General features: G+C 33.5%; 7 protein-coding genes and 1 long non-coding RNA gene across 16 annotated transcripts; 1 reads left to right on the top strand and 7 right to left on the bottom strand.

Moving 5' to 3' along the window:
• Window positions 1-15,592: 15,592 nt before the first annotated feature.
• LOC130512701 (uncharacterized) lies at window positions 15,593-17,629 on the bottom strand. Of its 2 annotated transcripts, XR_008946283.1 has the most exons (5): window positions 17,266-17,629; window positions 16,874-17,199; window positions 16,463-16,520; window positions 16,078-16,198; window positions 15,593-15,988 (listed from the first exon to the last, which is right to left on the bottom strand). It is a non-coding gene; the product is annotated as an uncharacterized LOC130512701 (long non-coding RNA). The 2 variants fall into 2 exon arrangements; XR_008946282.1 differs by having other exon boundaries at window positions 16,874-17,629.
• Window positions 17,630-28,508: 10,879 nt separating this feature from the next.
• On the top strand, window positions 28,509-29,523 carry LOC108857409 (dirigent protein 16-like). The gene has a single exon (XM_018631392.2). The coding sequence runs from the start codon at window positions 28,692-28,694 to the stop codon at window positions 29,427-29,429; it is 738 nt and encodes a 245-aa protein (XP_018486894.1). The 5' UTR covers window positions 28,509-28,691; the 3' UTR covers window positions 29,430-29,523.
• On the bottom strand, window positions 29,475-30,601 carry LOC108857421 (hydroxyethylthiazole kinase). Of its 2 annotated transcripts, none has more exons than XM_018631407.2 (3): window positions 30,583-30,601; window positions 29,981-30,407; window positions 29,475-29,916 (listed from the first exon to the last, which is right to left on the bottom strand). In XM_018631407.2, the coding sequence occupies exons 2-3, from the start codon at window positions 30,404-30,406 to the stop codon at window positions 29,524-29,526; spliced, it is 819 nt and encodes a 272-aa protein (XP_018486909.1). In that variant the 5' UTR covers window position 30,407; window positions 30,583-30,601; the 3' UTR covers window positions 29,475-29,523. The 2 variants fall into 2 exon arrangements, with proteins under 2 accessions (XP_018486909.1, XP_056866995.1); XM_057011015.1 differs by lacking the exon at window positions 30,583-30,601 and adding an exon at window positions 30,494-30,511.
• Window positions 30,602-31,606: 1,005 nt separating this feature from the next.
• LOC108863288 (uncharacterized) lies at window positions 31,607-33,829 on the bottom strand. The gene has a single exon (XM_018637665.2). The coding sequence runs from the start codon at window positions 33,722-33,724 to the stop codon at window positions 31,838-31,840; it is 1,887 nt and encodes a 628-aa protein (XP_018493167.1). The 5' UTR covers window positions 33,725-33,829; the 3' UTR covers window positions 31,607-31,837.
• Window positions 33,830-34,249: 420 nt separating this feature from the next.
• On the bottom strand, window positions 34,250-37,562 carry LOC108856384 (glutamine--fructose-6-phosphate aminotransferase [isomerizing] 1). Its single transcript, XM_018630166.2, has 10 exons — window positions 37,273-37,562; window positions 37,009-37,181; window positions 36,827-36,935; window positions 36,533-36,678; window positions 36,153-36,317; window positions 35,580-35,925; window positions 35,263-35,513; window positions 35,086-35,200; window positions 34,578-35,002; window positions 34,250-34,489 (listed from the first exon to the last, which is right to left on the bottom strand). The coding sequence occupies exons 1-10, from the start codon at window positions 37,490-37,492 to the stop codon at window positions 34,406-34,408; spliced, it is 2,034 nt and encodes a 677-aa protein (XP_018485668.1). The 5' UTR covers window positions 37,493-37,562; the 3' UTR covers window positions 34,250-34,405.
• A 6,423-nt stretch (window positions 37,563-43,985) lies between these two features.
• LOC108863585 (rop guanine nucleotide exchange factor 1) lies at window positions 43,986-46,215 on the bottom strand. The gene is made up of 5 exons (XM_018638053.2): window positions 45,884-46,215; window positions 45,684-45,800; window positions 45,042-45,601; window positions 44,609-44,965; window positions 43,986-44,520 (listed from the first exon to the last, which is right to left on the bottom strand). Exons 1-5 carry the CDS (start codon window positions 46,110-46,112, stop codon window positions 44,128-44,130), a joined length of 1,656 nt encoding a protein of 551 aa, XP_018493555.1. The 5' UTR covers window positions 46,113-46,215; the 3' UTR covers window positions 43,986-44,127.
• A 3,025-nt stretch (window positions 46,216-49,240) lies between these two features.
• LOC108861649 (probable calcium-binding protein CML22) lies at window positions 49,241-61,116 on the bottom strand. 7 transcript variants are annotated; one of them, XM_057011009.1, is made up of 7 exons: window positions 60,455-61,014; window positions 59,563-59,761; window positions 58,712-58,912; window positions 58,427-58,632; window positions 58,170-58,353; window positions 57,963-58,069; window positions 49,241-49,388 (listed from the first exon to the last, which is right to left on the bottom strand). In XM_057011009.1, exons 3-6 carry the CDS (start codon window positions 58,905-58,907, stop codon window positions 57,963-57,965), a joined length of 693 nt encoding a protein of 230 aa, XP_056866989.1. In that variant the 5' UTR covers window positions 58,908-58,912; window positions 59,563-59,761; window positions 60,455-61,014; the 3' UTR covers window positions 49,241-49,388. The 7 variants fall into 7 exon arrangements, with proteins under 7 accessions (XP_056866989.1, XP_056866988.1, XP_018491066.1 ...); XM_057011008.1 differs by lacking the exon at window positions 49,241-49,388 and having other exon boundaries at window positions 57,894-58,069; window positions 60,455-60,884; window positions 60,978-61,116; XM_018635564.2 differs by lacking the exon at window positions 49,241-49,388 and having other exon boundaries at window positions 57,894-58,069.
• LOC130494845 (uncharacterized protein At3g43530-like) lies at window positions 54,960-57,385 on the bottom strand. The gene is made up of 4 exons (XM_056985657.1): window positions 56,744-57,385; window positions 55,773-56,504; window positions 55,532-55,693; window positions 54,960-55,448 (listed from the first exon to the last, which is right to left on the bottom strand). Exons 1-4 carry the CDS (start codon window positions 57,383-57,385, stop codon window positions 54,987-54,989), a joined length of 1,998 nt encoding a protein of 665 aa, XP_056841637.1. The 3' UTR covers window positions 54,960-54,986.
• Window positions 61,117-71,600: the final 10,484 nt, after the last annotated feature.

The raw sequence follows: 71,600 nt of genomic DNA, 5'->3' as shown, positions 1-71,600 counted from the left end.
ATGCTTGAGATATATCTTTGAGCTCATCTCAATTCTTCTCAGCATAGAAACTTTTATTAAATGGAGTGTATTTCGTCGGTTCAATATCGGGTTTTATTAAATGGTCAACCACGAGGTCAAATTTTACCTCAGAGAGGATTACGACAAGGGGACCCATTATCGCCGTACTTGTTTATAATATGTACGGAAGCATTGATTGCAAACATTAAAAAGGCGGAGCGAAATAAGGAAATTACGGGAATGAAGGTGCCACGAACTTGCCCTTCCATATCCCATCTGATATTTGCAGATGACAGCCTCTTTTTCTGTCAAGCACAAAGAGATGAATGTCAAACAATTCTCAGGATTTTAAAGGATTATGAAGCAGTTTCGGGACAACTTATAAACTTTCAAAAATCATCGATTCAATTTGGTCATAAGATTGACGAGCCTCGAAGACAGGAAATGCGGGATATACTAGGTATTCAAAATTTGGGAGGTATGGGATCTTATCTGGGTTTGCCAGAGAACCTGGGCGGATCCAAAATCCAGGTCTTTGGGTTTCTACATGATCGTCTAAATAGTAGAATTAATGGATGGACCTTCAAGCTTTTTACGAAAGGAGGAAAGGAAGTAATTATTAAATCTGTGGCAACTGCTCTACCTAATCATGTGATGTCTTGTTATCGATTACCGAAAACGACAACAAAGAAACTAACGAGTGTGGTAGCTAAATTTTGGTGGAGCCCAGGCGGAAGTACCAAAGGAATGCATTGGCAATCGTGGGATAAGGTATGCCTTACCAAGGAGGAAGGCGGGTTGGGTTTTAAGGAGATAACTGATTTTAACACAGCAATGCTGGCTAAGCAGTTATGGAGGCTGATTGAGAAGCCAAACACACTTTTTTCTCCTGTTTTCAAAGGTCGATACTTCAGGAACGCATCACCCCTGGATCCGATTCACTCATACTCTCCGTCATATGGTTGGCGGAGTATTTCTTCAGCTAGATCTCTGGTAAGTAAAGGACTAATTAAAAGGGTGGGAACAAGATCGTCCATATCTGTATGGAATGATCCTTGGCTCCCAACCACTCGCCCGAGACCAGCAAATAAAAATCAAGTTACTAGTCACCCTGACCTCACGGTTGATCAGTTCATCGATCACGAGAGGAGAATATGGAACTCACAGGCAATTCGGGCTGTAGTGGATCCTGAGGATGCAAAGATAATAGAAAGCATACCACTGAGCAGGATTCATAGACTAGACTGGGAAGGATGACATTTCACACAGAATGGAAAGTATTCGGTAAAATCAGGTTATCAAGTGGAACGGGCATACCCTGTTATTGAAAGACCACAACAGATTTTGGCACCCACAGTGGATGCTCTTAAGGCACATTGTTGGAAAATATGATGCCCACCTAAACTCAAACATTTCTTATGGCAGTTAGTATCAGGATGTATATCGGTGAGAAAGAATTTACACGCTAGGGGTTTATCAGGGGACCTAGGTTGTGATCGATGTGGTGCTCTAGAGGAATCAATAAACCATGTGTTTTTTGAATGCCCTCCAGCACGTCAAGTCTGGGCCCTATCCCAGATTCCATCGAATCCAAACATTTTCCCTTTTGAATCTCTTTACACGAACATGGATCATTTGTTTTGGAGAGTTTTGCCAACAATGGAGGATCATCATTTTGTATGGCTATTATGGTACATTTGGAAAGGACGAAATAATAAGGTGTTCAGTAATCTGGATATTGATCCTAGGGACACACTTAAAATAGCGGTAACAGAGGCAAAACTCTGGGAAGATGCACAACAACAAACTATTACTGTGGTAGATAGACCAATCCCGACTTTACCGGTTATCCCAGGGCGCTGGTGCTTCATAGATGGGTTTTGGAAGGATAAAGATGTCTTCTCTGGGCAAGGATGGTATAGCACCCTTGAAGGCTATGCGGGTTTAATGGGGGCAAGAAATGTCCGAGCTTCTTTATCTCTTCTTCACTCGGAGATAGAAGCATTGATTTGGGAAATGGAGTGCATGCGGAACTTACGTCAGTTTCGGGTTACGTTTGCAACAGACTGTTCACAATTGGTGAAAATGGTATCGGAACCAGAGGAATGGCCTGCGTTTGCATCTTATTTGGCAGATATCAAGACCCTCCAGGGGAATTTTCACAGCTCAGAAATCATCTATGTATCACGCACACACAATACGAAGGCCGATGGACTAGCACGTGGAGCTAGGAATCAAGCGTCTTTTGTTGTGCACATGGATGGCGAGCCACCAGTTTGGTTTATAGAGTCTATATGAGTCTGTAAAAGTCGATGACAAAAAAAAAAAAAAAACTTTTTTCTTCCATAAACTTCACATCCCTAGAGACAAATAATCTATTTGTTTCATGATGATAGCACTTGTATCCTTTCTGTGTTGAGAATAGCCTATGAAGATACACTTCATGCTCTTTGCTTCTAGCTTATTCCTATGAAGCTCCGTTGCTTCAAATTTGAAATTTTATATTTAATTTTTATGTTTTTGAACTTTCAGATTTTTTTTAACTTTGTTTTGAATTTTTTTGCAACTTTTTCCAATTTTATTCAAATTTTTCTTTATTAGTTTTTTTGGTTAAATAATTACAATTTTAGTTTTTAAGTTTGAATTTTTAATTTAAGATCTTATTTTTGAGTTTTTTAAAATTTTTAAAGTTTTTAAAACTTTTATTTAATTTTAAATTTGATACTTTAATTTTAGATCTTATCTTTGAATTTTTTGAATTTTTAATACTTTATTTTATATTTAATATTTGAAATTTTAATTTTAATAATTTTGAACTTTTATTTTTTTGAACTTTGTTTTTATTTTCTTACATTTTTTCCATTTTTATTCGAGTATTTGTATTTTTATTATTTTTATTACTTTTTACCTTTAAAATTAATAGTACCGGTCACATATGAACAAAGAAAATGTCGTTGGAAGTTTTTATGTTAAAAATATCACTTTAAATGTTTAAAGTGATAGTCAAAAAACATCAGTGTTTAAGGTGCTAGAAAATAATACTTTCAGTGTTTAAAATAAATTTTCCCTAGTTACCTTTCACTCAATAGAAAAACAATTCAATTTATGTATTCGTGTATCAACTAATACTATGAAACCCAGATTATGAAAACAATCTCTGAAACCATTGCACTGCATCAGAGGCAAATACTACATAATAATTGGACTGTCACGTATACATAAAATCATGAGGAGTGTGTATTGTATTTGTACATATTAACCATGGGGGTTTCTCATAATCGAACAATAAATCAGAAGCATCATTTAAAAAAAAAAAAAAAAATTGGGGTTCTAGAGGTTGAAACTCAGTATTATGTGCAAATCTGTAGGATTTAAGCATAAAGTCAACGAAAAAGCATAATAATCAAGGGGAATTGGACTGTACAACCATCAAACAAATGTTAATTCACCTTATAGCTAAAACCCCTAGATCATCTATATACCAGCTCCACAATATAAAAAATAGCCATATTACCCCTTAGTTATGACCTGTGTAACCTGCTGAGAAATATATATTAAAATAAATATTAAATAAATAATATAATAAATTGTGGCTATTATTGATACACATCTCTTTTCTTCTTCTTCCTCTTTTCACCAAATCTTTGTTTCTTCTTGGTACGTACAAACACACACCACTTTATCTCAAAGCAAGAAAGAAACAAAGATTCATGACTTACGAAATTAAATTTGGAGGAGAAGATGGCACCGTAGAGAATGAGGTGACATTATACTTTTTACTCTGTTTTTGTTTTTGCATATACTCTGTTTCTATTTTTATTTTTATATTGTGTTTATGTTTCTGTTTTTATACTCTGTTATTGTTACTGTTTCTGTTTTTACTCTGTTTTTGTTTTGGTTTTAGTGTTCCAATGGTGAAAAATAACGACGACGGACCGGTAGAAGAATCGCTGTGTCGGAAAAGAAGAAAGGAGACAAAGATGATATTTACATGGTGGTGAAGAATAACGACGGTGAACAAAGTGGAGGTGTATCAGCACGTTTGAAAAAAGAAGAATTGAAGAAGATGAACTCGTCATCTATACTATATTTAGTCAACGAAATAGTATACTATATATTCTTTAGTGTAGTTATTTATGCAAGGGTACCATACTATTCGTGACATATTTCTATACTATTTCATAAACATGTAATAATCTGGTTATTATCAATATTTCTCAGCAGAGGGAAATTGTTTATATTTTGGATGTGGGTTGACATTTCTGGATTAGGGTATAGTTTTATCATCTAAGTTGAGTTTTACTAACTCATCCTGAATTATTGAACGAGCATGTACACTTTAAAAGTACTATACTATATGCACCATTTAGTATAATATTATGAACCGGGTGAATGTCATTATTTGAAAACGGGGAAAACTATTTATATCTCGGATTTGGGTTGACATTTCCAAGTTAGGGTTTAGTGTTATCATCTGGGTGGGGGTTTTACTAACCCACCCTCATTACTCTATTAATTGTATTAGTGATATGAACTCATCTATGTCGTAATGTCAGTTTATTCTATTCAATAATATAGTAGTACAACATCCATATAGCCTTGCTACTAAAGTCCTCTAAATTATTGAACGAGAACTAAAGTTTAGTTTTCCGTACCTCTAAAAGTACTATACTATATCTACTATGTTTATATCTCGGATGTGGGTTGACATTTCCAGGTTAGGGTTTAGTGTTATCATCTGGGTGTGGGTTTCACTAACTCACTCTTGTATACTATTTTGTTTATATGGAATAGAACACTCCGATTTGACTGTGTAAAGTATGAATAGTGTACAATAAATATTGCCCACATTTCATTGTGTTGACATCATATGTATGTGCTTAATTTACCATATATTATTTTGCTACATCATCTCCAATAACACAAAGGAGTTTAAGCAAAAAAAAAAGAAAAAAAAGAAAAAAATGGTTGACTTCATAAACCATCGTGTCATCTCTTTCTTCTTTTGGTACTGGCAACTTGCACATAGAGAGGGTATAACCGGATAATATGAGACACAAATGATAGTTTTTTAATTATGTCAACATCAATGTCATACACTTAATTTCCATTATGATTTTGATTATTAAGCAAATAAGCCCAATAATCAATGGATTCTATAAGAAAAATAATCATATAATTATAAAGAAAAATTAGAAAAATGAGAAAACCTTAAAGGCTAATCGAACTGGGGTTATTGCAACAGGAGCGTGCATTGTTTATAAAGTCATATATTTATCAAATGTGGGATTTTTCATAAATAAAATCAAACATGATTCAAAAACATTTATTTAGCCAAACAAATATATATGTTTTGTTTTCAACGTATAGTTTAAAAACTTATTTAAAAACAAACCTCTAATTTAGGAAACTCTTTATTTTTTTTAATTAGGTGTTTTGCCCGTATGCGGACTAGATCGTCTTACAAATATTTTATTAGTTTATATTTTTATTAATTCAAAAACCAGCATGGTAATTTATTATTTATGTTTTCAAAAAAAAATCAAACATCAAGCTATATATATGACAAAAACATTTCATTAAGATATATATGTTTATAATTGTGTTAATATTTTAAAAGAAAACATTCATATGTTAGAAATATGTTGAATGGGAACTGGGAGCTCCTGAGTGATTCTACGAAATATATTTATACAAAATGGTTTTAGTTGGTTAATATTTAATTATAAATAGTTTATATGTTATTTTATATCTTTTATAATTGAAAAAAAATAAAATTTAAGATAACAACACAATATATAAGAATTATCTTATTTAAAAAATCTAATATTATTAATAAAAAATCGTTTTTAGTTATATAATTAATTATATATAAAATTCATTAAAGGTAATATTAAATTTAACCATTAATTATTATAAATTGTTTTATATCTTATTTTGACTTTTATAATTAAAAAAATGTTTTAAGATAACAAAAAATACATAAGAATTATCTGATCAAATAAATTAATAATATTAAAAAAACAATATTGATTTTAACAACTTAATTATTATAAATTTTTTATATCTAATTTTTAACTTTTTAGTTGAAAAATATTTCAAGATAACAACATGATATATAATAAATATCTTATTTTTTAAAAATAAATAATATTATTAATAAAATCTTTTTGATTATATAATTAATATATATATAAAACTCTTTAAGAGTATCATCGACTTTGATCACTTTTACTTTTAACGTGAGAGCTCAATTGCGAAAAATCAGTTTTAATTTTATAATTAATTATATATAAAATTCATTAAAAGTAATATTGATTTTAACCACTTATTTATTATAAATTTTTTTATATCTTTATATAATTTTTATAACTGAAAAATATTTTTTGATAACAACAAAATACATAAGAATTATCTTATTTAAAAAATTAATAATATTAATAAAATATCAATAATTAATTTAACCACTTAATTATTATAAGTTGTTTTACATCTAATTTTAAGTTTTATAATTGAAAAATATTTTATGATAACAACAAAATATATAATAATTATCTTATTTAAAAAAAAAATATTATTAATAAATTTCGTTTTTGATTATATAATTAATTATATATATAATTCATTAAGGGTATCATCGACTTTGACCAGTCTAACTTTTAACGTGAGAGCTCGATTGCGAAAAATCACTTATCATCGACTTTGATCACTTTTACTTTTAACGTGAGAGCTCAATTGCGAAAAATCAGTTTTAATTTTATAATTAATTATATATAAAATTCATTAAAAGTAATATTGATTTTAACCACTTATTTATTATAAATTTTTTTATATCTTTATTTAATTTTTATAACTGAAAAATATTTTTTGATAACAACAAAATACATAAGAATTATCTTATTTAAAAAATTAATAATATTAATAAAATATCAATAATTAATTTAACCACTTAATTATTATAAGTTGTTTTACATCTAATTTTTAAGTTTTATAATTGAAAAATATTTTATGATAACAACAAAATATATAATAATTATCTAATTTAAAAAAAAACAATATTATTAATAAATTTCGTTTTTGATTATATAATTAATTATATATATAATTCATTAAGGGTATCATCCACTTTGACCAGTCTAACTTTTAACGTGAGAGCTCGATTGCGAAAAATCACTTCGCAAATAATAGTATAGATTTAGGAAACTTTTAAAACCCACCAAATTTGTAACTGCATCCATATATCTTATTTAATCAAACCAAAAACTATTCTATTAAGTTAGGAATATGATCTATTGATATAGGTTTACTCCAACTATTATTTTTCTTTATTTAAAGATCAAATTAAGGGCCTTAAAATTAATTAGAATATATTAAGATTTATAAATAAATATTATAACAAAGAAAAATAAATATATAATTACAAAAAAGCAAAAAAATAAAAATTACATTTCTAAGAAATGTAAAACAATCTGTGTCCAAAAAAATAAAACATTAAAATAAAAATAAAATATAGGATATAAAGTTTTGGACTTTGCTAATTATATTAGTGCTCGATGAAACTATACACGAAAACCAGATTTTCGTATTTTTGAAAATTTTCCAAAATCCATGGGTTAACTCCTTTTAAAATAATGAGTTTTCGGTAAATGCTCTATATACTGAAGTTTATACTCTTCACTTTTGTTTAAAAATTTCAAACCACATTGTACATTTGAATTAATGTATTCGAAACTATCTTTCATGGTATATATGAATCATTCTAATTTTTTAATATTTAGTTTACTAAAATTTCATAAACTGCATAAATTAGTGGAATTAACTAATAAAATCTTAATTATCTAGAGAAACGGAGACAACAGAGGTTCAAAACTCTTTAACCATCATCTTATGTTAGTGCTCTATGAAACTATACACTAAAACAAGATTTTCATATTTTGGAAAATTTTCCAAAATCCATGGGTTAATCCTTTCTAAAATAATGTGAGTTTTCGGTAAAAGCTCTATATATACTGAAGTTTATAATCTTCAATTTTGTTTAAAAATTTCAAACCATATTCTATATTTGAATTAATGCATTCTAAAATATCTTTCATGGTATATAGGAATCATTCTAATTTTTAATATTTATCTTGGTAAAATTTCATATACTACCTAGATTAGAGGAATTACCATTACAAAATCTTTATTTTCTAGAAAAACGGAGACAAGAAAAGGTTCTAAACTTCTTTGACCATCATCTTATGTCACTCCTCTAAGAAACTATACACTAAAATTAGATTTTCATATTTTTGAATTTTCTTCAAAATTCGTAGGTTAACACCTTAAAAAATACTGAGTTTTCGGTAAATGCTCTATATACTGAAGTTTATACTCTTCACTTTAGTTTAAAAAATTCAAACCACATTCTACATTTTAATTAATGTATTATAAACTATCTTTCATGGTATATAGGAATCATTCTAATTTTTTAATATTTAGTTTGGTAAAATTTCATATATTGCCTAGATTAGTGGAGTTACCATTATAAAATCTTTATTTTCTATAGAAACGGAGACAACAAAGGTTATAAATCTCTTTGACCATCATCTTATGTCAGTGCTCAAAGAAATTATACACTAAAACCAAATTTTCATATATATTTGTTTTTTAAATCCGTGGGTTTCCTTCAATAATATTGAATTTTCGGTAAATGCTCTATATACTGAAGTTTATACTCTTCACTTTTGTTTAAAAAATTCAAACCACATTCTACATTTGAATTAATGTATTCTAACCTATCAAAATATATATGAATCATTCTAATTTTTTAATATTTAGTTTACTAAAATTCATATACTCCCAAGATTAGTGGAATTAGCATTATAAAATCTTCATTATCTAGAGAAACGGAGACAAGAAAAGGTTGTAAACCTCTTTGACCATCATCTTATGTTAGTGCTCTAAGAAACTATACACTAAAAACATATTTTTCATATTTTTAATTTTCTTTCAAAATTCGTGGGTTAACCTTTGAAAAATATTGAGTTTTCGGTAAATGCTCTATATACTAAAGATACTCTTCACTTTAGTTTAAGAAATTCAAACCACATTATACATTTGAATGAATGTATTCTTAACTATCTTTCAGGGCATATAGGAATCATTTTATGTTTTTAATATTTAGTTTACTAAATTTTCATATACTGCCTATATTAGTGAAATTAGCATTATAAAATCTTCATTATCTAGAGAAACGGAGACAACATATGTTCTAAACTCTTTGACCATCATCTTATGTTTGTGCTCCATGAAACTATACAATAAAACAAGATTTTCATATTTTGGAAATTTTCCACAATTCGTGGGTTATTCCTTCTAAAATATTGAGTTTTCGGTAAAAGCTCTATATACTGAAGTTTATACTCTTCACTTTTTGTTTAAAAATTTCAAACCAAATTCTACATTTGAATTAATGCATTATAAAATATCTTTCATGGTATATAGGAATCATTCTAATTTTTTAATATTTATTTTACTAAAATTTCATATACTGCTTACATTACTGGAATTAACATTATAAAATCTTCATTATCTAGAGAAACTAAGACAACGTAGGTTCAAAAATCTTTAACCATCATCTTATGTTAGTGCTCTATGAAACTATACTCTAAAACCAGATTTTCATATTTTGGAAAATTTTCCAAAATTCGAGGGTTAATCCCTTCTAAAATAATGAGTTTTCTGTAAAAGTTCTATATAGTAAAGTTTAGACTCTTCACTTTTTTAAAAAAATTTAAAACCACATTCTACATTTGAATTAATGCATTCTAAAATATCTTTCATGGTATATAGGAATCATTCTAATTCTTTGATATTTATTTTGGTAGAATTTCATATACTACCTAGATTATTGGAATTACCATTATAAATTCTTTATTTTATAGAGAAACGGAGACAAAAAGTGTTCTAAACCTCTTTGGCCGTCATCTTATGTCAGTGCTCTAAGAAACTATACACTAAAACCAGATTTTCATATTTTGGAAAATTTTCCAAAATCCGTGGTTTAAAACCTTCTAAAATAGTGAGTTTTCGGTAAAAGCTCTAAATACTGAAGTTTATACTCTTTACTTTAGTTTAAAGATTTCAAACCATATTCTACATTTAAATTAATGTATTCTAAATTATCTTTCATGGTATATAGGAATCATTCTAATTTTTTAATATTTATTTTGGTTAAATTTCATATAATACCTAGATTATTGGAATTACCATTATAAAATCTTTATTTTCTTGAGAAACGGAGACAAGAAAAGGTTCTAAACCTCTTTGACCATCATCTTATGTCACTGGTCTAAGAAACTATACACTAAAACTAGATTTTCATATTTTTGAAATTTTTTCAGTAAATGCTCTATAAACTGAAGTTTATACTCTTCACTTTAGTTCAAAAAATTCAAACCACATTCACATTTGAATTAATGTATTATAAAATATCTTTCATGGTATATAGGAATCATTCTAATTTTTTAATATTTAGTTTGGTAAAATTTCTTATACTGTCTAGATTAGTGGAGTTACCATTATAAAATCTTTATTTTCTAGAGAAACAGAGAAACCAATGGTTCTAAATCTCTTTTCCCATCATCTTATGTCAGTGCTCTAAGAAATTATATACTAAAACGAGATTTCAATTTTTTTTTTTAAATCCGTTGGTCTCCTTCAAAATATTGAATTTTCGGTAAATTCTCTAAAAACTGAAGTTTACACTCTTCACTTTTGTTTAAAAAATTCAAACCACATTCTAAATTTGAATTAATGTATTCTAACCTCTCATAATATATATGAATCATTCTAATTTTTTAATATTTAGTTTACTAAAACTTCATATACTCCCAAGATTAGTGGAATTAGCATTATAAAATCTTCACTATCTAGAGAAACGGAGACAAGAAAAGGTTGTAAATCTCATTGACCATCATATTATGTTAGTGCTCTAAGAAACTCTACACTAAAAACAGATTTTTCATATTTTTATTATTTTTTTCAAATTCGTGGGTTAACCTTTCAAAAATATTTAGTTTTCGGTAAATGCTCTATATACTGAAGTTACTCTTCACTTTAGTTTAAAAAATTCAAACCACATTCTACATTTGAATTAATGTATTCTTAACTATCTTTCAGGGTATATAGGAATCATTTTATTTTTTTAATATTCAGTTTACTGAATTTTCATATACTGCCTAGATTAGTGGAATTAGCATTATAAAATCTTCATTATCTATAGAAACGGAGACAACAGAGGTTCTAAACTCTTAAACCATCATCTTATGTTAGTGCTCCATGAAACTATACACTAAAACAAGATTTTCATATTTTGGAAAATTTTCCAAAATTCGTGGATTATTCCTTCTAAGATATTGAGTTTTCGGTAAAAGCTCTATATACTGAAGTTTATACTCTTCACTTTTGTTTAAAAATTTCAAATCATATTCTACATTTGAATTAATGCATTATAAACTATCTTTCATGGTATATAGGAATCATTCTAGTTTTTTAATATTTATTTTACTAAAATTTCATATACTGCTTACATTACTGGAATTAACATTATAAAATCTTCATTATCTAGAGAAAAGAAGAAAACGGAGGTTCAAAACTCTTTAACCATCATCTTATGTTAGTGCTCTATGAAACTATACACTAAAACCAGATTTTCATATTTTGGAAAATTTTCAAAATCCGAGGGTTAATCCCTTCTAAAATAATGAGTTTTCGGTAAAAGCTCTATATACTAAAGTTTTGACTCTTCAATTTTTTTAAAAAAATTCAAACCACATTCTACAATTGAATTAATGCATTCTAAAATATTTGTCATGGTATATAGGAATCATTCTAATTCTTTGATATTTATTTTGGTAAAATTTCATATACTACCTAGATTAGTGGAATTACCATTATAAAATCTTTATTTTCTAGAGAAACGGAGACAAAAAAATGTTCTAAACCTCTTTGGCCGTCATCTTATGTCAGTGCTTTATAAAACTATACACTAAAACCAGATTTTCATATTTTGGAAAATTTTCCAAAATCTGTGGGTTAAAAAACTTCTAAAATAATGAGTTTTCGGTAAAAGCTCTAAATACTGAAGTTTATACTCTTCACTTTAGTTTAAAAATTTCAAACCATATTCTACATTTAAATTAATGCATTCTAAACTATCTTTCATGGTATATAGGAATTATTCTAATTTTTTAATATTTATTTTGGTAAAATTTCATATACTACCTAGATTATTGGAATTACCATTATAAAATCTTTATTTTCTTGAGAAACGGACACAAGAAAAGGTTCTAAACCTCTTTGAACATCATCTTATGTCACTGGTCTAAGAAACTATACACTAAAACTAGATTTTCATATTTTTGAATTTTTTTCAAAATTCGTGGGTTTACCCCATAAAAATATTGAGTTTTCGGTAAATGCTCTATATACTGAAGTTTATACTCTTCACTTTAGTTTAAAAAATACAAACCACATTCACATTTTAATTAATGTATTATAAATTATCTTTCATGGTATATAGGAATCATTCTAATTTTTTTAATATCTAGTTTGGTAAAATTTCTTATACTGTCTAGATTAGTGGAGTTACCATTATAAAATCTTTATTTTCTAGAGAAATGGAGAAAACAATTTGAATTAATGTATTTTAACCTCTCATAATATAACCTCTCATAACAATTTAGTTTACTAAATTTCATATACTCCCAAGATTAGTGGAATTAGCATTATAAAATCTTCATTATCTAGAGAAACGGAGACAAGAAAAGGTTGTAAACCTCTTTGACCATCATCTTATGTTAGTTCTCTAAGAAACTATACAATAAAAACAGTTTTTCATATTTTTAAAATTTTTTCAAAATTTGTGGGTTAAGCCTTTCAAAAATATTGAGTTTTCGGTTAATGCCTAGACTAGTAGAATTAGCATTATAAATCTTCATTATCTAGAGAAACGGAGACAACATAGGTTCTAAACTCTTTGACCATCATCTTATGTTAGTGCTCTATGAAACTATACACTAAAACCAGATTTTCATATTTTGGAAAAATTTCCAAAATCCGTGGGTTAAACTCTTCTAAAATAATGAGTTTTCGGTAAAAACTCTAAATACTAAAGTTTATACTCTTCACTTTAGTTTAAAAATTTCAAACCATATTCTACATTTGAATTAATGCATTCTAAACTATCTTTCATTGTATATAGGAATCATTCTAATTTTTTAATAAATATTTTGGTACAATTTCATATACTACCTAGATTAATGGAATTACCATTATAAAATCTTTATTTTCTTGAGAAATGGAGACAAGAAAAGGTTCTAAACCTCTTTGACCATCATCTTATGTCGTTTCTCTAAGAAATTATACACTAAAACCAGATTTTCATATTTTAAATTGTTTTTAAAAAATCCGTCGGTTAACCCCTTCTAAAAATAATGAGTTTTCAGTAAATGCTCTATATACTGAAGTTTATACTCTTCACTTTAGTTTAAAAAATTCAAACCACATTCTACATTTGAATCAATGTATTCTAAACTATCTTTCATGGTATATATGAATCATTCTAATTTTTTAATATCTAAAATTTCATATACTGCCTACATTAATGAAATTAACATTATAAAATCTTCATTATCTAGATAAACGAAGACAACAGAGGTTCAAAACTCTTTAACCATCATCTTATGTTAGTGCTCTATGAAACTATAAACTAAAACAAGATTTTCATATTTTGAAAAATTTTCCAAAATCTGTGGGTTAATCCCTTCTTAAATAATGAGTTTTCGGTAAAAAGCTCTATATACTGAAGTTTATACTCTCACTTTGTTTAAAATTTTCAAACCATATTCTACATTTGATTTAATGCATTCTAAACTATCTTTCATGGTATATATGAATAATTCTATTTTTTTAATATTTATTTTGTAAAACTTCATATACTATCTAGATTAGTGGAATTAACATTATAAAATCTTTTTTTTCTAGAGAAACAGAGACAAGAAAATGTTCTAAACCTCTTTGACCATCATATTTTGTCAGTGCTCTAAGAAATTATACACTAAAACCAGATTTTCATATTTTTGAATTTTTTTTCAAAATTCGTAGATGCTCTATATACTGAAGTCTATACTCTTTACATTAGTTTAAAAAATTCAAACCACATTATACATTCGAATTAATGTATTATAAACTTTATTTCATGGTATATAGGAATCATTCTAATTTTTTAATATTTAGTTTGGTTAAATTTCATATACTGCCTAGATTAGTGGGATTAATATTATAAAATCTTCATTATCTAGAGAAATGGAAACAACGGAGGTTCTAAACTCTTTGACCATCATCTAATGCTAGTGCTCGATGAAACTATACACTAAAACCATATATTCATATATTTGAAATTTTCCCAAAATCTGTGGGTAACCCTTATAAAATATTGAGTTTTCGGTAAATGCTCTATATACTGAAGTTTATACTCTTCACTTTTGTTTAAAAGTTTCAAACCAAATTCTAATTTGAATTAATGTATTCTAAACTATCTTTCATGGTATATAGGAATCATTCTATTTTTTAATATTTAATTTGGTAAAACTTCATACTGCCTAGATTAGTGGAATTACCCTTATAAACTTAATATACCATGAAATTTTTAAACTTCAGTATATAGAGCATTATAACTCTCTTTGCCATCATCTTATGTCAGTGCTCTAAGAAACTACATACTAAAACCAGATTTTCATATTTTTGAATTTTTTTATAAACTAGGGAAAGCCCGCGCTTCGCGCGGGATTTGATATTTTGTCAACAAAAAACAATTTAAAATTTATCTATAAGTGTATTGAGAAATTACAATAATGCTTAGATTATGATAATTTATATTTAATAAAATTTGGAGTATACAATGTTTTTAAAAAATATTTTTCATGTTTTTATTTAAAAGGATTAAAAATATTTTATTTACAATATTATATATTAGTTAAATTATATAAATTTGAATTTCAACTATTTTATTAGGAATATTTGATATAGTTTACGTGGGTTGAATCCATATGATAGAATACATTTTTTGATATGTAATTCAATAAAATAATACAAAATATTTGAATGCAAAGGAAGTTCATTTTACATTACAATAAAAAGTAAAATGCTTTGTTTTTTGTTTAGACCAATATCATCGAAGTGATGCTTAATAATAAAGCACAAAAAAATTACTTTTCTTATATTATTTGGCAGAATATTTTTTACAAAGACACATTTAAATATTATATAAAATATATACTAATTGTATTTCACATATGGACCAATAATAAAAACTCGCACACAAATTCATTATTTAGTACCTTATGTGATATCTGAAAGCCTGAAATACATAGGTTTTAGTAAAAAATAATAGTTGGATTTTTAATGTTTGCCTTAACTATTAAATAATTATAGAAATAATTCATGTTTATATATATTTCAAATTTGGTTTATGTATATTTTATTATGTTTAGAAATTTGTAAGTTTGATTCAAAATCTACTTTTGTAAGATTCAAGTCACATGACGTTCAATTAAATTATGTTTTTACTATGAGAATATTTTTTTATGTTCTCAACTCATTGCATGAGAAACTGTTGCACTATAATTTGTACACAAACCAACACACAACTAAATCAAACCAAACCACCTAAAATCGAAATATAACTTCCTTGTAGGACTTTTTTTATCAGGGTTGAATCAATAATCTGTAGCTACCCGTTTTTTCTATAGCGACACATTCTATTGCTTTTGGAATGCGCTTATCTTTCTCCATAAGGTCCAACCAAAGCATCTTTCAAGACTAACACACCTTGGCTAAATTCACTCTCTGATATTGTGTAGTTTCAGAAACCACTTAATAGACCATTCCGAAAGCTCCATCGTTTACAAAAATATCAAGCTCCTCAGTGCTAAAGAGCATCCCAAATCTGTCATTGGAACAATTTCATGAACTGGTTCCTTTTTAGCAAAGCTTCTGATGCACAAAAAAAAATCTAAGGAAGTACTTTTATTTTACCTCTACAATAAGCAAAACACAGCCGGAGAAGTTCTCATAAACAATCGCAAGAACTGGTGCATTCTTCAGGATCTCAACTGAAACAGAATAACTCTTGACCCGGTGCAAACCTTGCAGATATCTGCATTATTGATAATCAAAAAACAGCTGGAGATTACATTGCCATGGTGATTATCATTAATTAGCTTTGGTAATAAAAACTTTGATATTATCTTTTACAAAAATATGTAGAATATTAAGAAACATAAGTAAAGTAGCTTCATTCTCTAGGCACATTGCTATATTCGTTCTATTTCTTTACAACTGTAAAGATATAAAAGTAGAACACAAAGTACAGAACAAATTTTTTTGTGGACTCTGGATTGAAGAAACCAAGGGATCACACCTTTGAACATGTTTTCACAGCATCATAGACGTCTGTTACCTCCTCTGCTAGACACAATCTGAGAAAAATAGTCAGCAATCAGTAATGAAAATGTTAAGCAACAAAGCAAGCTATAACATCAATTGTGTTGTAGAGTGAAAAAGAGAAGGAAAAATTACAAACAAAAAGATTTTTAAAAAAACCAGTTGCAATAACTATAAATAAACACAGAGTCACACACATTCCAATATCACAATTAAACCAATCAAACAGATTATCACTCGTTGTTAAGTCAATTTTGGGTTTGAAACTAAAGTTGTGAGGTACATCTAGCTAGAACTCTATCTAAATGTGCTCTAGCCTCGTCAAATCTCCTCAACTTAACCAAACAAAGAACCATTGAATTCAAAACCGACGAATCAGGGACAATACCGTTTCCGGGTACACGTTGGTTGTAGAAAGTTTCAGCCAATCCAGGATGGCCCATCTCAGTGAGCTTCCTTGCCGCAGCAGCAAAATTCAAGTTCTATGTCATTGTTGATATTCTTGGAAGCTTTACCTCCAAGATGAAACGACAGCAAGGCTTTTCGATCCAGGGAATCACCATCAGACTGATCGCGATTCGTGTTGAATAGCTCTCCCGATAAGTTCCGTTGATTAGGAAAGAAGACAAAACGTTGGGATTGAAGATTCACAAAGCGATTCAACATCTCGAAACTCCATATCTAAATCAGAATTTCTCTGAAGAAACCTTCATACTGAAGAAAAGTATTATGAGGATTGAGGGTGAGAGGTGATGATTGATGAATTTCGGCGAAGCTTACCTTCTTATTTATAGGATAACTTTTGTAACCATCAAGGAAGGTGAAGATGCTATTGAATGCGAGTTAATAAAGGTGATGGTTTAATGGAGTGAATGAAAATGTAAACGACGGAGATTGAATGAAAGCGTACACCTATTCTGGTAAGACGCGGTGGCCTGTACTTGGATCGACACGACGGTGGTGTCGCCTTAACGCAGACGGATGAAGCCCAAATATAATAAAAGCCCAAACCAATTATACTTATGTTTTAACGAAACGATGCGGTTTATGTACGCGGACACGTGGCGCACCTACATGCTTCGAATTTGTGACGTGGCGTCCCATGTGGCGCACCCAGGAGAGAGTAAACTGTCTTTTATATATAAAGATTCGTGTGTTAATCCTATCAAAAATATTAAGTTTTCGGTAACTTCACTTTTGTTTAAAAATTTCAAACCACATTCTACATTTGAATTAATGTATATTAGGTAAAATTTCAAATACTGCCTAGATTGACCATTATAAAATCTTCAGGGTTTAGGGTTCGGGGTTTTAGGATTTGGGGTTTAGGGTTCGGGGTTAAGGGTTCGGGGTTAAGGGTTCGGGGTTTAGGGATCAGGGTTTAGGGTTTGGGGTTTAGGGTTAGGATTTAGGGTTCGAAGTTTAGGGTTCGGGGTTTAGGGTTTAGGGTTTAGGGTTCACCTTAAACCCTAAACCCGAACCCTAAACCTCGAACCCTAATCCTAACCCTAAACCCCGAACCCTAAACCCCGAACCCCAAACCCCGAATCCTAAAACCCTGACCCTAAAACCCCAAACCCTAAATGGAGTTGGATCTCTGACTATCGAGTATTATTTGCAATGAAAGTAAAATCCAAAATACACCAGAGAACACGTTACACCGACGGGGGTGCAAGGAGCATTTATCGATCTCATATACGCATTGTGGAGATAGATTGGAGATGGGAATTTTTTCTGTGGTCGGGCCGTTGTAATCGGAGATGGATCTCTGACTATTGGGTTTTGCTTGCAATGAAGGTTAAATCTAAAATACACCAGAGAACACTTTTGAATCGACTGGGGTTCAAGGCGCATTTCTGATTTCCCTAGAGACTTGGGTATATCTCATATACGCATTCTGAAAATAGATTGGTGATGAGAATTTTTGCTTAGGTCGGGTCGTTGTAATTGGAGATGGATCTCTGACTATCAGGTTTTGCTTGCAATGAAGGTAAAATCCAAAATACACCAGAGAACACGTTAAACCAACGGGGGTCAAAGCGCATTTCCGATTTCTGTAGAGACTTGGGTATATCTCATATACGCACTCTGGAGGATTAAAGCTTTCGGGTCGTTGTAATTGGAACATAGATTGGAGAAGAGAATTTTTGCTATGGTCAGGTCTTTTGGTTCTTGGGACGTTTTAGGCTTTGGTCTTCCCTATATAATAAGTTTAGAAGTTGAATAAAATTCAGTTCTAAAAAAAAAATACTTTATAGCTCTGAAGTGCTCATGGCGGAATTCAAAGTGCCCACTTCGAAAACGTATGATTTCAATGTTGTTTGAAGTGGTCAAGATGACTTCAAAAGTGCCCACTTTAAAATTGTATATAAACAAGTATATAAGGAGGGCTGGAGCAGAAGAAAGAGTAGAAGGGCCACCGACCTAAGACATGTATATAAGGAGGGCTGGAGCAGAAGAAAAGGGGGAGAGCGGATCCGAGATTTTAGATTTAGAGAACTCCTGCAAGCTTAGAGAACTTAGAACTTAGGTGGTTAGACTAGCAAGGCAGGACCTAGAACGTCTGGCCGCCTCTTGTATTATTTTTATCTTGTCCGTAGATCTCTGTTCCTCTTGGAAGGATCTAACAATTCTTTTACTTAGAGTTCCGCACATAGAAACCCTAGGCATTATTCTCGACATGCCTGTTTTTATGACCAACGCTCATACTAGACGAACCGGCACAGGGTGTTCGACCTCTTGTTCAATTCTTTCTAACTGAGCTACGTCCGACTTGATCCTCGAAAGGGGTACGTAGGCAGCCTTTCATAAGGTCCAAACCCAAATCTTAACAAAACCTTTTTCGTATGGTTTTCGTCTTTTGTTATCGAGCTGCGACTCAATTAGGTTTAAGGTCTTAGGCGGCTAGAACTAGGAATCTCGTTGCCTGTTCTCGCAGCCGACGCTCTTACAGTCTTTTGTAATAATCGCAATGCTCTTACGCGAAGTCGAAATATAGATCTACTTTCCGTAAAAATCATTTTGTTATGTTTCTATATTTTCCACATTTGTTCGGTCACTTGTCGTTGGCTATCGCAGAGAATCCGGACCTTCCAGGAAAGTCGAGTTAACTTGGCTTTCCTCGGTTTTTATTCATTAAAATCGACGGCGTGAATTTCGGTTCCCACATATTTCTTAATAGTTCCGAAGTGATCAAGACGACTTTTAAAGTGCCCACTTTTAAACTGTATATGAACATAAATAAACAAGTGGATGGAGTTGATACTTCTGTGAGATGGGGATGGGAATTTTTCTGTGGTCGGGTCATTGTACTTCTGTGACCCGATAGTCAGAGATCCATCTCCATTTACAATGACCCGACCACAGAAAAAAATTATCGTCTCCAATCTATCTCCAGAATGCGTATTTGAGATATTGCCTAGATTGGTGAAATTAGAATTATAAAATCTTCATTATCTAGAGAAACAGAGACAACAGAGGTTCTAAACTATTTGACAATTATCTTATGTTAGTGCTCGATGAAACTATACACTAAAACCATACTTTCATATTTTTGAAAAGTTTCCAAAATCCGTGGGTTAACTCCTTTTAAAATAATGAGTTTTTGGTAAATGCTCTATATACTGAAGTTTATACTTTTCACTTCAGTTTAAAAAATTCAAACCACATTCTACATTTGAATTAATGTATTCTAAACTATCTTTCATGGTATATAGGAATTATTCTAATTTTATAATATTTAGTTTAATAAAATTACATATACCGCCTGGATTAGTGGAATTAGCATTATTAAATCTTCATTATCTAAGGAAACGGAGACAACATAGGTTCAAAACTCTTTGACCAACATCTTATGTTAGTGCTCGATGAAAATATACACTAAAATCAGATTTTCATATTTTTGAAAATTTTCCAAAATCCGTGGGTTAACTCCTTCTAAAATAATAAGTTTTCGGTAAATGCTCTATATACTGAAGTTTATACTCTTCACTTTTGTTTAAAAATTTCAAACCACATTCTAGATTTGAATTAATGTATTCTAAACTATCTTACATGGTATATAGGAATCATTCTAATTTTTTAATATTTATTTTGGTAAAATTTCATATACTACCTAGATTATTGGAATTACCATTATAAAATCTTTATTTTCTTGAGAAACGGACACAAGAAAAGGTTCTAAACCTCTTTGAACATCATATTATGTTAGTGCTCGATGAAACTATACACTAAAACAAGATTTTCATATTTTTGAAAATTTTCAAAATCCGTGGGTTAACTCCTTCTAAAATATTGAGTTTTCGGTAAATGCTCTATATAATGAAGTTTATACTCTTCACTTTAGTTTAAAAAATTCAAACCACATTCTATATTTGAATTAATGTATTCTAAACTATGTTTCATGGTATATAGGAATCATTCTAATTTTCTAATATTTAGTTTACTAAAATTTCATATACCGCCTGGATTTGTGGAATTAGCATTATTAAATCTTCATTATCTAGGGAAACGAAGACAACAGAGATTCTAAACTCTTTGACCATCATCTTATGTTAGTCCTCGATGAAATTATACACTAGAACCAGATTTTCATATTTTGGAAAATTTTCCAAAATCCGTGGGTTAACCCCTTCTAAAATAATGAGTTTTCGGTAAATGCTCTATATACTGAAGTTTATAATCTTCACTTTTGTTAAAAATTTCAAACCATATTCTACATTTGAATTAATTCATTATAGACTATATTTCATGGTATATAGGAATCATTCTAATTTTTTAATATTTAGTTTACTAAAATTTCATATATTGCCTAGATTAGTGGAATTAGCACTATAAAATCTTCATTATCTAGAGAAACAGAGACAACAAAGGTTCTAAACTCTTTTACCATCATCTTATGTTAGTTCTCGATGAAACAATACACTAAAACCAGATTTTCATATTTTTGAAAATTTTCCAAAATACGTGGGTTAACTCCTTCTAAAATAATGAGTTTTTGGTAAATGTTCTATATACTAAAGTTTATATTCTTAACTTTAGTTTAAAAAATCAAACCACATTCTACAATTGAATTAATGTATACTAAACTATCTTTCATAGTATATAGGAATCATTTTAATTTTTTAATATTTAATTTACTAAAATTTCATATACCGCCTAGATTAGTGGAATTAGCACTGTAAAATCTTTATTATCATGGGAAACGGAGACTACAAAGGTTCTAAAATCTTTGACTATTATCTTATGTTAGTGCTCGATGAAACTATACACTAGAACCAGATTTTCATATTTTTGAAAAATTTCAAAAATATGTGGGTTAACCCCTTCTAAAATAATGAGTTTTCGGTAAATGCTCTATATACTTAAGGTTATACTCTTCACTTTAGTTTAAAAACATTCTACATTTGAATTAATGTATTCTAAACTTTCTTTAATGGTATATAGGAATCATTCTAATTTTTTAATATTTAGTTTGGTAAAATTTCATATTGTACCTAGATTAGTAGAATTAACATTATAAAATCTTCATTATCTAAAGAAACGGAGAAAACAGAGGTTCTAAACTATTTTACCATCATCTTATGTTAGTGCTCGATGAAACTATACACTACAACCATATTTTCATATTTTTGAAAATTTTCCAAAATCCGTGGGTTAACTCCTTCTAAAATAATGAGTTTTCGGTAAATGTTCTATATACTGAAGTTTATACTCTTCACTTTAGTTTAAAAATTCAAACCACATTCTACATTTGAATTAATGTATTCTAAACTATCTTTCATGGTATATAGGAATCATTCTAATTTTGTAATATTTAATTTAATAATATTTCATATACCGCCTAGATTAGTGGAATTAGCATTATAAAGTTTTCATTATCTAGGAAAATGGAGACAACAGAGGTTCTAAACTCTTTGACCATCATCTTATGTTAGTGCTCGATGAAACTATAAACTAGAACCAGAGTTTCATATTTTTAAAAAATTTCCAAGATCCGTGGGTTAACCCCTTCTAAAATAATGAGTTTTCGGTAAATGCTCTATATATTGAAGTTTATACTCTTCACTTTTGTTTAATAATTTCAAACCACATTCTACATTTGAATTAATGCATTCTAAACTATTTTTTATGCTATATAGGAATCATTCTAATTTTTTAATATTTAGTTTACTAAAATTTCATATACTGCCTCGATTAGTGGGATTAGCATTATAAAATCTTCATTATCTAGAGAAACGGAGACAATAGTGGTTCTAAAATCTTTGAACATCATCTTATATTAGTGCTCGATGAAAGTATAAACTAGAACCATATTTTTTATATTTTTAAAAAATTTCCAAAATCCGTGAATTAACACCTTCTAAAATAATGAGTTTTGGGTAAATGCTCTATATACTGAAGTTTATATTCTTCACTTTTGTTTAAAAATTTCAAACCACATTCTACATTTTAATTAATGCATTCTAAACTATTTTTCATGGTATATAGGAATCATTCTAATTTTTTAATATTTAGTTTACTAAAATTTCATATATTGCCTATATTAGTGGAATTAGCACTATAAAATCTTCATTATCTAGAGAAACGGAGACAACAAAGGTTCTAAACTCTTTTACCATCATCTTATGTTAGTTCTCGATGAAACTATACACTAAAACCAGATTTTCATATTTTTGAAAATTTTCCAAAATATGTGGGTTAACTCCTTCTAAAATAATGAGTTTTTGGTAAATGCTCTATATACTAAAGTTTATATTCTTAACTTTAGTTAAAAAAATCAAACCACATTCTACAATTGAATTAATGTCTACTAAACTATCTTCCATAGTATATAGGAATCATTCTAATTTTTTTAATATTTAGTTTACTAAAATTTCATATACCGCCTAGATTAGTGGAATTAGCATTGTAAAATCTTCATTATCTAGGGAAACGGAGACAATAGAGGTTCTAAAATCTTTGACCATTATCTTATGTTAGTGCTCGATGAAACTATAAACTAGAACCAGATTTTCATATTTTTGAAAAATTTCCAAAATATGTGGGTTTAACCCTTCTAAAATAATGAGTTTTCGGTAAATGCTCTATATACTCAAGGTTATACACTTCACTTTAGATTAAAAAATTCAAACCACATTCTACATTTGAATTAATGTATTCTAAACTTTCTTTCATGGTATGTAGAAATCTTTCTAATTTTTTAATATTTAGTTTGGTATAATTTAATATAGTACCTAGATTAGTGGAATTAACATTATAAAATCTTCATTATCTAAAGAAACGGAGACAACAGAGGTTCTAAACTATTTAACCAGCATCTTATGTTAGTTCTCAATGAAACTATACACTACAACCATATTTTCATATTTTTGAAAATTTTCCAAAATCCGTGGGTTAACTCTTTCCAAAGTAATGAGTTTTCTGTAAATGTTCTATATACTGAAGTTTATACTCTTCACTTTAGTTTAAAAATTCAAACCACATTCTACATTTGAATTAATGCATTCTAAACTATCTTTCATGGTATATAAGAATCATTCTAATTTTGTAATATTTAGTTTATTAACATTTCATATACCGCCTAGATTAGTGGAATTAGCATTATAAAGTTTTCTTTATCTAGGAAAACGAAGACAACAGAGGTTCTAAACTCTTTGACCATCATCTTATGTAAGTGCTTGATGAAACTATAAACTAGAACCAGATTTTCATATTTGGGAAAATTTTCCAAGATCCGTGGGTTAACCCCTTCTAAAATAATGAGTTTTCGATAAATGCTCTATCTATTGAAGTTTATACTCTTCACTTTTGTTTAATAATTTCAAACCACATTCTACATTTGAATTAATGCATTCTAAACTATTTTTCATGGTATATAGTAATAATACTAATTTTTTAATATTTAGTGTACTAAAATATCATATACTGCCTAGATTAGTGGGATTAACATTATAAAATCTTCATTATCTAGAGAAACGGAGACAATAGAGGTTCTAAAATCTTTGAACATCATCATATGTTAGTGCTCGATGAAACTATACACTAGAACCAAATTTTCATATTTTTAAAAAATTTCCAAAATCCGTGAATTAACCCCTTTTAAAATAATGAGTTTTGGGTAAATGCTCTATATACTGAAGTTTATATTCTTCACTTTTGTTTAAAAATTTTAAACCACATTCTACATTTGAATTAATGCATTCTAAACTATTTTTCATGGTATATATGAATCATTCTAATTTTTTAATATTAATTTACTAATATTTCATATACTGCATAGATTAATGGAATTAGCATTGTAAAATCTTCATTATCTAGAGAAACGGAGACAACAGAAGTTCTAAAATCTTTGACCATAATCTTATGTTAGTGTTCGATAAAACTATACACTAAAACTAAATTTTCATATTTTTGAAAATTTTCCAAAATCCGTATGTTCTATATACTAAAGTTTAAACCTCTTTGACCATCATCTTATAACAGTGCTCTAAGAAACTATACACTACAACAAGATTTTCATATTTTTGAAATTTATTCAAAACTCGTGGGCTAACCCTTTAAAAAATATTGAGTTTTCGGTAAATGTTTTATATACTGAAGTTTATACTCTCCACTTTAGTTTAAAAAATTCAAACCACATTTTACATTTGAATGTGTATTCTAAACTATCTTTCAAAGTATATAGGAATCATTCAATTTTTTAATATTTAGTTTGGTAAAATTTCATATACTGCTTAGATTAGTGGAATTAACATTATAAAATCTTCATTATCTAGAGAAATGGAGACAACAGAGGTTCTAAACTCTTTGACCATCATCTTATGTTAGTGCTCAATGAAACTATACACTAAAACCATTTTTTCATATTTTTGAAATTTTTTTCAAAATCCTAATGGGTAAACTCCTTTTAAAATAATGTGTTTTCGGTAAATGTTCTATATACTAAAGTTTATACTCTCCACTTTAGTTTAAAAAATTCAAACCACATTTTACATTTGAATGTGTATTCTAAACTATCTTTTATGGTATATAGGAATCATTCAATTTTTTAATATTTAATTTGGTAAAATTTCATATACTACCTAGATTAGTGGAATTAATAGAGAAACGGAGACAACAGAGGTTCTAAACTCTTTGACCATCATCTTATGTTACTGCTCAATGAAACTATACACTAAAACCATATTTTCATATTTTTGAAAACAATCGAAATCCGAATGGGTTAACTCCTTTAAAATAATGAGTTTTCGGTAAATGCTCTATATGCTAGAGTTTATACTCTTCACTTTAGTTTAAAAAATTCAAACCACATTCTACAATTGAATTAATGCATTCTAAACTATCTTTCGTGGTATATAGGAATCATTCTAATTTTTAAATATTTTGTTTACTAAAATTTCATATACCGCCTATTTTAATGGATTTAAAATTATAAAATCTTCATTATTTAGGGAAACAGAGACAACAGAGGTTCTAAACTCTTTGACCATTATCTTATGTTACTGCTCGATGAAACTATACACTAAAACCAGATTTTCATATTTTAAAAAATTTCCAAAATCTGTGGGTTAACCTCTTCTAAAATAATGAATTTTCAGTAAATGTTATATACACTGAAGTTTATACTCTTCTCTTTTGTATAAAAATTTAAAACCACATTCTGCATTTGAATTAATGTATTCTAAACTATATTTCATGGTATATAGGAATCATTCTAATTTTTTAATATTAGTTTACTAAAATTTCATTTATCGCCTAGATTAGTGGAATTAGCATTATAAAATCTTCATTATCTAGGAAAACGTTGACAATAGAGGTTCTAAACTCTTTGACCATCATCTTATGTAAGTGCTCTATGAAACTATACACTAGAACCTGATTTTTATATTTTTGAAAATTTTCCTAAATCCGTGGGTTAACTAACCCCTTATAAAATAATGAGTTTTTGGTAAATGCTATATATACTAAAGTTTATATTCTTCACTTTTATTTAAAATTTTTAAACCACATTCTACATTTGAATTAATGCATTCGAAACTAGAGAAACGGAGACAACAAAGGTTCTAAACTCTTTGACTATCATCTTATGGCAGTGCTCGATGAAACTATACACTAAAACCAGATTTTCATATTTTTGAATTTTTTTCAAAATCTGTGGGTTAACCCCTTCTAAAATAATGAGTTTTCAGTTAATGTTCTATACACTGAAGTTTATACTCTTCACTTTTGTTTAAAAATTTTAAACCACATTCTACATTTGAATTAATGTATTCTAAACTATATTTCATGATATATAGGAATCATTCTAATTTTTTAATATTTAGTTTGGTAAAATTTCATATATTGCCTAGATTGGTGGAATTAGCATTATAAAATCTTCATTATCTAGAAAACGGAGACATTAAAGGTTCTAAACTCTTTGAACATCATCTTATGTTAGTGCTCGATGAAACTATACACTAGAACAGAATTTCCATATTTTTAAAAAAATTTCAAAATCCGTGAATTAACATATTCTAAAATAATTAGTTTTGGGTAAATGCTCTATGTACTAAAGTTTATATTCTGCACTTTTGTTTAAAAATTTCAAACCACATTCTAAATTTGAATTAATGCATTCTAAACTATTTTCATGGTATATAGGAATCATTCTAATTTTTTAATATTTAGTTTATTCAAATTTCATATACTGCCTAGATTAGTGGAATTAGCATTATAAAATCTTCATTATCTAGAGAAACGGAGACAACAGAAGTTTTAAACTCTTTGACCATAATCTTATGTTAGTGCTCGATGAAACTATACACTAAAACCAGATTTTCATATTTTTGAAAATTTTCCAAAATCTTTGGGTTAACCCCTTCTAAAATAATGAGTTTTCGGTAAATGTTCTATATACTAAAGTTTATACTCTCCACTTTAGTTTAAAAAATTCAAACCACATTTTACATTTGAATGTGTATTCTAAACTATCTTTTATGGTATATAGGAATCATTCAATTTTTAATATTTAATTTGGTAAAATTTCATATACTACCTAGATTAGTGGAATTAATAGAGAAACGGAGACAACAGAGGTTCTAAACTCTTTGACCATCATCTTATGTTACTGCTCAATGAAACTATACACTAAAACCATATTTTCATATTTTTGAAAACAATCGAAATCCGAATGGGTTAACTCCTTTAAAATAAATGAGTTTTCGGTAAATGCTCTATATGCTAGAGTTTATACTCTTCACTTTAGTTTAAAAAATTCAAACCACATTCTACAATTGAATTAATGTATTCTAAACTATTTTTCATGGTATATAGGAATCATTCTAATTTTTAATATTTTGTTTACTAAAATTTCATATACAGCCTAGATTAGTGGAATTAACATTATAAAATCTTCATTATCTAGGAAAACGGAGATAACATAGGTTCTAAACTCTTTGACCATTATCTTATGTTTGTGATCGATGAAACTATACATTAAAACCATATTTTCATATTTTTGAAAATTTTTCGAAATCCGAATGTGTTAACTCCTTCTAAAATAATGAGTTTTCGGTAAATGCTTTTCACTTTAGTTTAAAAAATTCAAACCACATCCTACAATTGAATTAATGTATTTTAAACTATCTTTCATGGTATATAGGAATCATTCTAATTTTTTAATATTTTGTTTATTAAAATTTCATATACTGCCTAGATTAGTAGAATTAACATTATAAAATCTTCATTATCTAGGGAAACGGAGACAACAGAGATTCTAAACTCTTTGACCATTATTTTATGTTAGTGCTCGATGAAACTATACACCAAAACCAAATTTTCATATTTTTGAATATTTTCCAAAATCCATGGGTTAAATGAACCACGACTCGTTCAACCTAAACCATCAAAATTAAGCTACAATTAGTCTTAATCTAAACTGAAAAGGAATTTGGTACCCACTAAACTGAGAGGGGGCTCGCAATGTACAATATGATTACGTTTTGTTTAGGATTTTCAGAAAATTTTATGGCTCAAAGTTATTAAAACTATAAAGAACTCAATTCAACAACTACACTAACTCATAAAATACAACAACTACACAATCACCACCTCTCTATTTAAACACAGCATCGCACACACATCTCACATATTCATCAAACAAATTAATCAGTTAAAAATCTTCTTGCAGCAACACAAAGAAAAACAGAGAAATATCATTCTCCATGATGATGATTAAGCAATCACCGTTCTTGCTTTTGACAGCAATCTTCTTGTTCACACTTGCTGTTTTTGCAGCAGCAATTGAACTTCCACCTGAAGACCCCATTTTCGAGCTCTACATGCACGATATACTTGGAGGAAGCAGCCCCACGGCGAGGCCCATCACAGGTTTGCTCGGCAACATTTACAACGGCCAAGTTCCTTTTGCTAAGCAGATTGGTTTCACTCCTCCCCAAAACGGTATTGCCATACCCAATGCAAACGGCGCCCTCCCGACCGTTAACGGTATCAACGGTGTGCCTCTCGGGACAGGCTTGTCCGGGACAGCTTACTCTGGTCAGAACCTGAACGGGATTCAGACTCAGCTGGGTCCTGATGGTCTGAGTCTCGGGTTCGGCACTATCACCGTCATCGACGACATACTCACATCTGGTCCTGACTTGGGTTCGCAGCCGCTTGGTAAGGCTCAAGGAGTTTACGTTGCGAGTTCTGGAGATGGAAGCACGCAGATGATGGCTTTCACAGCTATGCTTGAAGGTGGAGAGTACAACGACAACCTCAACTTCTATGGTATTTACAGGATCGGAAGCGCCATGTCGCATCTGTCAGTGACTGGAGGAACAGGTAGGTTCAAGAACGCTTGTGGCTTTGCAGAGGTCAGGCCTTTGATTCCGTCTGGTCAGCATCAAGTGGATGGTGCAGAGTCTTTGCTGAGGATCATTGTCCATCTAAAGTACTAAGAGATGTGTTTATTATGTGTGAAAGTTATTTTTGTTTGTTTGTTATGTGTAACACTTATTGATTGAAAGCAAATCACAAAATCTTTGTTGTACATCAACCCAAACTGGTGATTCTCACACGGTTAAGCACAGTGGTTTCATCCAAACCGTAAAGAGAATCAATCAAATGCATTCTCAAAGAAGCTGGACCATTCGCCATCGCTTCACCCAACTCACCCGCGATGCCGAAGACAGACATAGCCGAAACAGTAGCCTCCAGCGGCTGTAACGGATCGACAGCAAGAAAAGCAGCGACCAGACCAGCTAGAGAACATCCAGTCGCAGTGATCTTTTGCATCATCTTTGTCCCGTTGTGGACACCAATAACCCGTTTCCCATCCGTAACGATATCAACAGCTCCTGAAACCGCAACAACAGCACCACTTGACAAAGCTAGTGACTTGGCAGCTTCTATAGCCTCTGTAGATTCATGAGAGCTATCCGCACCCTAAAAAAGTTCAATTACACTCGTCAAAAACATCATTCTTGATCTAAGTATGATTTAAAGATACCTTAGTGTGACTCCGTGAAGCCGAGGAGAGAGCAATAATCTCAGAACCGTTTCCTTTGATCACGCTAGGTTTAAGCTCAACGAGCTCCAAGCACGCCTTTAACCGGAAACCGGAGCAGCTCACGGCGGCGGGATCGAGAACCCAAGGCTTTTTTAGCTGAGAAGCGAGTTCGGCGGCGGCTTTCATGGAGGGGAGCCAATCAGGAGTAAGCGTGCCGACGTTGACGCAGAGCGCGTGAATATGAGGTGTGAAATCAGGAACCTCGGCGATGGAATGAACCATCGCCGGTGATGCGCCGGCGGATAAAAGCGTGTTGGCCACGAGATCCATTGAGACGAGGTTGGTGATGCACTGGACTAGCGGCGATCGCCGCCTGACGGCCGTGAGGTGGGTCCACACGCCGGAGCTCCATTCTTTTGATTCCATTCTGCTTAACCAATCGTTTAATCACGATTCAATTTAATATAAGAAACACGGTTTGGTTTTAATTTAATAAAGCCGATAATTTTGTACCGGTTTAGACCCAACCAAATATTGCAATTGAACCGGGTCCTTACATACAAAAAAAAAACAACTTTATATGTGAAGGATACAGAGCGTACTGAATTATTAGCCAAACGAACTCTTGCAGAAGACTTGTACAGACTCAAACACAGCTTCATGAATGACTCCTATTTAAAGTTCGAGCTCCACTGAATGCATCTATACTAAATAAAAAGCAGCTAAATTGAAGGATTTCTAGGCTTGCCACATCGGCAGAAATATTCAGAACCAATTAAAAGTCTCATGTCATCCAATCTCTGTTTCGTCTTCTTTTGCTTCCTTTCTCTTTCCAAGAACAAATCTTCACCAGTTACAAATCCGTGTGCTTTGGTTATTTGTTGCTTTGCACATGGTTGAAAATTTAGTAGTTATGATTGCTACGAATACGATATATATTGTGTGGCTGATCTATTCGATAGTTTTGCAGTAAACACTGTCTCAAATCTTTCTCTACATATGAGTGCGTATATGGCTAAATTTTTTTTTAATCAAAAATAAAAACCATCTCCTTATCTCTCTCCCTCTCCAGTTTATTTTCTCTATTAATAAGTGGTGTAATAATAAGATTTTTCTTCAAAGATGACCATTTTGCATAACCTTACAACAGTACAACCTATTTACCTCTTCCTCGACTACTCATATCTAAACCACACCAAACAGCAAACTAAGCAAATATCCCACAATGAGATGGTTTACTTGTGGAGAAGCTACGTGCGTTGGTAGCATTCTTCCCATGAAAGACCTTTGTTTTTGGGACAAACAACTCGAAGGTAATACATGGTTTATGAGCTCTCTCTAGGATATAGACATGCCAAAGGTAAGGTTCGATATCAAAAGTTTCCGTCAGAATCAAAAAGAAAGCCTTTCTGCTTCAAAGGGATCATCTAATCCACTGTGACCCGTTTGCTGCTTGGAGTTTAAATTTATAGTGTGGGACTAAAAGAATGAGAACTCGAAAGAAAACATTTACGCAAGCAACAAAACCACAATATATGCAACTCTACAATTTCTTCAAAGAATATAAGAAATCTTATGCAATAAGCCCAGACTACAACCTAGTTTACTACGAATACTGACTACAAAGGGTAAAGAGAAGTATCCTGCTGTTTATAGGTAAGCAATCAAATATTTGAATTGAGTTTCAGGCGATTTATAACATACCAAAGGGACAAAACCAAAAGAAACAAATCAAAGAGTTGTGTAATAAAAACCAGGAACAACATAACGATTACGAAATCAAAACTAGGAAACCAAATATCAAAATCGATTCAAGAGAGTAAAAAGGAGCATTATTCTCTTACTTAATTCTTTTGTTCAATTTGTCTTTCCATAAGCAACCATTCTGTTAGGAGGAAGCTTCTTCTCTGCTTCACGTCTTCTTCTCTTGGCCTTCCTCGATAGTTTGCTTGTTTCAGCCTCGCCTTCCTCATCTGCAATCGGTGCTGCTGGCTTCTTCTCCTTAACGACATCTCTTTTCTCTTCAGCATCCCTCTTCTTGCTCTTCTTCTTGCTTCTTTTCTCATCACGGTCATCAATATTCTCCAGCAACTCCTTGAACTTTTGTTTGTGCTCTTTGAGTTTGTACTTGTTAACCTCCCAGTCCTTTTCCATGTAAGGAGCCATCTTCTTCAATGGTACGTACTGGTTCAGCTCTGTGTCATCCAAGAAGAGTATCTCTTCCTTGTCGAGCCCATAGCTGTTTGGCTGTACTTTCGCAAACTTAAACCTTGTCTTCAAATCTCCAATTGTGTCCTCATAGTCTAGCTTGTAGTACTCCTCCATCAAAGCTTCCTTGGCTCTTTTCACAAGAGATGCTTTCCTCTTCCTCTTCCTCTTACCCTCTCTCTCTTCTTCCTCATCCACTTCTTCTTCTTGGTCTTCTTGTTCTTCATCATCACTGATGACATTCTCCTTGAGGACCTTTTCTCTGGTGGCTGTAAACCCATCACCGCCTTGAATCACATCCCAATTCTTTGGGAGTCCAAGAAGTTCATCTTCCTTGTCAAAGTCAGGCTTCTCATCATCATCCTCATCACTAAGCTGCAGCTCTGAGTCCTCAGCACCGTAGTAAGTGTCATCAAAAGCAGCTTTCATCATCTTATCATACTCCTCGGGGTCAAACTCATCATCCAGGTTTCGTTTATCTAAAGGAAACTCTTCTCCGTCCTTAAAACCAGCAATAGAAAGAATCTTATTCATCCTCTCCTTAATCTCCTTCTTCTTGACATTCTTGAGACGCTTAAGCTCTTCTTGCCTCTCAATTTCAGCAATCTTCTTTCTATCCAGCTTGTTCTCCCTCTGTGTTTTCCTAGGGTTATCCTTCTTCCTCACGGAACCATCAACAATCCTAGACTGACTCATAACAATCCCCCCAGCATTCTCCTCATGACGATACTTCTTAGTCTCGAACTCCTCTTGTTCAATAACCATTAACTCGTCATCCGAGATCTCGTCAAGCTCTGCTTCATCAATGACTAGCGTTTTGCTCTTTCCATCTTTATCCTTCCACATCTGTTTCAGCAAGTAATCTCTCAAGAACTTATCACCCTCACCAAGCTCAGACTCCTTGCCGAAATACTCATCAGCCATCTCCTTAAGCTCCTCATCTTCCTCTTCAGAATCATCATCTCCTTCCTTGACTTTCAAGAGATCCTCATCATCATCATCATCATCATCATCATCCCCTCCGGCCTCCACAGCATCAGACACAGCTCGCCTCAGCTCCTCCTGCTGCTCACCGTAACTCTGAACTCTCCTCCCTTCATCTTCTTCCTCACCACCAGCATCAGGACCATCGTCGAGCAATTGCTGCGCCGTAACGTCTTTTATATACAAGGCCTTCTTCGTCTTCTTCTTCTTCTTCTTCTCGTCCTTCTTCTTACGATCCTTCTTCTTAGCAGCATCGATCTGTCCCGTAGCTACAAACTCAGGATCATGTTCCCTTAACTTAACCAAAGATTCGATCCAGTCCGAGACTTCATCAACTCCGATCTCCTCCTCTGGATCGGTTTCGTCCTCCTCGTTGTCGCCGCCGTCTTCGCTCTCGACGATTTCACCGTCCGCCACCGCCTTGGCGTATCGCTTGTTATCCTCGGCCTCTCTTCTGCGTTCCAACTTACGACGGTATTCCTCGTCGACCTCGAGCTCAACGGGGCCTTTGTTCTGATCAACGTCACCGCCCAACAACAGTTTGGGAAGCATCTTCTTCGCTCGCTCGCAACTTTGGTGGAGTCGGCTGCTGAATGCTATCCTAGGGTTTTCTTTTCTTTTATCTAACTAGTCGATTGCTTCTTTGCTCTAGGGTTTTTGATGAAATGAGTTGCCTTCGTTAATTTATTTTATACACACTGCCAGACCGGTTTATTTCTACGGTTCAACCGGTTCGTTATTTGATAAGTAGATTTTTAAGATTTAAAGGCATGGGCACAATATCCGGACCCGAGGAACTGACCCGAAACCGACTCGAAATCGATCCAAAAATCAGGATTCCGAATTCGATCAGACCCGGGATAAATATCAGAATGGGTTCTGAATTGCTATATCTAACTGTAGTCGATTACTTCTTTGCTCTACTAGGGTTTTTGATGAAATGAATTGCCGTCGTTAATTTATACACACTGCCAGACCGGTTTATTTCTACGGTTCAACCGGTTCGTTATTTGATAAGTAGATTTTTGAAGACAAGTTTCCTTGTGTATACGGGGACGGCTAAGCGCAATTTCCCCCACAAAATTATAAAAAAAAGCTTACATAAATTTTGGTTCGGTTAAGTTTCCATTTGTCTGATACTCAAAAGGTTACGATGGGTTTTAACGACAAAAATCGAAATGCATTCGGAAAACTATACAAAACTAAGAGTCATTATTCTCTCTTTTAGCTTCTCTATTGAGTGGTCACACTCTTCGCTAGATTCCTCGGCTGGTCAACATTGTGTCCTCTCAGAACTGTCAGATGATAAGCCAATAACTGCCCAAACCAAACAAAAACAAACAAAAGAAGTATTAAAAGATGTATAAGATCAGATTGGTGTAGTAAGTAAGAGATTAGAATTTACCTGTAATGGCACTATATTAACAACAGGCTGTAAACAATCTTCCACTTGAGGAACCTCTATTGCTCTACAAGTTCCACTCGAGCTCACAGACGCAGCATCACCTTTTGAACACATCACTATCAATCTCCCTTTGCGTGCGTGCAGTTGCTGAATCACAGATTGTTGTTTGCTGAAACAAGCATCCCGGGTGGCTATCACAGCGATGGGTAGATTCTCATCAACCAAAGCTAAAGGCCCGTGTTTCATCTCTCCCGCAAGTATCCCTTCGCTGTGCATAAGTGATACTTCTTTTACTTTCAGTGCTCCTTCTAATGCTGTCGCGTAGTTGTATCCTCGTCCAAACACTAGCAGTGACTGCTCCTCTATCAACAGTTGCGCTAGATCCTTCATTTCCTCGTCTAGCTTTAGTACTTCCCTAACCTTATCTGCAATCAAACACGAAGATAACATGTTGCTTAAAAACAGTCTTAAAGAAGAACCAACTGTGATTAGTTTTACTCAAACTTACTCGGTAAGTCAAGCAGCCCATCAATTATAGCTTCCCGTCTAGTTTGGCTGGAGATTGTGTCACTTCCAATCGCTAGAGCTAGCATTACCATCACCACAATCTGACTTGTGTATGCCTGGGGAAAACATTTTAAGCTTCAAATCTTGAAAGATATATTCAGATATTAACGAAAGTTACCTTTGTACTTGCCACACCGATCTCAGCTCCTGCATTAATATGGACACCACAGTCTGTTTTTCTAGCTATGGAGCTCCCAACGGTGTTAGTTATACCAACACATAAAGCACCGTTCTCGCGAGCATAATCCAAAGCAAGTAATGTATCTGCTGTTTCACCAGACTGACTCACAAACACCGCCGTGTCCTCTCTGTATATGGGACCTTGCCGGTCCCAGAGATCACTAGCAATCTCCATGCTGACTGGTATACCTATGGAAGTAACTAAGGTTAGAAGATTCAATTCGAAAAGCAAGCATAATACAGTAGACTGATTACCAGAGAGTTCTTCAAGGATAGGTCTTGATGCAAGAGCGGCATTGTAACTTGTCCCACAGCCGATGAAGACTATACGGCGGCTGCGTCTTATGGTCTTGAGGTGATCTTTCAACCCACCTAGGAGGACTGTTTTCGGTTTGCGTGAACCACCGCGTATAAGCCGGCCTCTCATTGTAGTAGTAAGAGATTCCGGCTGCTCGTGGATTTCTTTTTGCATGTAATGATCATACTTGCCCTTGTTTATTTGCTCAACCTCCATCTCTAAAACAGATAATGCACGTTCCACTGAAGCAGGTCTAGATGAACCATTACCCCTTTCAAACTTGAGTATGTCAACGCCTCCATCCTGTTGATAAAAGTGGATGTCGTGAGCACTTATCTAAATAGCTTCGATAGTAAGGTAACTAACTACTTCCTAGACAAAAACTCCAACAATAGTAATAGCATATAGTTAAGTGTCATAATATTATTACATGTTTCAGTAGTCTTAATCAGTCAATTGGATTCGTTATTCATATGGTAGAACTGAACATTCATACACACTAACTGAGAATAATAATTATGAGTCAATACCTTGAGATGAACAACTTCTTCATCTTCAATCACCAAAACTTTCTTTGTATGCTCAACAAGAGCGTGCGGGTCACTTGATAAGAAAAATTCCTTTGGATGGTCATTCTTGGAAAGAAAGTGGGCATCCTTGAAAACATGAGTGTTGCTCTTATCTTCGTCTAGCTCCTACGGAATCATGCAATTAAAAAGAAGAGGTATACCGCAGTTTCTTATAAGCTGAAGAGATTGAGTGAAAAAAAATAAAGCTAGCATCGTGATCCATGTAGAATCTTAAATATGCATAACCAGGGAGCGATATGAAATCTCCTAATCCATGCTAAAAGAAGCACCCATAAGATTTATTCTTTTGCCCTAGGAACTGTTATGAGAGGTTACTTTACTTTAACGCCTAAAAGCAAGGGACTTCCACGCTTGCAAGCAATTAACTCGTTAGGGTAATGCCAGCTTTTGAAAATAAGAGCATAAGCACCCTCGAGATGTCTCATCACTTCAAAGACAACTTCACAGAAACTTACGGTCTGTTCACCTACAAATCACAAGAAACAGATATATATACCCGTGATGTGAAAGCTAGGATAAATCGAAACAAAAAAGTAGTGGAAATAATCTCAAGCACTGCTGGATCTACAAGTAAACAACTCATACAACAAGGTAGTCACAGCAAAAGGATATACCTTCTTCATTAGCCTTGTCAAAAACAAATTTAGCCAGCTTGGGAATGACTTCAGTGTCTGTATCGGACTCAAACGTAAATCCATGCCTGACTAACGTCTCTTTTAGTACCTGAGAAAGAACAATAAAGAAGATGAGAAGTAAGAAATAAAAATGAGTAGAAGAAGGAGAAGGAGAAGAGAACCTCATAGTTAGTGATAACGCCATTGTGAACAACCAAGAAATCATCACCAGGACCAGAGGACTGAGGATGACTGTTCCTGGGAGCTGGCTCACCATGAGTAGCCCACCTCGTGTGTGCAATCCCAGCGTGAAAATAGAATACCTCCTCCAAGTTCAACTCTGTATTCCTAATCTCTGCAAATCACAAGCCACAGATCACATCATCACAAGGACGATTGGAATTGAAAATCGAAGATCCATAGAGAGAGAGAGAGAAGAGTGAAACCTTCGTTGACGGAATTGACGAGTGATTCGATGTTACCAGCCTGACGAAACACAAGAGGAGGAGAGGTAGGGCAGTTTTGAGAGAGCGAGGAATCGATGGCGATGCCAGCGGAATCGTAGCCACGGTACTCGAGACGACGGAGGCCATTGAAGAGAACGTCGAGAATGTATCGTCTCTCTTTGTTCGCGTGGAAATTCAGATACGCGAATATTCCACACATTCTTCTTCTCTAATCTCTTTCGAAAATGTTTCAGAATGAGAGGGAAGACGAACAAGATTGGTTCACTTGTAGTTACGATGCGCTACGTTGGATATTTTTGTCTATTTGACTTGTGTCAGGGACCATGACGTGGATGTTTATGATTGGGTAGAGGGCGCCTTTGTCTAGACCTAGCGTGTGGGCGTGGTGGTGCGCCGCTGGTCACGTGGGATTTTTAGTTGACTTGTTCTTTTTAGTTGGTCCATGTGAAATCTGCTAATTTTGGTACTACTATAAGTTTTTGTATATTTAATTTTTGTAGGACTTCTTTGTTTTCGACATGATGATTACTAGCGTGAACTAGAGATGACATACTTAATGACCACGCTATAGTAAAACAATACATAGTTGACGAGTTGTGTTACCTTCTATTTCGGTCTAGTTATTCAAATTACTTCGGGTTTGAATAATAAAATAATTATTTATTATAATACATATATATGGTTGACAAATTATGTTACACATGTTGCTTTCTTCCGCAAATAATATGAGATCAGATCTATTAATTTTCAGTCTAAATGATTTACTTTAATTAATTTAGTTGACAAAAAAAAATTATTTATGAAAAATCTGAAACTCCAATAAGCTCACTAGTTACAATTCTTATAAAGATATTCCATATTGAATATTTAAATGAATCATTATAACAATTTATGTAAAGAATTGTTAGTGTTTAAATGAACAACTGTAATATTTTGTGGTAATAATCATTAGTAATAATAGTTGTAATTTTTGGTGATAAACCACTGAAACAGTCAATGATTAAAACATTTGGTAATGAACCATTGTGAACTCTTAGTTAATCATTACAATTGTTGGTGTTAATAATTGTAATTCTTAGCTAACTATTGCAACTATTGGTACTAACCATTGTAACTATTGGTGTTAATCATTGCAATATTTAATATTTTATATAAGAAATTATGAGTATTGGCAAATCATAACTTGAACACAAGAAAAATCAGAAACTAATTGTTATATATAAAGAGATCTATTGTTCAAAGATCATCAAAGATCTTCAAACACACATAAACATTATATTTGTTATTCTTATATCTTAGCATAGAACAAAAATAAGAATTTGATTGTCTTATCATACAAGAGGATTCGTGTAACCAAAGATTTGAAATAGGATCAAAATACTCATTAAAGAAAGTGATCTTGTGCGCGATTCAACAATTATCCAAGTTTATAGTTCACACTCATTCGGGTTACCAACCCAATAATCAACAATCTTAAAGAGTATTTTCATTGGGAACTATGACTTATGTATTTGTGCGAGAAATATCAAAGTTTAGAAAGTTAAAAATGCTCGAGCGAGTAAACTTTCGAAGATAGAAAAGAAGATGAAACAAAGAAAAAATTTACATGAGAGAATGATGATTATACATTATGGCTATATTCTCAAAGGTATGTTAGTTTCATTAAAATAATATTGCTAATCATGATCAAACATGATATCACCCAAATGGTGTGAACGGGTTATCACCCAAAGGATGCGAACGGCTTGTCACCCAAAAGGTTATGAATGGGTTGTCACCCAGGGGTGCAAACATGTCGTGAATGAAAGGGTGCGAATATGTTATGAACGGAAAAGTATGAATGGATCGTGACCAAAGAGGTATGAATGGGTTTTGGCCGAAGAGGTGCGAACAGATCGGAGCCGAAGAGGTGCAAAGAGATCGTGACAAAAAAGTTACGAACGTGTGGTGACCGAAGGGGTGCAAATGCCTCGTGACTGAAGATGTGTGAATGGATCATGACCGAAGATATGCGAACATATTGTCACCAAATAGTGTGAATGTACCGTCACCAAAAGGGTGTGAAAATAATCACCACTGAAAGAGTATGAATATAACATTACCGAAAGGGTGCGAACGTGACGTTACCAAAAGGGTACAAACGTAATGTTACTGAAGGGGTAAGTATGTAATGTTACCAAAAGGGTGCAAACCTAATGTCATCGGAATAATGTGACTTGCGTCATACATGGTATTGATTTTAAGTCGATGTAAGGTCCTTGCGGTTAAGGCTGAAGCATAATGAATGAAAAACATATTGTTCATGGGTATGGATCGTGGCTCAGAAAGAAGTTTATATGAAGCCACCTAAAAGTCTTGTTGTGTCATGTAATAAATATAAAGTGAATATGTCTTTTTGTATTGGAAGAAAAAAACACATTAAAAGTAACATCAAATGTTTGATGAGATCGTCCTATCAAGTGGTTTAGTTAATGTAGTAGGATAAGTGTATATATATAAAATTGATTAGTCCGGTAATGGAATAATCATTTGATTATATGCTGATGACCTATTAATTTTTGCCATCAAGTTTTGCAATGAAATATTATGGGAGGTGAAAGTGATTCTTAAAATTTAAATTACACATACAAGTAAAGAACTATATTTTATACAATCTTATTATACTGAGAAGGTTCTTAAGAAATTCAATTGTGAGATTATTCTCCAAGGAACAACTTGCCTTTTACATGACAAAAAATAACACAACTCGAGTATTTATAAGTGATGATTGCTAAATGCATGTCATCATGAGCACTATGTCTGATATTGCTTATGATATAGAAATGTTGAGTAGATACACTAATAATTATAGTACTAAACAATGACATCTCATTACCAGATACAAATACTTATTTTGGTTGCAACTTCAATTTTTATTAATTTTATCTCTGCCAGAAAGGCAATCATTTAATCATCACATCCATTGTGAAATTCAATACAGAAAATATCTAAATTGACAAATTACGTTAATACTTCTTTTCCAGATGCTAAAGACTGAGCCGTGTGATATTGTTCTAATCTATCTCAACAAATAAATAACGACATCATGTTGTTGTAAACAAAAATTCAATTATTTGTTTCCATAAACTCCCCATGTCAATAGCAATTCCGAGAAACCAAAGAATTTTGCTGAAATTCATAAACTGACATTACAGATCTGGAATTCAAATAACAAACATAGAAAATCATAGAATATCATCCAAATTCCAACACAATGTAATGAATATTATCAATCGTTTGATCTCTTTTCCTTTCTTGACTTTGCTTCATCCTAGGAGGCACAAAGTTGCTAAGGAGGTGTGTTGGTTCGCTGCTCTTACTCTCATAATGGAGAGATACCATGATAAAACCTTCATCATGGAGATGTTTACCGTTACTAGACTTGCACCATAAAACCAATTTTCCATTATCATAAATGTATCCACACAATGAGCTGCGTGAAGACTACATTACTTAGGATTGTTGCTCGTGGGTCCACGATAGATATTTCCTTATGACGAAACTGACATTTTAAAACAAAACAATAAAATCTCTGAAATACAAATTCAAACCTATATACCTTTTCGATACTCCAGTACTCTTGAAACTAATATGTAATGATGTTCCTATTTGTTTCATCTAAAATATGTATAAAGCAGCCTTAAAATCCCCACCAACAAAAGTTTAGTCTTCTATCCTAATTGTATTCCCTCTTTCAATTTGGCTGCCTTCTACGCAGTCAAATATCTCTTTGTTTTCTCATTGTCATCTTATTCCCGTAGTTTTTATATAGTGAAGAACATATTCTACTTGAAGCACATGACATTTGTCCCTTCTTTATCGTAACATATCATCTGAATTACACAAAAATTCCACATATTTTGGATTATTTATAAATCTAGATTAGAAAAACTTGAAATGACCAAACAAAATAGACACACCAATCATCAAACGATCCAAATAGTCATGACTCAAAAGTGAAACTCAAATTTGATATTAAAACAATAATACATTAAAACACCAAATCTAAGTCAATGTGAAACAAATTCGTTGACTAAAACTAAAATAAATTATTCAAAGCCAAAAACATGGACGTAGATTTCTCAATTTCTGTTCTTATTAATTTTTTTGAATATTTGTTTCATTCCATTTTGATTTAGATTGGGATTAGTGAAAAATGATCTATAACTATATTCTTTGAATATGATTTTTCCCTTGTTTATATCACTATTGATTTAGATTTCCCACTTTCTATCATCTGGAGGTAAAAACATCTTTGGATAAGGTTTGTTTCAGTTTTTCAGAAGCTTATACCTCTTCAATCTCTGCCTCTTTCTTCTGCTAGTGCTGGTACTAACAGCCTTTCCTTTTTTATTTACGAATCCTATGAGGAAGATAATAACTTTGACTATATGAAGAAGGAATTTTTTTGGAATTTTCAAATGTGCAATCAAAATCATAGGAAGAGTTGAAAACTATTGTACTTGAAAATAGCAAGAGTCTTCACGGAAAGTTAACAGATAAATGCATGTTTTTAAGGAGGAAATGAAGAAAGAAGTTGAGGTGGAAATATACAAGGAAGTTGATATTCTTAAGAAGGGGAAGTGAAGAAAAAGAAAAGAAAGTGAAGCTTGTGATCGTGAGAGAAATGAAATAAAATGGTTTTGTAATGTTGGAGAAACATATAAAACTCTTTATTAATTATGTTTTATAAACATTTGGCTTTTGTGTTCAATTTGGTTTGCAGTTGATACAAAAGAACCACTTGGGTTGAGACAAGTGCAACTCTTACTTTATAGCCACAACCATCAAATATAATTGTTTCACAAGTCGTATATTTATAAAACATATGTATGGTGGATAGTTTATAGACTTCTACATTGTAATATAGTGATTGTTGATGGAATTAAAAAAATGTTTGACAAATCTAACTTATGGATACAAAAAAACCAAAAAAAAAAGATGAGAATTCTCTTTGCATTCGAAACTAGAAGGATTTGGTTGGAATGAAAAGTATGTCATACCATTTTACCACCAGAATTCTGGATTAGGTTACAAGGACGATTTCCATGCTTGAAGAACTTTAGATATGTGTCAGTATGACCAAACTTTTCAATATAGCTAAAAGACATAGGAGCGCTACAAGAAAAAGATTCATATATACCTCGAGTTCATAGTGCAATTGACAATTCATTAATTAGAATTTCTAAATAATATAAGACATTTTATATAGATATGAATGATAAATAATAACACTAAATATTATGCAGGTGGTAAATATATAAAAAATGCTTGAAATCACTGGTTAAAATATAAATATGGTAGATAATGACAACGAACTAAGATTAGTTGGTTTACTTATTGAAAGAAAATAAGGGTTTATCTCAAGTCATGGATTTATTGAGCTCTGGACACCAAAAGCATCAACATCAGTTTATTCTAACATATGCTCTTATATAATAATACTACTTGATTATTATTAATTTTTAATTTTATAAACAAAATTATAAGGTCTAATTTTGTTTATAAAATTAATATATACCTCGAGCTCATAGTGTAATTGACAATTCATTAATTATAATTTCTAAATAATATAAGATATTTTATATAGATATGAATGATAAATAGTAACAATAAGAACTATGCAGGTGCTAAATATATAAAAAAATGCTTGAAATCACTGGTTAAAATATAAATATGGGGGATAATGACAATGAACTAAGAGCAGCTGCAATGGGGATGAAGAGAAATCTTTAACTCTTAATCCTAGGGAATTAACAAGATAATAATAATATAAACACTTAGTTACCTAAGGATTGATCCTTATATAAGGAGTTTTAGGATCAAATCTTTATGGACGTGGCAGCTTGGCATTGGGTGGGGAGAGACGACATGGGTTCGCCGGCAACCACCAAAGGTCAAAGCTTTTCTCGAAGATCGTTCACGACCACGAAAACCTTTTCGTCGCCGCCGAAGCTGTCCATGCTCTCGGAATCTCCGTCCTCATCTACAAATTCACCAAGGAGAGGACTTGCGCTGGTACTCAATCTCGATTCTTGATTCTTGAAGGGTTTCTAGGTGTAGGTGTTGGGAATTGATTGGATTTGAGATTGTTAGCCTTTGATGAACACTAGAGTTGGTGTTTATGACAGGATTGTCTTTGAAGTCTTTGACTCTCTGTTTTTTTTATCCTAAGGACTCAAAATCAAAAAATACCATTGGACTTTCTATTTTGATCATAATCCTTAACTATTCTAAAAAAAAAAATTAGTTTAATAATCTTAGGGACTCTAATGGTGTTACCACCATTAGAGATGCTCTAAGATTAGTCTGTTTATTTATTGACAAAAAATGAGGACTTATCTCAAGTCATGGATTTATTGAGCTGTGGACACTAAAAGCATTAACATCAGTTTATTCTAACATATGCTCTTATATAATAATACTTACTTGATTATTATTAATTTTTAATTTTATAAACAGAATTAAACTACTAGAGTAAGAGACCTTGTAATTGTGTCTCTCACAATTTAAAGCAGTTCCTGGCAAAGAGCATTTTTTATTCTCTCCTAGTTTATAATTGATTGTATTTAGTTTTATTAAAAGCGCAATTCTTAGAGTACACACAATGCTCATGCTCTAAGAGTAAGAGGGGTCATTCGAGAATGAGAGAGGAAAAGAAGTGTATGTGCGTGCATTTTTTTTGTCATAAACGTTGTTGCAATTACCATACTCATCGTAGTCACAGACAAAACAATATAAACTTCACAACATACAAACACTACGTTACGACTACAACCACTGATATACATTCTTTCAATCTCTCTCCGGTGTCACTCCCGTTACTCTTCTTGAGCTCAGATTTCCAGCATACGACCATGCTTTATCTGATTCACCCAATATTCCCTTCTCTCTCGCGCCACTCCTATACAGCAGTGGTGCTCTCCTCGGGCTCCTCGATGCTATGCTTAGGGCAGGTGTAGCAAATGGGGAACCGTATGGAGAGCTTTGTGCAGAGAAAGGTTTTTGAGCAACAGGCCCACGACCGTTGAGTCCACCGATGCTGAATAGAGCAGGCGACTCTGTGGCAGAGACGGATCTTCTCATGGAATCATCAACATACAGCACATCATCTATTCTGGCAGTGACATTAAACGCCATGCTCTCCAACACCCTAGAGTAACTCTCAAGAACTCCATGCCCTACATCCTGCAAACACAAACAAAACTCTAAAATCAGGTAACCATAACATTTCATTCTGCAAGCAAAAGTTACACTAGTTTAGTTTATTCTATACCCTGTTGTACTGAATCTTGTTCATGTCCAGCGTTGTCTGGGGAAGACCCGGGAAACGGATCCTCAGGCTCTGCAAGAGTGTCTCAGCTCTCTGCGCAAGGAACTCATTTCTCTCAGAGTCGTTTACAAGCCCTTTGACCTTGCCACTCCATGAGGACAGCTTTAGTTTCGCATGCTTCTTGTGTTTCCTCCCGTTCTTCTTTTGCTTCCAAACGTGAACGGCAGCCTCAATCCTGTTGGCGATTTCAAGAGTCTGATGTTCAGATGAGAGATCAATACAGTCTAGGAGACATTCAGGTGAGAACTTGTTTGCAGTTATGTACTGGTGGATTATCTCTCCAAGACATTCCTTCCCGCTCTGCACCATGTTTAACAAATATTTAAAATTTAAACCTTCAACGGAGAGAAGCAAGCTGCATGCATATATAATATACCTTGGGCAATGTCTCCAAGTAAGGGTCAGGTATCTCCATTTCGGCGAGCACACCGGCGTTAATAGCCAATGCAGCCTTGAGAATCTGGTTAGCAAAGTCCCGGCACTGCTGGAGTTTCTTCCTCGTCTCTTCAGACAAACCATTAGGTGGAACCTTAGGGCAAGGCAGCCACCACTTCTCCTCCTGCCTAAAGGAAGGACGACCACCGCCACCGCCACCGCCACGGGAAGCTGGAGAGTCGTAAGACTCCTTTTCACAGTCTCCAAGACCAATCCCACGATCAGTATACCAGAACTCAGTGTCGGAAAACCCGTCAAGCATATCAATCAACATTGCATCGAGCTTCTTGAGAGCAGGGAGGTTGGCATAGAGATCAGAACGAGGGCGAGTCTCCATGATCTCGTAAGTCCCACCTCCTCCTCCAGGGAACTGCTGAGTGGAAGGAATGAGCTCAACGATGGAATCGCAGACACAGAGTAACCACTCAAGCTCTCTACGCCACATTGCCTTTTTTTGAGGAGCAAGAGGCTCAAGCCTCCATAGCTCACCAAACACAGTCGCTGTAAATGAATTAAACTAACTGAATGACGATGATGATACATACATGCATAATCGAATAGAAAGAATGGTTCTCTTTATTACCAGAGAGATTGGTAATGGCGTTGGAGATTGCAAGAGCTGTGCAAACACCTTTACCTCCTCCAGACATGTCTTCTCCGAGAAGCAACTTAGCAAATCTCTCCTTCATCATCTCAATTTCTGTTTCAAATAAAGAAACCCTAATTTAATTTAGTAAATAATACAATCAATGTCGGAATGTTCAATGTTTTTTTTTTCCTTACCGGATAAGTCGCTGTTCTGTTTCTCTGACTTGTCATCCCAGACAACGTCTTTGCCGCCGATGACCGGGAGCATGACAGGGGCCGGGAAGTAAAACCTACGGGGGCTAGAGGCTTCTCCGAAGAAGCTGCTCGAACTCTCCGACTGGCAACTAACGTCGGCGCTGGGGCTGTAGCTTCCGCATCTCTCGGAAGAGCATTCTTCGTCTTCCTCCGAAGATAGACTTGCCATTTTTCTCGGATCAAGAGGTTAGCGACAGCATTTACTAGGAGAGAGAGAGAGAGAGAGGCAGACAGACAAGGAAGTGGATCTAGTTTTGCAATTGAGTGGACTAAGAGTAAAGCTACCTACTCGACGAGGATGACGAGGAGTCATTGTCCTGACGTCTGCCGTTTTACTCTTTCATGCTAGCACTGCATACCGTTTTATGTTTTCTCTTTTACGTTTATTTATTACTAAGTGACTGCCATATAAATATTATCTATCTATCTATACTATTATATGCGAATTATTTGCAAAGTGGTTTTTTGCAACAGAGATCTCACATTAAAAGTTAGAGATGATTTTTTCGCATTCGAGCGCTCACATTAAAAGTTAAAGCGGTTAAAATTAATGATACCATTAATTAATTTTATAAATAATTAAAAAAAATATATATTAATCAGATTATTTTTAGAAAAAAAATAATTCTTATATATTGTGTTGGTATCATAAAATAATTATTTCTGTTATAAAAGTTAAAAATAAGATATAAAACAATTTATCTATATCTATACTTTTATTTGTGAATTTATTATATAGTTAAAACGAATTTATATTAATAATATTAATTCTTTTTAAAATAAGATAATTCTTATATATTGTGTTATTATCTTAAAATATTTCTACTAAAAAATTTAAGTTATAAAACAATATTCTTTTACTATTTTTAGAGTGAATTTGCTTATTTCTCATACTTTACATAATTATATGTTTAGTCATATTTTATGCTTAATTATTAATATAATAAATAATTTTAGTGATTTAACTGATAATTTATCATTGTCTTGAAAATATTTATAATATTCTAAAGACAATATCATATTCAAACTTATGCACTATAATTTAGTAATACTAAATTATTACATGTTTATATATATTTGGTTTAGTAATACGAAACCGAAGCTATTTTAATATATATATAAGATAAAATGAATTATTTATCTTTTACGATATATTTTTAGGACAATCAAATTCACTTATTGTAATAAATTCTGAAAAATTTGGCAAAATATTAAAATTATTTATACTATTATTTGAGGAAGAATTTGTTCGCTCTCACATTTAAATTTATAGTGCTAAAAATCTTTATTATTCTGAAAAAATAATTAAATTATATTTGTTAATTTATATTACCCATAAATTAAAAAATAATTTCATTAGTTTGATGGTAATCTTTATCTAAAAAATTCTATATTATACTATCTAAAAATATTTTACATCATAATATTTTTAAAATAAATATAATTTATGTATTATATGAATATTTCATTTATTTCACTTAATAAAATATATTTTATTAAAATAAAAAATATTTAATATAAAAACTAATATTTATTTAATTATAAAATATTTCAAAACATGATAATAATTTTATTCTAATGGTTTTTGAACTGATAATATACCTATTTATAATTTTTTAAAACTATTAAGCCCGCAAATGCAGACAAAACACCTAGTATGTTTATATATACTGCTATAAATTTTAATTTTTGAAATAATAATTTGGAACATTAAAATGATAAGTTTTAACTCTAAAATACTTTAAAATATAAAATCTCTGTACAATATGTAATATTAATCTAAGTCGTTAAAAAATTTGCATGATTTTGATCAAATGATTTACAAATTCATGATCAGTAAACCACAAAATATATTTTGAAACAATTTTTAGTCATCAAATTATCTTATATATAACCTATTTAATTATGATGTAAATTAATTTTAATTTTTTTTTCATAAATTTGATACAAAATAATTGATGAAAATTTAGTAATAACAAAAGTAAGTGAAATTGTATATGCAATTATCACATTAACTTCTCTAACACATAATAAAAATCTTCTTTGCCTTCTTGATTTTCTCATTATCATTTCTTTCTTTGTCACATTTTAACATGCATTGCTAATGTCTTTCTAATTTTATTACATATTTGTTTTGCCAAATATTTCTATCTTTTTATAAATATTAACACAAAACATACAATCAACCAAAACCCCTTTCAAATTCAATCATTTCAATGCCTTATTTACTATACTATGGTCTCTTTGTCTAAAATATAAAACATATTATAACTGCAAAGTTTTTACATGCAACATAATTCGTCCAATCTTTAAAACTTATATATTAGACGACTGGCAAGTCATCTAGATTGCCATTTGAAAGAAGCTAAATCATAAAATACTCTTTCTCTAACGCTCTAGCCTTGCTCTAAACACTCCTCCTTCACTCCCTCTTGTTTTTCCTTTGCTTTCTCCCCCACCGCTCTGACCTGGTCTGATACGCTTGCTATTCTGGTACGACGGGACTACCTGAAAGCCCGGTTTGAGTAACTTCGAGGTTAAGATCCGGTGTAATTTGGAGTAGCAGTGAGGATCATGGGAAGATGGTTGAGGAAAGGGTCGGCTTTTAGGGTCAACAGAGGAATCAGATCTAGTTTTTCCTCTTTCTCAGATTTCCAGCGACTCTGGTTCAGCGACAACGCGTGACAGAATGAGACGACTTCTCCACCATAGATCTTTGTTCTCGTAGGATGGTGAGACAAAAAGCGAAGAGATTTTTTCGAAACATGGAGAGAGGCTTTGTCCTCCAGTTCTCGGGGACAACATCTATCGAGGTTAGTGACGATGGAGTAGTCAACCGGAGGAGCTCACCAAGTGGCAGTATGTGTTTGGGGCTCCACATCCCAGCGCTGGAGCAGAACCGTTCATTTCTAATTGGTGGTATGAGGTCCGCTCATCTATAAACTTGAATATGATAATCGGTTGTGTATGCTTCTGAGACCCGCTTTCGAATCCAGTTCTATGTTACTGGTTTAAGGCTGAGGTTCGAACGTTTGAACACTGGGGGTTTAAGTCCAGCTCTAGAATACGCATTTGATGAAGTTGCTTTTGGGACACGAACATAATGCCAATCTTTTGGGGACCATTAGCACACTCAAAACTGAATCTTGTGCTTAGGTTTATACTTCATGAGTTAGTAGACGCTCTCGTCTGTAAGAGATGAATCCTTCCAAGTCTAAATATAGACTAGTGGATAATGTGAGAATTTCACGTGATAAATATAGTGCGAACACATCAAAGACAAATGCTTATTTTTTTATTATATAGAGAATAATGAGTTACACAAAACTACTTAATCATCTCAATCATAGCATTAGTACATAATAAAAATATGGTTTTTTAGCAACAATAAAAATATGGCTAACGGAAAATATGTTTGAAACTCTTGGGTTTGAAGTGGTGTTATGAGACATCATCTCTATCCCCCTTATATGAACATTTTAAATCACTTATATCTCCCTTAAATCTTCATATCCCTCTGATTCATTAAAGGAATGACAATTACCAATTTAGCCTCAGATAAAAAAAAGAAATTAAAAAGAGAAAAACGCAACTCTTTTGCGTTTTGGGAGATAGTGCGTTTGTGAAAAACGAGAGAGACCCGACGTCGAAGCTTCGAGCTTCTTCTCTCCTCCAGAGCTCACCCATTCGAAAGCTGCGACTCAGGCTTGTTATTCCGTCGTCTTTCGCCGCTGTGCAAGGGGCAATCTTATCTCTGTCCATCGCCGGTCTATTCTTCCGCAGAAGAGGTATGATTTTGGTTCCAAAGCTCTTGAATGAGCTGAGAAAGCTGATTTGAATGAATGTAGATGTTGGAGGTTGGTATTGGAATGGAAAATGAGTTGAATTGAGTAGGAGAATGGTTGCATTGTTCGATTTTCTCGATTCGTAGGCCAGTGAATGAAGATTTCAAATTCCAAATCTGTACGACTGTAAAACTAGGAAAACTAGTATAACTGAAATTGTTGCAGAACTAGTAAAGCTGTTATAAAACTGGTATTCGCAGGGGTGATTTTTCTATGAATAATGGATTGTATTGAATGGTTTTGGCAGGTTAGAATGAGCAACGTCATCATACACTTCAGATGCGAAGGTCAGATGTATTGTTTAGTGTTCAAGCATGCTGCTGAGGAGATAACTCTTTCAATGCTAGAAGCACGCATATGCAAAAAGGTCGGGGTTAATGAATGTAATGTGAAGTTGAATTTGAGCTACATTCCACTGCTGATTGGGAGCGACGAGAAATTCGCCATTTGTGATGATGAGGATCTGCTGAGTTATCTTTTGTCCCTTGATAAAGATAACTGGAGGTGCATTTTGTTTGTGGAGGTGATCAAAATGGCAGTACTAGCAGAGCAGCTTTCAAGAGTGGGGAAACGAAGTTCTCTAGGTATGAAATATGAGGTGTGGCATGAAGATGAAATCGGAGATAAAGCCATAACTTTATATGGTGGCAACAATCAAGTTGATAAACAACCCGAGGGGGGGATTGTGGCGATTGAGGAGATGTTGGAAAAAGGTGATGAAGACGTAAATGTTGATGGCAATGTGGAGGCAAATGTCTATGCAATTGATGATGGTAATGGTGATGGCAATGTGGATGAAAATATTGATGGCAATGTGGATGAAAATGTTGATGGTAATGTGGATAATGGTCGCGAAGACACAGAAAGGAGGGATGAAAATGTTGATGTTCCACCTGTTGGCAAAGAGATTCCGTTTATGGAGGAATGGGAAGACGGTCTTGGTTTGAAAATACAACAAGAGTTTGCTAGTAAAAAGGCAGTGCAAGAAGTGGTGGATAGAGGCGCATGCACGAAAACATTTGGGTTTAATGTGGTGAAATCAGATAAGGAGCGGTTAGTGTTAAAATGCATTAAGGAAGGATGTAAATGGGGAGTACGTGCTGCGAAGATTAAAAAATCTCAAATGTTCTCTATTAGAACGTACAACAAGATGCATACATGCTCGCATGGGAGTCAGAGTAATTGCAACTCAAAGAGGAGAGGCTCGCCACAGCTGGTTGCATCTCTATTGCGTGATGATTATCCAGGGCAAATGGAAACTCCTCGGCCTAGCAGTATCCAGACTCTTGTGTGGACAAAACTGGGTGTCAATATATCATACTCCACTGCTTTGCGAGGTAGAAACGAAGCTGTAAACGTTTTGCGTGGGACTCCCGAAGAAAGCTATCAGATGTTGTATTGTTATTTGTACATGTTAGAGAAGATCAATCATCAGACAATCACGAGTGTGAAATTGAATGATTCTGACAGATTCAAGTACTTGTTCATAGCACTGGGAGCTAGCATCAAAGGTTTTAAAGTGATGAGGAAAGTTGTAACCGTGGATGCTACTTTTCTGAAAAATGGATATGGTGGTGTACTTGTTTTTGCAACGGCCCAAGATCCTAATCGGCACCACTATCCTTTAGCTTTTGGTGTGCTAGATGGTGAGAATAAGGACAGTTGGAGTTGGTTTTTCAAGATGTTCAAGACTGTTGTGCCAGATTCATCGGAGTTGGTGTTTATGAGTGACAGAAATGGAAGCCTCATCAATGCGATAGCTAATGTATTTCCGATGGCTCATCATGCGCATTGTATATGGCATTTGGCTCAAAATGTGAAAGGTCATGTAAGTAACGTCAACAAAGAAGTTGTGCAATGGAAATTTATGGAGATTGCTCGGATTTACACAGTTCCTGAATTCGAGACTGAATATGATGCTTTCAAGATTCGATATCCATCAGCTGCCAAGTATTTGGAGGAGAGCAGTGAGAAAGAAAAGTGGGCGAGGTGTTAGTTTCCGGGAGAAAGATACAACATCGACACAAGCAACGTTGTCGAGTCGATGAACAGCGTTTTCAGGGATGCGAGGAAGTACTCTTTAATACCCTTGCTAGATACGATCGTTAAAAAAACAGTTGATTGGTTTAATGACCATAGGAAAGAAACCGTTAGAGGATCCACTGAGCGGAAACTAGTGCCTCTTGTGGAAAACTATGTGCATGACGCATGGTCAGAGGCGAGGAAATTAATTGTTTCAGAGATAAACTCTTCCGACCTGGAATACAGTGTCGTCGCATCAGATGGGAAGCCATATTCGGTGAATTTACGTGGAAAAAGTTGCAGTTGCCGGTTCTTTGATATTGAAAAGTATCCTTGTGTCCACGGACTAGCGGCTTACATTTTCTACTCTAGCAGTCATGGTAGTGGCTCTGTTTTCCAGTTAGAAGATTTGATCTCTAAATACTATTGGACAGAGCTGTGGGCATTGGCATATTACAGGTCTATTTATGTGGTTCCTGATAGGAGTCAATGGGATGTCCCAGATTACATCAAAGAAATGAAGATCATAGCTCCAAAGCGCGTTGAGAAGAGGGGTAGAAAGAGAGTGAAAAGGTTTCCATCTGCTGGTGAACGGCTGCCAAGGACGCAAAATAAAAGGCGTCCAAGACAAAGCCTGCAGTGGTTACTGTTTGGAAATCGAAATGTATGAGTTTCACTCTGTGTTATTGGGACAACTATGGAAAACTCTGATTTGTAATATAACTATGGAAGCCTCTGATTTGTAATATAACTATGGAAGCCTCTAATTTGTAATATAACTATGGAAAACTATGGAAAATTCTGATTTGTAATATAACTATGGAAAACTATGGAAAACTCTGATTTTTAATATAACTATGGAAAACTATGGAAAACTCCGATTTGTAATATAACTATCGAATTAAAAAACAAAATTATTTCTCTGCATCAGAGATTAGCATTTTAGAAACCCGCCAAAAGTTGAAATTTTTGATAAACCCGCCAAAAGTACAAGTAGTTGTACCCAGGATAGTAGTTGTACAGAAATTACAAATAGTTGTACTTCCGGTGAATTTCAATAATTTTGGTTATACATGTACTTATGTTTTGTTTTCATAGTTTTACGATGATGAAATTGTTCTAATAATCTGATTCTTGGTGTTTCCCGTACTAAATTGTATACATAAAAGAGTTTTACCAAATTGATCTAAGATGGAATACAAGACCTCTGGTGTAGGTGACTACAAAAGTGTATGTTGGGTAGTAAATGTGGCCACAAAAATATTACATTTCACTGAAACTCTTTTATGTATACAATTTAGTACGGGAAACACCAAGAATCAGATAATTAGAACAATTTCATCATCGTAAAACTATGAAAACAAAACATAAGTAGATGTATAACTAAAATTATTGAAATTCACCGGAAGTACAACTATTTGTAATTTCTGTACAACTACTATCCTGGGTACAACTACTTGTACTTTTGGCGGATTTATCAAAAATTTCAACTTTTGGCGGGTTTCTAAAATGCTAATTTTTGCAGACTCACAAATCGAGGGGAAAAAGTGAGAAAAAATAAAAAGTAGACATCTCGACTCCTCTCATCTCTCTCACCAGACTCATTTCTCTCTTCTCCATCCCATCTCTCTCCTAAATCTTCCTCATTTCCTTTCAATTCCGAACAAGAAATGGATCCATGGGTCGAGAAACAAGAAAATAGGGAGATGAAGAAGAACAAGAAACACTATGACATGCTCCAGTTTGTTTGCGATGCTCAGCACGGGATTCCATCTTCCTGCCCATGTGGTGGATTAATCATCAACGAGGTTTCTACTAATCCAGCAGATAAGGATTGGTTACCAGGCCGAAGGTACTTCACGTGCAGCGCATACAAGGTAATGTTTGCAGTTTCTCTGCTTGTTTAACTTACTTCAAGATGTCAAACTGAGTCGAACTCTGTGAAACTTGCAGAATGATGGTCTCCACTTCCGTCAACCATGGGTTAACGGAGTTGAGGAAGAAGTTTGCCGCCTTAAGAGCGAGGTGGCGAAAATGGCGGTGGAGATTGCTCATCTGAAAGACCTTATTACCCATAACTAATGAGCCTTATGTTGTGTTAAGACTTGTGTAAGACTTATGATTTATGTTGTACTTGTGTAAGACTTATGATTTATGTTGTTCTCGTTGTTTCTTTCCTTATGTTGTGTTAAGTCTTGTGAGAGACTTCTGGGAATGATGGTATGTGATGTTGTGTTATTCTCTAGTTATTCTCTAGTTATTCTCTAGTTATTGAAATAAGATCTCTTATTGAAACTCACTAAAACATACATAGGTTTTTTTCAACAAACTTAAAAATAGAATTCTTCAAACTTCCTGAGAATTTCATCTTCATTTTCATCATTCTTGTCCAAATCGCTTCTCATTTGTAAAATGGTCTGCTTCAACTGCTTAATAACTCGATCCTTCTCACGGATTTCATCACGAGCTTCAACCAATGCTAATCTCTGCCAATTTGTACCATCCTCTACATCATACCAACAGAAGTATTTGCAGCCTACATCCTGTCCAGGCTGCCAAGGTCCAATTCGAAAATATAAATATTCCACAAAAGAAACTCAAACTCAAGCTCAATTATCATACCTTAAATCGTGGACAGCCATAAAATCGACGCCCTGGGTTTTTGTCAGTCCACAATTGCACTACTGTCGCCGGCAACCGACAGAAGCAACGTCTCCGACCAGAATTGACCCTCCTCGATGATCCCGAACCCTCTTCCATCACAACTTTTAGATCTGAGAATAAGAGAGTTGTTTGATCAAAAAAAAGAAAAAAACAATAAGAGAGTTGATGGAGAGATGAGAGAGAGAGTTGATGTCACGAGGAGGAGAGGACCACTTGTTTGTGATGTGTTTCTTTATTGCAATAATAGAAGAGAGAGAGAGAGAGAGTGACAGAGACTGACAGATATCAGGACAATACCTACCTACTTATACTACTCTAAGCAAGAAAACAAAAGGGAAGAAAAAGACAAACAAAATGCAACATATAATGTTTTACATAAATTTCTTACAAACCAAAAGGAGACATAACCTTCGTTTTCGTTCAAAAGATAACATAAGTCTAAAAAACAAACATACTAAAAGCAACCAACATAAGTCTATTTTTAAAACAAACCAAAAGGAGACATAACCTTCTCACTTTTTCTTTGACCTCTTATTACAGCCAACCTCCTTATCAGGCCTCTCCTGATTACTCCTCTTACCAAGTGCTATCTGCTCGTGAATATAAGCCTTTGACACTGCAAGTCTTAAATCAACTTCTCCAACCTTATTCTCCATCCTGTCCATCCGCTCTCCAACATCTTCTCTGAATTTCTTAACGGCCTCTAATATTTCTTTTAGCTGCACCGAGTTCTCTGCTGATTCATTGGCTTCAATGTCGTTTCCACCAGTCTGAGGGGGAGGGGGAGGGGCTTCTCGGGCTGCCACATCCTCCGCAAACATATCGTCAAATCTTACAACATATTCACGAGCCACCCTCTTCATCCAGCTATCGACAATTGCATCATCCTTATCTCTGTTATCCTCTGGTTCTGTTATCCGCTCTAGTAGACTCCGTTCCTCTTCTCCTCTGACAGCCAAAACGTTATCAATGTCCTACAGAGTAACCATGTTGAGTCAATGCTTTATTCGAATTTCAAAGAAAGTTTCTTTGTATATTTTGAGGATGGATAACTAACCTGAGTATTACCAAGTGCTTTGTTTATTTTCCATAGCGGAAATCCCTTCATCTCACTTTGCTTGAACTTTGTTTGGCACATCCTTGGACATGTTGGGTCTGGGTCATCAACAGTCTCTCTGAATTTACTACCCAATTCACGAATAGCCTCAAATGCTAGCATCTACACATGTACAAAAAACAAAGTAAGTCTCAATATCACACAGGAAGTCTCTATTAGAGTTATTACTTATAAGACTTACCTCCATTGGAAGACAGAAACCGGGAATTGGCCATATCACACCTTCTTTCACCTCCCCATCGAAATGAGCCATAGTGTGTGCAATTTCTTTCATCATGTAATCAAAGGACAGTCTACCCCAAGGGAAAGTTCTACATAAATTCTGATCATCAATTGCTCTCAGCAAGAATGGATCCACGGGTGGGGCTTCATTTCCGCTCTTTGTCTGTCCAAGAAGAACACTCGATAGAAAATACAACACCAACAGCCTCAACCTATCACGAGAAGGTTCCATTCCCTCAAGAACTTTAGCTTTCACGTCTTGATATCTTATTATTCCCCTCCCAAAACATCTCCTCACAAACTTCGTGTCTCCGGCCTCCTTGTAGTTTAATGGATAGTTCTGACAGTTCAATCCAGATATCAAAGCATGTTCTCTGATACCATAGCGGATCGGACAACCATTCACGGCAAACCATGCCTCTTTTTCCTTTGCAATGCGAGTGGTTCGGAGAAGGAGCATCCACATGCCCATTACCTTGTGGTTTCCAGCCTGTGGCATGTGGAATATGTGCTTGAACTGTGGATGATTCACAAACCAATTCTTCTCTACCGGAGTTATTGGAGGGACTAATTCGCCAAAGGTTTTCATTACATCATCAATGAAACACCTAGTCGAGATCTTGATCTTCTTCCTATACTCAGACGGTTGGAAGTACATGCCCAAGGGTTTTAACGCCTCATTGTCGGAATCCTACAAACAAACAAACACCAAACACATCCTCCATCAAACCGAAACTAAGACATTGTCATTCTTCCTATAACAAACAGACGAGTTATCCATAGTTCTACCAGTTATCCACAGTTCTACCAGTTATCCTTTGTTCTATCAGTTATCCTTTGTTCTACCAGTTATCTTAATTCTATCCTTAGTTCTACCAGTTATCCTTAGCATAATTGACACAGTAAAATAAGGAACATAGAGATTCTCACCTCGCTTTCGGTTTCACTGCTACTTCCTCCATCTCTACCGAGATCTACTTCTTCTGACCTCTCTTCCTCTCCTACTCTGGAATTTCCATCCAAGTTTGCCGCTTGCTCCTCTGAGTTCTCTTCCTCTCCTTGTACTCCATTTCCATCCAAGTTTGCCGCTTCCTCCTCTGAGTTCTCTTCCTCCTTTGAGTTCTCTTCCTCTCTTTGTACTACATTTCCATCCACGTTTGCCGCTTCCTCCTCTGAGTTCTCTTCCTCTTCACTTTGGTTCTCGGAGGCTTCTTCGTTTCCGTTCTCTTCATCTTCACTTTCGTTGTGGGAAGCCTCCTGATTCTGGTTCTCTTCATCTACACTTTCGTTCCCTGGAGAGACCTCTTCGTTCTGGTTCTCTTCAACTGGGTTCGCATCTTCAATGGGGCTCTCACGGCTCTCGTGAGACTTCTCGTTCTCTTCATCTTCGTTGCGGTTCACATCTCCATCTTCATTAGGGATCGCATCTTCATCTTCGTTGTGGTTCGCATCTCCATCTTCAACAGACTCTGCTTCCGGTTGAGAAACACCAGTAGCTTCTTTTAAAGGAGGAGAAGTTATATCCTTCAGTGATTTCGTTCTTCTCTTCTTAGTCCACCTTATCTTTGCCATTCGTCCCTAAACCTAAAGATATAATTAGAGGATTAGGAAATGAGACCAGAAACGAATCGATACAAACCACAACGAGAGAACCGAGACAAATCGAAAGAGACACGACTGAACGAGAGAGAAACGCCCAGAAATCGAATTCAGAAATCTAGAAACCTTACCTCAAGATCGTTTTCCCCCTTAGTTCTCCTAGTTTCGTGAGAGAGATGAGATAGAGAGGATGAGGAGAGGATCGGGATCGAGAAGGAGAAGAGAGAGAGATGTGAGAGGGAAACTAAACAGTCACTTAGAGAAAATAAGGAGAGAAAAAGAGGGGAAACGAGAGAGTGATTAGAAATCGCGTTTGATTTTAGGGTTGATTTACTTTTTTACGGTTTATCCATTTAGGTCCGACGGGTTGCTGGATGGATGGGTTTGACCCTGGTTTTCATTGTAAATATCGACACTTTCCATTCTTTGTTCGTAATTTACTTATTTCTCGATTTAAAAATAAATGTAAAAGAAAATCAACTTATAACGAGAATATTGTAGCTTTAAAATTTTCTTCCACGGGCATTGGAGACAATTTCTCTGGTGTTATTTAGCTGCTCATATAGCCCTCTGCGTCATCAAGACCCACCCAACTCATGAAAGCAAATAGAAACTCCCTAAAACCCACTTTCCCTTTTCGTCCCCAATCCATTTCTTCTGCACCACACAAACAAAATGACGATAAACAGATTCCGATGAGTAATCAAAAATCTATTTCATCTGATCACAAACGCATAGACGAGAAATTGTTACATACCGAATCTCATGTTAGTGACATGTTTAGGAGATCTCTCTAGCGGATAGTCTTCATTATTCAATGTCTTTATCACATCAGCCTTGTTCAACTTCCCTTTAGCATCTTTGTCCAAAAACAAGAACACTTCCACTATCGGATCAAATATTGATTCAACCAAATTCGGACCCATCTCTGTCGATTCCTCCTAAGAAAAACGCACAACAAATCAATACCTGAAACGTTTAATATATATATCACCACGTCTGGTTGATTGTTACCTCTGTGGCTCCAGTGGAAGGTTTTGCAAGAAGATATATGAGACAAAGAAGGACAATAAACTCATTGAACTGTATTCCTTTGCTTCCATCAACGTCACACCATCCATATAAACCTTTCACTTCTTCCTCCGACAAACTCATCAGCTTTAGTTCCTCTAAGCACTTCTTCAGCTCCTCCATATCTATTGTCCCGTTTCCATCCTTATCTGCAGAATTTTCACAAACCAAAAACGTTAAAAGCTTTAAACCGGTTTAAATCTTGAAAATGTTTCAAGAAACCGTAACCATAGGATTCGAAAACGTTTCTGATGTTTCTTAATCCTTCTCTTAGCTGAGGAAACTTCATGATGATTGAGTCCATGGACTTTAAACTTTGGTGTCCCGGATAATATCTCCTGCTCTCCACCATTTTCCGTTCCAGCTTCGCGTCCAGCTCAGCATACTTCTTGTTACTCCCCGAGTTAACACAGCAGCAGAGCATGCTTCCTAGGCAGGTTTTGTATTTGAAAAGTATGTGAAAGAAAATAAAAGTTGATAGAGACTACAGAAACCAAGATCTGTCATGTTACTTATGAATGAGAGGGACAAGACGTAGCAGATTAAGTAAAGCATAAACAATTATGACGAAAAGCATTACGAATAGTAGCAAAGTTAAAGGCTCAAACCTTGGTGGCACTTTCATCATTTCAATGATTTTTAATAATTACTTATTCTATCTCTTTTGTTTCTTTATAGTTTCTGCCCTCAACACCTTTTAATAATAACAATAAGGCAAGGTTTAAGGAATCACTAAAGCTTCAACATCAAATATGTACAAGACAAGTTTTGTATCAGAATAATACAAGCCCCTCCAAAGCAAGTAAAGAAGTCTCTCTACCTTAATCTAAATCTTTAACCAATGGTACTACGAGGTATAAGATATATCACTAACGGCTTGATTCCTCTAATCAAGTCTAGTATATATTCCTTCCATCTTTGCACCTAATATCTTTGTATAAATATAGACCATTGGTCTTGTGAATAATACATCTTCCATATTCAACATGGTATCACAGCCAACGATCTAAAAGTCTCTCAATTTTAGAAATTCTCATCCTGACACTTAACAGAAGTATATATAATTATGTTGTTGATACCTCCTCTGATCTTTGTAGGTTGATGGAAAGCCTAGCCTTGAATCTTCTACTTTACATGATCAATGAACAATAAGAAAACAAGAAGCGTAATGCCTTGTTACTGTTGTTGGAAACAGAGACTTGTTTCTCTGTGCGTTTGTTTGCTGTGAAGAGAATGAAGCTTGGTCACTTCCAAGCTCAAAAGCCTGGTCAATCCATCCTAAATCAGAAAGAGAAATCAATTAAGTGAGTCGAAAAGGTTTAGGGACTAATTTGCCTCAAAAAGAATCTGAAAAACTTAGCACAGCTGAAGAAGTAAGGATCTTTGAATGGATTTAACGAGTTTGAAAGCAATCAAGAAAACCAAAAAAAGAAATAAAACTTGTTGGCTCTGTATTAACAGAGGACTAAAAAGATTGAAACCCAGATTGACTCTGCAATGGTAATCATTAACCAAAACTCAGATTTTTTTATTTTATTTTATAAAGAAACAAAGAGCAATTAGACATCAAACAATTCCATACGATCAGGTATTTCTAAATCTTACATTCTTTAAAATGATTATTTATACACCAAGTTTTACTAAGACTCGATTTCTAATTGGAAACGGTTTCGGTTTCCTCAAGAAGATCATCATCAATTTGAAAAGAAGACAAGACAAGTAAAGCTCAAGACTTTATAGAGAATCAAAGACCATCAAAACAATTCTACACGATCTTCCACTTAAAAAAAGTGTAGACATGTTTCCTAAATCATACACAAAGAAAAACAAGAACAAAACAAAAAGATACTACACACTAAACGCTTCACATTCCTCAGGCTCATCACGCAGATCATCATCTCACTGGTTAATACTCTGTTTATATGCAATGTTTACTATGATACTACGTACTAGTAGTCTAAACGATCTCACCTTCCTCAAGATCATCAAGACGATCATCATCAATATCAGTTTTCAAAACCAACCCAAACTGTTTAAGCAAAGATCGATCTCTTGCTTTACGAGAGTTGCCAATGATAATTAACAGTTCTTTTTCGGCAGACAAAGGATGGAAGTATTTACACTCTGAACTTGCTTCTTCTTCTTCCACTTTCAGCACCGCAAGCCTTGCCTCTTGTCTCATTCTCATTCTTGCTTCGATTCTTGCGTTTTCTTGAAGCTGCTTCTTCTTTAGAAGTTGCTTCTCCCTTCTTATATTCATCATGGCTTCAGACTTGTTACTACTCGATTTGACAATGATATCCGCAAACCTAATCTTTATCGCTGCCGCATGATCAGATTTTGAGGAGAACAGCGGAGGATCACGACCCAGACTTGTTGCTGTCGCCATTGCTAGAAAAACCTAGTTTTCGAAATTGGAAACATAAAAAAAACGAAATCGAATGTCAAGAAAGAAAGAAGAAACCCTAATTCTCGGATTTTGTTTTTCGCTTACGAGAGAAAGAGAGGGAAGAGTGTTTATTTCGTTAGGGGACTGAGTGGAGATTATATAGAGAGAGACTGATGCTGAAAAATACGATCCGCCGTTACCAGATCAAAAATCCGAGAGAATTTTAATTAAAATTTTTTTTTTTATTTGCCTTGGCGTGATTAGTTTAAATTTACTTTCTTTTTTTCTATAATTGTCTCAAGGTAACCTTGTTTGGACTATTCCACGATATTTTACTCTCTTTTGTGCATTTTACACAACAAAACTCATGATAAACATCATTCATTCAATTTTATAAAAAATTACAATCCAGCTAACGTAACAAAAATGATGTTATAAAAAAACATCATTCGTTATATTCTTTATATATTATTTGAAATTTTTTTTTTTTAATATTTTATTTTGTAGTATTTACAATTTAAGCCTGATGATGTGTCAATTTGTTACATCTTAGTTTCGATTACGTGACAATATTAGAATTGCTTTTCTGTTTAGAATCATGGCTTTTCTTTTCCTCTCCACGCCTCCTTCTTCTTCTTCTTCTTCTTCTTCTTCTCTCTTCCTCTGTTTCTCTATTCTTCTCTGTTTCTAATGGCACACCAGAACTCCTCTGCTGAAACCATTACGGTTTTCAATACACAAGACCCATCTGCAACGCTGCTCTCGGTGAATATGTCCAATATCACCAAACTTACAAGCTCAAACTATATCATGTGGAGCCGCCAAATCAAAGCACTCCTCGAGGGTCATGAACTCCAAGGATTTCATCGATACTGACTCTGTCATTCCGGTCGCAACCATCACTGTCAATGGAGAAACCTCACCGAATCCAAACTTTGCTCCATGGAGACGTCAAGACCGCCAGCGCCCACTAGGCAGAAACAACTGGCGCCCTCAAAGTAACCGGAACCACCAGACCAACACATATCACAACAACAACAACCGCTAGTCCCGACCTTACTTGGGACGTTGTCAGGCGTGTGGGGTTCAGGGTCACAGCGCAAAATACTGTCCTGCGTTCAAGATCATATGTAACCTACTCGTTCTGCTCCTGCGCTGCCATTTTCAATGATGATGAAGAAGATGAACCTGTGTCCTGACTCTCCTCAGCACAAGAAGCTGCATCATCATCAAGTTTACAGAATTAGTAGAAGTCAGGAGATATGTACACAAAGCTAAGATTCATCGAAACAGGGTTCCACACTAGATGTTACTCTTTGTTTTCTCTTTTTCAAAATCGAGCTTTTCTTTAACAATCGGCTCTAAAACCATAAGCAGATTACTTATGGCAACACCAGTGATGAAACAACAGAGTCCCTTGGGCCTAACACAGGATACAGGCCTACAAAATGTCTAACTAATGAGGATCCAAATAGCCAAATTAACAAAAAGCTTCCCAAACAGAGATATATACAACAACAAAAGAGGGCGAACTGAATAGATGGAGTTGTCAGTTGATTCTTTTCAAGCTTGCCTCTGTAGGAGAAATTTCTGCGGAGCAAAACACATTCAAAGGACAAAAAGCTTAGCACCCAAAATTGTTGGGATCGTTGCTATAACACATGGAACACTTTGGGAAGCTAAACTGAAACTTAAACTTCAGTCAACAAAATCTCTTATCAGACCTCAGAATCTCATTAGCTGAATGTCTCTAGTTAGAAACCACACAACCGTGTTCAAGGCAAAGAGAGAAACCTGAAGATGAGTTTTGAGGTGGTAGAGGGTGAGACCTTTCACTCCCATTGTTCTCATGATAGTTTTGGGCGTTTGCTTCTGTAACAATATATATGAACATAGAAGAGACTCAGAAAGGGTCTCCATTTGACAAGTATCTAGAAAAAGACAGAACTTGATTAGGATCTTATTTACAAAAAGCAAGAGAAAACAAAACTATCACTTTTTTCTAGGAAGCTAAGATCTTGCAAGATACCGATTCAAGTCAGCAACAATGAATATATATACATATGGTTCACTCACTATTGAATCGGAAATCGGTGTTGTACTGGAAATAGACATGATTTCTATGATGGATGTAAGAGAAGTATTCATACTGAACTCAAACTGGACGGATGAACATAAAAAGTTTTTTAAACTATATCTGGACTCGGTGAAAGACTGTCTAGGTACCCTTTAGATAAAGATCAAGCCAATAGTAATTCATTACAAAGTATATAAGTGCCTAACAGAAGGCATGTGCTTGAGTTGAAGGTGTTTTGCCTAATAATAGCTCGGCGGAGAGAATGTGTCTACTGATCGCTCGTTCATGATGGGTTTGGCTGTTGCTTGGCGGAGAAATTTTGCCTAGCGCTTGCTCCTTGATGATGCGTTTGTCTGTTGCTCAGTAAATAGAATGTGCCTAATGATTGCTCGTTGATGATGCGTTTGGCTGTTGCTCGGTAAATAAAATGTATCTGGCAATTTTAGCACGTTGATGATGCGTTTGGCTGTTTCTCGGCGGAGAGAATGTGCCTAGCGTTAGCTTGTTGATTATGCATTTTGCTGTTGCTCGGTGAAGACAATGTGCCTGGCGGTCTCTCGTTGATGAGGAAGTACCTTGTCTAAGAGCGAAGTGACCCATCAAGGAGATTCTTTATAGATATATTCTCTCTCCAGAAGTGTAGTGGATCTTCAAATATCCCCATTTTGTTCTTTTGGCATAAATTAGGTTTTACTAATGTGTTTAGGAAATATATATTTCTATATAAGAAGATGCAAGGTTGTTCCATAACTTATGAGTTTAGAGATTTTGTGAGACCAAAAGTTTTGAGTGAGTTTCTTAAACTAATAAGAGATTTATTTTTATTGATATTTGGGTTCATACATTGATATTAAAACAATATTTGAGATCATAGCAAAACCATGGGAGATATAGCAATTTTGAGTTTGATGGAGAAAGTAAAAGATGGAGGATCATCTTCTATCAATTGTCTGATGCTCACGTTAAGGAATTACACCGTCGGGGCCATCCGGATGAAAATCCTTCTTAAAGTACATAAGGCATGGGACGTGATTGAGAAAGAACCAGATGAGTTTGACAGAAACGACATGGACATCTATCTTATTAAAACAGAAACATTATGTTGGACCTAACATTTATTTTGTAAATTTTTAAATTAAATACATCTTTATACTTTATAGTTAAACATACATTTAATCACTAATGTTCCTTTCTTTATACTATTATCCATGTTTCCAAACAATATACTTATTTCTTTATACTACTATTAGTGTTTCCAAACCATATACTTATTTCTATATACTACTATCAATGTTTTCAAACAATATATTTTTATACTACCATCAATGTTTCCAAATAATACAATAATTAATCTTAGTTATTTTATATCTATCATTTTCTCTTTAAAATTTTGTAGAAACGTCATAATTTCATAAATTGCAAAATAGTGAACTTTAAAATTTCGATTATAAGATTACAAATTATGAAACTATTACAATTTAAATCCAATTAGATTACATATCGGTCATCCATTAGTTCAATCGGTTAGTCTCGGGTTTTAGTGATTTTTTAATATGAATATTTTAAAAACATAAATTGAATTGTTAGATTTCCGGATTAACCGGTATAATCACAATCGGGTTGAATTTAAAAATACTGATTTAAATGAAAAAATATTTTAAATACAAACTCTTAAAAGTTTACCAAAATATTTGTTAAATTATTAATGAAATTTTTCATCGTAAAATATCCCGCGCTTCAAAAGCGCTGGTCAAAATCTAGTAGCACTTATTACAGGTGCGAGACTTGGATAATGCAAAGAAAGTGTTGGAAGCTATCAAGGGGAGACATATGGGAGCTGACATAGTCAAAGAAGCTAGGTTGCAAACCCTAATGGATGAGTTTGAACTATTAAAGATGAAGAAATCAGACACAAACGATCATTTTGTGAGAAAAAATATCAGAGATCGCATGATATACCATGGATTTTACCCGTTTTTAACCATGGTATACTAGTATTTTATTATATATTTAATCTGTTTTCTAGCATGTTAGGTATGTTTTCAGGTTCAGGAGCATTTCGTGAGAAAGTGATGTTTTTTGGAGCATTTTGGAGTACAAGAGATGATACACCCGAGTTGACCATTCAAGACTAAGTCGGAAGTCAACATTGCGATTACAATCGATCGATACTCATCCTGAGTCGTCGATCGATGCAGCTGAGAAGATCCGCGTACTAGAAGATTATAATCGATCGATACACATCAGTGTTGTCGATCGATATCGAGGACGGAATGGTTTAGCCGACTACTTCACCAAGACTTCACCAAATTACGAGATTGCCCCTGACGAGTTTTTAACCTAATGAAAATGCTTAAATACTCCTGCAAAGTCTTTTTGACGGCAAGTTTTGAAACCCTTTGAAGCTTGAAGCTTTTCACAACCAAAGCAGAGAGTGTGAGAGAGAGACTAGAGTTTTATTTGTTTGAGAGAGATTGGAGAGATTTCTCATCTCCTTTTGTATTCCTACTTTATTCTATTTATGCAATTCTTTCATCTATCTATTGTTATGAATTGTTTAGCTATGTCTGAATAGTCTACTTGTTAGATCTAGGGTTTAAATAGGTTTGTGGGATTAGCCCCAAGCTATAATTGCTAAGTTGTGATACTCATCAAATGGATTGTACCCTATGCTTGTTTTAGAGTAGCTAACTAGAACATAAATCACTAGGATCTTAGATTATCTTGAATTATCCATTTGAGCGATGCATGTTTCCTGTTGAGAAGAACGACAGTTCCTCCTTGAGACCTCGCGGTCATATTCGGTTCGCACCTAGGCAGATCTAGAAGCCGTCGATCGATACCCTACTGGTAAATCGATCGGCGCCGCGAAAGGTGTATCGCTCGATATCTCAAAAGGATATCGACCGACTCTTTTTCTGTGTCATCATGCGAAAGGTGTGGCCAGAGATCTAGATATTTTAACCAGTGATTCATTCACATATGTTAAGCGGCTGAGATCTATAGTATCATGCAAGCAACTTATTAAAGCATTTATAGAGATTATAATCTCCATCCCTAAATAGAAACCCTATGTCTAGCACTCTTTATCCCATTTAAACAACCCTTCATATTGTTAGTTGGAGCAACTGCCTTGCTCATTTTAGGATTTGTTATTTTTATTTCCATCATATAAACCAACCTTGCCTAGGATTGATTAGTAGATTTTATTTAATTGGTTCCCTAGCTCCTCGTGATTCGATCCCTAAGTACTACAGCTGTACCTCTTATTTGAGAGAGTAAGCTCTATTGGGTAATTTGAGCACTATCATCGCATCAAAATCAGCTGCATTAGGAGGGAATACTGAAGAAACCAAGTTGGTTTAAAAGTTTCTTCAGAGCTTCCTCGAAAGAAGTATATACACATAGTGGCTTCTCTCAAGAAGGTATTGGATCTTAAAACAACAAGCTTCAAAGACATCATCAGATGACTAAGAGCTTATGAAGAGAGAGCATGCAACGAAGAAGAAGAAGCTAATGATGACCATAACAAGCTAATGTATGCCAACATGGAATCTTCACAGGCTAATTCAAACCGAGAATATAATGGAGAATTTTGAAACAGGCGCAAGGAGGAAATTTTATGGCAGAAGACATGGCCGTGGGAGATCATACAGGGACATAGATATGTCGAATATCACGTATTTCAGATGTGATAAGAACGTTCACTTCGCATCAAGCTGTCCAGATCCTCTATTAAAGCTTCAAGAAGCATACAAAAACCACAAAGAATATTAGACTCATGAAACCGATGGACTATTAATGATGAAGTAGTCTATCTAAATTAATGAGAAAAACGTCAAGCCTAAAGATTTTGAAGCTTATATGGAATGGAGATAACATATGGTATCTAGACAATTTTGCTAGCAACCATATGACTGCAAATCGCACCTACATCAAAAAGCTTGATGAGACTATCACATGGAAAGTAAGGTTTGGAGATGACTCTCATATTGATATTAAGTGAAAAGGATCAATTCTTTTCATCAGCAAGGGAGGAGATCAAAATACATAGGCTGATGTATACATCATCCTTGATTTAAGAAGAAATATCATTGGTCTTGGTCAAGCAACTGAGTCAGGATGTGACGTTAGGATGAAAGAAGATTACCTCACTCTAAATGACAAAGATGGGAACCTGATCACTAAAGCTAAGAGTTCAAAAAATTGTATGTACAAAAGTACATATGGAGATTTTGGATACTAAATGTCTGCATCTGATTTCTCATGACGAATCAATAATATGGCATGCGAGACTTGATCATATAGTAGCATAGTTTCACTTGTTGTATTCGTTCGAGTTTGGTTAGAAATATTTTTATCAGAAAAGAATATTTCTATACCACTATGTGGTCTTTTGGTAAACTTAATCATATTGAGAATGTTAAACTCTAAAGACACTTGGTAACCAATAAAAATGGTAACTAAAAGAATTAAATTTCTAATGATGATGATTAACTAATGTACAAGTATTTTATTCTAGAAGGTTTCTAACTTGATGACTCATAAAATATGTGTCGTTGTAAAAAAGCATTTGAAGTAAATACAATGCATCAAAAGAGAACAAGTTCATTATATGAATGAATGATTCTAGAAGAATAAACACTTGTAGTTAATCAACATTGATGGATGATTGAGATTAAAGAAGAAACTTGCCAATAAAGTTATCAAAACTTGGTGAGAAAGCTTTTGGTCCCTCTCCTCACCTATAAACAGTGGTCTTTGGACCATCAAAAAGACACATCAAGAAAATCCTCTACAACACATAAGGAGGTTTTAGGTAAGGAAGGAGAAGGCACAAAAATATTGAGAGAGAAACTTCAAAGTTCTTGTGAAAATCAAGAACTCATCTTCCACATCAAAACCATTCAAGAAGATTTCTGCAACAATGAATGAAGGTATTCCGATAACCTTTCTTATAGTTCTATTAGGTGACTATTTTAGATGTTAAATATCTTAGGGTTCATGTAAAATCTCTTTTTACATGTGGTATCAGAGCTAATGGTTATAAACATCTAGAATAATCCGGAAAGTATAATAGATTTATGTTTTAGAGAATGAAAGTAGATAGATTCTTAGGTATTGAAATTTTGATCTAAATTAATGTTTAAGTTTGTGTAAGTAAAACCGATCAGAGTTTTCGGAAATCTTGAATCATACATTATATGTATGTATTATATTTCGATCTATGAAATGAGAAATAATCAATGCATAAATTGTTTGATACATAAATCGTATGGAAATAAAATTAAGTAATTTATGCATGATTTTTTATAAACAATATTTCATATGAAGGACAAAATTATAGTTAAAGATATCACCACAGTGACTTTACTCTAAAGTTATTTTCAAAATGAAATTATGGTTCAAATAAATATTTGATATTTTGAGTAGTAGTTAGTTACCCACAGGTAAACTATGTACTATATGATCACATAACTTATAGAGTATTTGTATTGTATAAACTAAATATATCCACAGATAATTTAGTTTGAGTAATTTGATACATCGCTCATAAATATTTTTGAATTCTATGACTATTAATGAAATATGGTTGTTACCCACAGGAGCTCCATGATTTCTTATCATATGTTTTCACTAATTGTATATATGTGTTGATTAATATTTTGAATTCTAAATTAAATCTTGTGTATCTCAAAAAATGCAGCTTCTTTTCTTTCCAATTTGTCATCCATGGTCTCGTTTATTCCAATTCTTACTGAAACCAACTTCTCAGAATGGAAAGATAAATTTGAATTCACATTAGGAGTATTAGACTTGAATTTGACATTACGCAAAGACGAGCCAAATCCACTAACAGAGGAAAGTAACGATGAAAAGAAAGAGTTCTATTAGAACTGGGAAAAAGTGAACAGACTGAGCATTATTTTCTTAAGGATGACAATAGCTAGCAACACCAAACCTTCCCTTCCACCTGCAGAAAAAGTGAAAGCTTATCTAGCAGTTATAGAAGTACGGTTTAAGACTGCAGACAAATCCCTAGCGGGGAAACTTATGGCAGATCTATGCATGAACATTGTATGAACATTGTATTGAAATGAAAAACCTTACAGCTAAGATAAAGTATTTGGGACGATTGTAATGAACATTGTGCGGACGATTCATTTCTTGTCCAGTTTATCCTAAATTGTCTACCTCCTCAGTACGGACCATTCCAAATAAATTATAACGCCATTAATGAAAGATGGACGTCAAATGAATTGGCTAATAAATTGGTCCAAGAGGAAGCTAGGCTTTGTCGCAAAGGTATTAAAGTTTCCCATTATATTCAAGGAGCTGCACCTAGAGCTGAAAAATACATCAAATGAGCCATAAAAGAGCACCACCCAGAATGATTGACAGTCAAGTGAATGAGAAGAAAAAGGCAAAGAAAGATGATAAATGCAATTTTTGCAGATAGATTGGAACACATTTCCAATGAAAGAATGATAAGGTTGGTAAAAGGTAGAATCATTCCAAACTTTGATTTTACCAACAATAAAATGTGTATAGATTGCATTATGGGAAAGCAAACTAAACACACTAAAAATGAGTCACAAGAAGTACACAGCTTCTTGAAATCACACATACATATATTTGTAGACCTTTTGACGTTCCAACTTTTAGAGGTGAAAAGTATTCCATCTATATTATTAAAGTTGAAGTACATTTGGAGTTTGTTTGGAAACAAGGATAGTAGAATAAATGAAATATATTTGGAAACATGGATAGTAGAATAAATGAGATATGTTTGGAAACATGAATAGTAGAGATGTGTATTTTCTTTTATTTACACATTTAGCCATTGTATTTTCAATAAATTAATAACAAATGAGAACTGTTTAGAAACATGAATAACATATTTTTATTTATTAGTTAATCAATATTACGTTTTACATATGATTAAACGTTTGGTTTAGTTTATTTTACTAAAATATTTTTATTTTAGTTTCAATCGGTGGAAAATTACGTACCTAAAAATATAGTTCAAAGATATGTTTTTGTGAATAAAATAATAACTTAAAATCAAAATAATTAAAATGTGTTATATTTATTACCATTTAATTTTTTACACCATATAATTATTTTACTTGATAAAAAAAACTTTTTATATTTCATTTAATTTAGCCAAACACATAGAAAGAGTTTTTTTATTAATTTATAAAATAGTTAGATTATTTGTTCATTTAGGTACATGGTGTTTCTTTCAGGTATCCTTTTTTTTTTTGGTTTGAAACCAAATCCCGCTTGAATATCATAAAATTATGTGTGGATTTTGAGGTTGGTCATTCTGGATCTGGATGAATTCGGTTCTGATGTATAGGAACCTTAAAATACCTAAATAACCAATGTATCTAAAACGGGTTCGGATATTTATAACAAGAATAGCCATATAACTTTATTCGGTCCAGGTCTTTTGAATATCGTTAGTTATATTATGATACATCTAAAATATATAACACTAATTATGAAAAAATAAATATTGGTGTATAAAATATATTTCAGGGGCCAATTTAACAAAATATTAGTTAGTTCAGTTGAAATAAATATATTTAAAATATTTATATGAACTGAAAAAGAAATCAATTTAAAAGCAGTGTACATTTGGATTCAAAATCATTTCTTTTAACCACAAACTACACATATATTGATTTGTATACAAATTTAAATTACAATGTAAATATTTAAGTAATATAGAAATATGTCACATTGTTTAAACAAAATATCAATGTAAAAGTATTGTACAATTGCGTTCTAAAATCATTTATTTTAACAAAAAGCCAAATAAATATGTTGATTGGAGAATGAATAAAACAGAGCCAGAAAAACATATAGTTTACTAGAGACACTCTATGTGTCGAATTTATTATAAAGAAAGTTTTACTAAGATAACAATACATTCAATAATTACAAACAAATAATATATTTTATAAAAGTCAAAATCTAGTTACCTTTATTGATGATTATTCACGTTGTTGTTATATCTATCTATTGCATGAAAAATCTCAATTTGTGAATGCTGTACAAGCATTCATAACTGAAGTAGAGAGGCAATTAGATAGAAAATTGAAAATCATTAGGTCGGATAGAGGTGGTGAATTTTATGGTAGGTATGATGAAACGGGACAACATCCTGGACCTTTCGCCAAACTTCTCCAAAATTTATATCATTGCCCAATACACAACTCTTGGTTCCCCATGGCAGAATGGTGTAGCTGAAAGACGTAATCGTACTTATATGGAATTGGTTAGACCAATGATGAGTCATGTTAACTTACCTTTATCTTTGTGGATGGATGCATTACGTGCTGCAGCCTATATCTTGAATAGGGTTCCAAGCAAAGCAGTTCCAAAGACTCCTTTTCTACTGTGGAAAGGTTGGAAACCTAGTCTGGCACACCTCCAAGTTTCAGGATGTACAGCTGAAGTAAGAATATATAATCCACATGAATAGAAATTAGATTTCAAAACAATCAATGGTTTCTTTATTGGCTACCCTGAGAAATCTAAAGGATATAGGATTTATTGTCCAAACCATAGTACGATAATAGTAGAAACCAATAATGTCAGATTCTATGAGAATGGCGAAATTAGTGGGAGTCGTAAAGTAC

Source organism: Raphanus sativus, chromosome 5, assembly GCF_000801105.2.
Source record: "Raphanus sativus cultivar WK10039 chromosome 5, ASM80110v3, whole genome shotgun sequence".
Lineage (NCBI taxonomy): Eukaryota > Viridiplantae > Streptophyta > Magnoliopsida > Brassicales > Brassicaceae > Raphanus > Raphanus sativus.
This window is presented reverse-complemented; position numbering and strand designations above follow the sequence as displayed.

Excerpts from the sequence above, each read along its gene's own strand:
- LOC108863585 (XM_018638053.2), bottom strand. The coding sequence starts at position 46,112 with ATGGCAAGTCTATCTTCGGAGGAAGACGAAGAATGCTCTTCCGAGAGA. Across the intron at positions 45,602-45,683 it reads CGCCATTACCAATCTCTCTG|CGACTGTGTTTGGTGAGCTA; the intron begins GTAATAAAGAGA and ends ATTCATTTACAG. Across the intron at positions 44,966-45,041 it reads ACTTGGAGACATTGCCCAAG|AGCGGGAAGGAATGTCTTGG; the intron begins GTATATTATATA and ends AACATGGTGCAG.
- LOC108856384 (XM_018630166.2), bottom strand. The coding sequence starts at position 37,492 with ATGTGTGGAATATTCGCGTATCTGAATTTCCACGCGAACAAAGAGAGA. Across the intron at positions 36,318-36,532 it reads CCTTGCTTTTAGGCGTTAAA|GAGCTAGACGAAGATAAGAG; the intron begins GTAAAGTAACCT and ends ATGATTCCGTAG. Across the intron at positions 34,490-34,577 it reads TTAATATAGTGCCATTACAG|TTATTGGCTTATCATCTGAC; the intron begins GTAAATTCTAAT and ends TGGTTTGGGCAG.
- LOC108857409 (XM_018631392.2), top strand. The coding sequence starts at position 28,692 with ATGATGATGATTAAGCAATCACCGTTCTTGCTTTTGACAGCAATCTTC.
- LOC108861649 (XM_057011008.1), bottom strand. The coding sequence starts at position 58,907 with ATGCTCTGCTGCTGTGTTAACTCGGGGAGTAACAAGAAGTATGCTGAG. Across the intron at positions 58,633-58,711 it reads AAACGTTTTCGAATCCTATG|ATAAGGATGGAAACGGGACA; the intron begins GTTACGGTTTCT and ends AAAATTCTGCAG. Across the intron at positions 58,354-58,426 it reads CTTCCACTGGAGCCACAGAG|GAGGAATCGACAGAGATGGG; the intron begins GTAACAATCAAC and ends CGTTTTTCTTAG.
- LOC108863288 (XM_018637665.2), bottom strand. The coding sequence starts at position 33,724 with ATGCTTCCCAAACTGTTGTTGGGCGGTGACGTTGATCAGAACAAAGGC.
- LOC130494845 (XM_056985657.1), bottom strand. The coding sequence starts at position 57,385 with ATGGCAAAGATAAGGTGGACTAAGAAGAGAAGAACGAAATCACTGAAG. Across the intron at positions 55,694-55,772 it reads GTTTCTGTCTTCCAATGGAG|ATGCTAGCATTTGAGGCTAT; the intron begins GTAAGTCTTATA and ends GTACATGTGTAG. Across the intron at positions 55,449-55,531 it reads AAGCACTTGGTAATACTCAG|GACATTGATAACGTTTTGGC; the intron begins GTTAGTTATCCA and ends GTTACTCTGTAG.
- LOC108857421 (XM_018631407.2), bottom strand. The coding sequence starts at position 30,406 with ATGGAATCAAAAGAATGGAGCTCCGGCGTGTGGACCCACCTCACGGCC. Across the intron at positions 29,917-29,980 it reads CTTCACGGAGTCACACTAAG|GGTGCGGATAGCTCTCATGA; the intron begins GTATCTTTAAAT and ends GAACTTTTTTAG.